Source organism: Pezoporus occidentalis, unplaced genomic scaffold (assembly GCF_034315485.1).
Source record: "Pezoporus occidentalis ecotype Australia unplaced genomic scaffold, CSIRO_AGI_Poc_V1 ctg174, whole genome shotgun sequence".
In the NCBI taxonomy this organism is placed as follows: domain Eukaryota; kingdom Metazoa; phylum Chordata; class Aves; order Psittaciformes; family Psittacidae; genus Pezoporus; species Pezoporus occidentalis.
The window spans coordinates 1,441,834-1,513,922 of NW_026913576.1; the positions used below are offsets into that span (position 1 = coordinate 1,441,834).

At 42.9% G+C, this 72,089-nt stretch overlaps 2 protein-coding genes and 1 long non-coding RNA gene across 3 annotated transcripts; 1 reads left to right on the top strand and 2 right to left on the bottom strand.

The window, feature by feature from the left end:
* The first annotated feature begins 411 nt into the window (after positions 1 to 411).
* On the top strand, positions 412 to 2,946 carry LOC134161445 (uncharacterized). Its single transcript, XR_009963980.1, has 2 exons — positions 412 to 581; positions 2,799 to 2,946. It is a non-coding gene; the product is annotated as an uncharacterized LOC134161445 (long non-coding RNA).
* A 1,559-nt stretch (positions 2,947 to 4,505) lies between these two features.
* Positions 4,506 to 29,179, bottom strand: HECA (hdc homolog, cell cycle regulator). The gene is made up of 4 exons (XM_062614273.1): positions 28,939 to 29,179; positions 14,512 to 15,552; positions 11,263 to 11,417; positions 4,506 to 8,585 (listed from the first exon to the last, which is right to left on the bottom strand). The coding sequence occupies exons 1-4, from the start codon at positions 29,168 to 29,170 to the stop codon at positions 8,421 to 8,423; spliced, it is 1,593 nt and encodes a 530-aa protein (XP_062470257.1). The 5' UTR covers positions 29,171 to 29,179; the 3' UTR covers positions 4,506 to 8,420.
* Positions 29,180 to 54,822: 25,643 nt separating this feature from the next.
* Positions 54,823 to 61,296, bottom strand: ABRACL (ABRA C-terminal like). The gene is made up of 3 exons (XM_062614274.1): positions 61,185 to 61,296; positions 56,908 to 56,974; positions 54,823 to 55,360 (listed from the first exon to the last, which is right to left on the bottom strand). Exons 2-3 carry the CDS (start codon positions 56,966 to 56,968, stop codon positions 55,176 to 55,178), a joined length of 246 nt encoding a protein of 81 aa, XP_062470258.1. The 5' UTR covers positions 56,969 to 56,974; positions 61,185 to 61,296; the 3' UTR covers positions 54,823 to 55,175.
* Positions 61,297 to 72,089: the final 10,793 nt, after the last annotated feature.

The following is a 72,089-nucleotide window of genomic DNA, read 5'->3' on the forward strand; positions in this document are numbered from 1 at the left end:
TCTTCCCATGAAAAGGATTCGGAGGGTAATTCCTCATTAATAAGAAAATCACAATTCTTATTAAGAAGTCCTTGCTAATGAGAGATCTGCCAAACACTAGACTAATTTATATAGCACTTGTTCTCAGCAGTACCTGTACTCTGAATTTCTGATGTCCAGCAATTATCTATCTGAAGCACTAGTACAAATCTTCTTAGGGCATAAACAGGCACACCACCATTTCCACGGACTTCAGGAAACAGAGGACAGCTAAAAAAATCCCGGCTTGGCTTCCCTGCTCCCTTGAAGCTACTCTTTTCTCATTTATTCGTGTCACAGATAGGTAGCTCCTGAAAGCTCCTTCTATTAGAATCTTCCCCAAGAGCAGAAGGATGGCTGGGTGATCTTGCTGCACCTGCTGTGTAGCTGCACCACCTCCATAGGCATAATGCCTCGCACTAAGCAGTCGCATCACAATGGTAACAGTATGTCCCCAGCATTCTCCAGAAAATGAGTAATGAAGCAAGGACCCTCATGACACATCTATGTGGTGCAAGGAACTTGAGCAAACTCAAGATGCTTGATGCTCCCCTGAGCAATAGGTATGCCACTGACATGCAGCAGCAGGGGCTGTTAAGTGACATTCTTTTTCCCCTTCCTTTTCCATGCGAACCTTTAAGACAAATAGCCCTCAGAAGCAGGTCACAAGCATATTATAGATGAGGGAGGCAGAACACAGAGGCAAAATAATTCAGCTCAGTCATACCCACAGTGGCCCTCTCCAGGATTGGCTTCAGCCTCTCCACGTTGCATCTCTTACCTGCAAAGCACTGAGGTGCAGAGCTAGAGTCGTGGCTTAAGCACGGTAACTCAGAACCACACAGCTGCTCGATCACTCCCCGCCCTTCTTCTTCCCCACACTCCCAGAGGGATGGGGAGGAGAATCGAAAGAATGAAACTCTAGCGGGTTGAGATAAGAACAGTCCAGTAACTAAGGTATAACACAAATCACTCCAGCTACCACCAATAATAATAAGGGAAATAACAAGGGAAGAGAATACAACTGCTCACCACCGACCGACCGATACTCAGCCCAACCCAGCACTGATCTGGCCCTTCCGGGTAACTCCCCCCAGTTACATCCTGGGCATGATGTGCTGTGGTATGGAATACCTCTTTGGTCAGTTTGGGTCAGGTGTCCTGTCTCTGCTTCCTCCCAACTTCCCCTCCTCCCTGGCAGAGCATGAGACTCAGAAAGTCCTTGGTCAGACTAAACATTACTGAGAAACAACTAAAACCCTCGGTGTTATCAGCGCTATTCCCAGGCTGAAAGTCAAAATCACAGCACTGCACCAGCTACTAAGAACGAGAAAAATGACTGCTACTGCTGAACCCAGGACAGCCAGCTTAGTGGGTCTGGAAGTAACCAGGTCCATATTCCCCTGACTGTGAGCATCCCTTCAGCCCCAGCACGAGTGACAGGGAAGAGGTGAAGAAGCAGAACAGGGACTTCCAGCCAGAGCTGCAGGAAGTTAAATTCAGCAAGTTACAAGCACTGACAATTTTTAAGTGAGGACTGCGTACAAAAACACCAGGAAAAACTGTCATAAAACTTTTGTCATGAAATGCCCCTTACTCTGCAGTTAATTTGTACTCCAACCAGCCTGGCTGCCATACGGCCTTCAGCAGTGAATTACAGCTTACATAGCATTTTGCTACCAACCAGTCGGTTCCCATGTCCTCCCTGGCTCTACGCTAAGGTCTGTAGCCTGCTCCCTTTTCCTCAGTGGCCCAGCCAGCCAACTAGAGCTGACTGACTGCACTGAATGGAAACGCTGCCCCATGGCAAGGAAAGACTCCCATGTAGTTCAATATATTCTTTGGCAGAAAAATGAGATTAAAAAGCAGGCTAAATTACTATTTGTGTAACTGGAGTATCCTGGTTACAGAGCTTGTAACCGTAACAACCATTTAAACAAAGCTTTAAAGAAAACATTTCCTCATTATTAAAATGTTGATCCTCAATTCTTATTCAGTTTCTTGATCTTCCTCTCGTCTCTGATCTCAGAGCACATCTGCCTCCAAGTCTTATAGAAGATGTAGGAAAGGAAAAGCTGTTCTCAGAACCGTTGAGTAACCTCAACTAGTACTTGTGTCCTGTGCCAATAGAATGATGTTTCCTAAACACACGAATACAAAAAGGATCAGTTTGTCATGTGGGGATTTAGAGGCCTGTGAACATTATACATCAGCTAGCAGGGATGTTTCTTAGAACAAGTCCCAAACAATTAAACTGAGCCTGCTATTAATCACATGCCAAACACAAGGTATTACTTAGGTTGGAGCCAAACTCATTTAAAAGCTCAGGCACTGAAGGAAAGTCAAAAGTATTTGGCAATTTAGTTTATTACTTAAGTCTCCCCAATTTTATGGCTGGATTACCTTCTATCTCCAAAGAATCCATTCCACAGTTACGACTGTTGTGTTAGTAAGAGTCATGCAGGCATCACACAAAGGCAGCATTGATTTGTTATTCTGTAACTGGATAACCAGATTTTTATTTTGAAAAGATCCTGCTGGAGCTTTTTATTTTTTTCAACTGCTTGTTAAATGAGAGTGTAGCCAGGAAAATGGGACACAGCAGCAGTAAGATGGATGTGATCCACGCACATGTTTTTCTCACAAGAAAACAAGTGCACTGCATGTTTAACAAAAGGGAATAGCTTCAGGGTTACATTAGATAATGGAGCCAGATGTAAACTTGAATACACAGCACTCCAAGCAGGTGCCCTCCTAAGAGGAAACCTTTCTTTTCATAGGAGGAAGGAGCAAATTTCTCCTTGGAACATGGCTTGAGAGTTACTCCTCGATGCTGCTATGGCTGAGAGCTATACCAGCTGTAGTTTCTCTGCACATCCCACTGATGTTGGTTGGCCATCCCTGAATGAAAAGCGAATGTGCAGGAAACCCAGTGACTAATACACATATTTAAAGCCAAAAAATTCTAACGTATTAAGTCAGTGACAAAGCACAGCAGCTGCAGCTGTTTTGGAAAGAAAGTTTTGTTTTCTACGGCCACGTTTTACTAACATCAGAATGAACAGAAGCTGTTTCTCAGAATTCTGTCAGAATAGAAATCAAATATGAATATAGCTCTGTGAAACCTGGACATGTATTTTTAGGTGCACGCACCCACACACATATGGCAGCCTGAATAGCTCATTCACTTCCTCTGATACAATCAGGGATGCCTCCAGCAGGAACATGAGCCCAGGCATGCTCCTAACCCAATTTGCCTGTGCCATCCCTACTTTAACTACATACGCGATCATGTAACAGCTTGAAAAGCTTTTTTTTCAGTAACTTTTTCTTTCCTCCACATTCCCAGAATGCTATTCAGCTTCTTTCAGCAACACAGTAATTACCGCAGCAGATCAAACCTGAAGTTCTGCAGTTTAATGCTCACTACCAAAAGTGGTAACAACTGCAGTAATTAAATTTGGGGAACAGTCTTCATTAGTTCTCATTTAGTTTTCCCACACAGGCTTAAACCATGACCTAAGATCCCTTCAGCAAAATATCGATATGGAATCACTTGCAATTACTTGATGGCAACTTATTTGTATTTTCACCTCGTAAACAGATCTTTGCCTTTTAAGAGGCAGCTATCCAGAGTGCTTTTCATAATTAACACAACATACAGTTTTTCAGCTTCAAGGTTATTCAAGCCAGCTACAGAATCTGCTTCCAAAATTAGACCTGAACAGCTAAGGCTGGCTCTTTAGTGTTTCCAGTCCCTAAATCACATTTCTCTCTCAAGCTGTGGCCCTCCTTCCCCTGTGGCAGTATTTGCTTTACCTTTTCTAAGTCCAGATTGCCTTGATCATTTACGTCCTTCCTGAACTTCCCTGTGGTAATATGTCAAGGGCTGAAAACTCATGCTGTAAGCATATGGAGCAAGGTTTGCTAAAATGCATGATTAGATGGTTAGTCAAAATACTGAAAACCTTATGCAGGAAGCAAGGATCTGAGGCTCCTTCCCTTGCAACAGAGTTTCAGAGATGAAGTGTTCAGTTGCAACGTAGAAAACCTTTTGCCTTGTGCTGCCGTATTGTGTTCCCCCCTAGAGAAGCCCTTCTGGTATTTCTCAGGCACAGGAGGGCATATTTCCATTAACAGACTCAACCAGAAGTGAAGGACTCAACACTGTCCTCTATTCATCCCCACAGCCAATGGCCGGTGCAACACACAGGTATTCCTGAATCAGCTCCTAGAGGACACACTACACTACAGGGAGAGCATTTCAATGTCAAGAAAGTGAACAAGATTTCTGTTTTGCAAGGGGACACATCACCTCCCTCTATCCCTTTTAGTACAGTATGATATCAAAGCTTCATTTTAATTGACACTGAAAACCTGTCTTCTCTGTGCCCTTTAATACTTAGGGCAACTAGAGTAAGTTTCTCTATAAAGAGCAGGAGTAATAAATAGTCAAGAGAAGAAGGGGGAAAGAAGAACCCACACTGTTAGCTGTCTGGTATTTATTTACTTTTTAATACAGAGAAGTCACAACAAAATATTCTCTAACAACACACGCAAATGATATCATAACCAATTATTTTAATTTCATCAACATTCATTTGCTATGTACATATTCTCCCATCTGCAAAAGTGCAAAGAATGTCTCAACAAGAAACCTTTATGGACAAGTATATTTTTGAGGGGTTTTCTCACCAATGACCTTACAACGTGTTTGCCCTCAGTTACCTAGTACAGTAAATTGAAGAGTACATGGGAAAGAAGAAAGAAAAAAAGAAAAAAAAAAAGGAGAAAAAGAGAAAAGAAACTGGGTTAGATGCCTCCCTTGTAGGAATATTCCCTATTTTCCCAACTAAATTCATAAGGAATACAACACTCACTATTGGAGATGTCAATGGAAATAGACTATAGGATAGTCTATGGGCTGGCTATAGAATACTGTAGTTTTAATGACTCTGCAGCATTAGGCAGAACAAGAATTTCAGGCTGTTCACTTTGGTAGATGTCAAATTACACATCAGCATGTGAAAGATGTCCATCATGTTAGTTATGGTTATCAAAATTTAAACACCCCACTGACAGATTAATTCATTTTTACACATCCAAAACATGAAGTCTATCTAAATGCAAGCCTCTCCTATGGAAAAGAGTTAACTACTGGAAAGAAAAGCATTTGCACATGCAACTCCTATTACTATCTCAAGGAGCGTCGTGCACTAAAGAAGAGTAGAATGAACTTTCGAATCCAGAGGACTGTATTCTCTTTTACAAACCATATTTCAGGTGCAATTTAATCTGATCACAGGCCCGATTAAAAAAACCCACACAGTATCAGAAAAATGAAAGGTAATGAAGAATAAACTTTAGCCAAATAACCTAAGCAAGGAGCCAGGGAAATCATTTCCCTTTTGACACATTTAAAAGCTCATGACAACTTCAAGTGCTCATCAAGGCAGAAAGCAAATCAACTGCAGTCTAGTTTAAATCTGAAGTAGCTATTAGGTCCCAAAAAAGTTACCTTTGACTTTCCACTTATGCAAAGCCCAGCTCAAACTCTCATGGCCAAAGAGTGGGCCTGACTGCTTCACTGACATCTGATGCATGTTACAGAAAATACTGCATTTTGCAGTAACTGAAGACCAGTTTTCAGTACCAGCAAGAAGCAAGGAAAGCATTCTCTACAATTTACTTCCGAGTGAAAGCTCAGAGGAATCTTTCTGTAGCTCAGCTGGTTTCCATCGAGGATCATTTTTACAGTGCTACGAGTGCTGCTAGCCTCCAGTGGAGAGATGTGTTTTGGAAGAAAACAGGCATTTCCTCCAGTGGTAGACAAGATTCACTGAACAGCAGAATTAAAAGGAAAAGCTGATGGAGAACCAAACGGTTTTCTTGGATGAATTTCTACATAACTCCTTGCACTGTTAAGACTTTAAATATGCTTACACCTTCCCATTTTCTCAGTCTGCTGCGTTCTTTGCTTTGACTTGAATATCCTGTACAACCTTGCACACAATTGTGTTTTTAAAGCTAGCCAAATTCCCTTTTTCCATGTCTACTCATTCACGATTGTCACACATACATGTCTGGAGAAGCATCTAAGTACTTAAAAAACAGAATGATAAATTAAGCTACTCTAAGGAAACCAAATAAACAAGTATTTAGAAGGACTCCAGATGCCACATCTCTCCTACTGTGTGCGTTGTGCCATGACACCTCCCCTCTCCAAGTGCATAAAAAGTGGATACAGAGCACCATGTAGCCCATGTGGGAATTAACACCCTAGACTCACAGTATGAGTGACTGGCACTCGAGAACAAACGCTACAGTAACAGATGTGCCCTTTAATTTTTGTCATTACAGGAGCTGTAATTGCTGTGTGATTTCAGACTGCTCAAACAGTCTACCCATTTGTCTATTTGGTCTGGTTCTCATGGTACTGCCAGGCAACATGACTCCAAACCTTGTTAACCACCCTAACTCCATCAGGTTGCCCAACGCACCAAAGCTAAAGGGCCCATCCTCCCTGAGGAGTTAATTCAAATTATGATTGTTCCCCATAAAGGAAATCTCACTGCACAGCTAACTAGGCTGTGTAACTGTACAAGATAGACAGTCGAGATGAGAATACCATTAACAACTGCTGGCTGCCTTCTAAGGACATTACCACTCAAGTTAGCAGTAAGTCATCTGTACTAATATAAGCCCTCTGTGCAGCTTGAGTACTACTCAAAGAGTGGCTAACACTAGAAGGAGCTAATTCTGCAGTGAAGACAGACAGGAAATAAAACTGTGAACTTGGCATTTTTATGCACAAAGAAACACGGATATTCAGTTCTAGTTTTATAAGCACATCGATTTCTTAACTTAGCAGAAAACGTAATTCTCAGACCAGCATATGAAACACTTGTTTGGCATGTGACTTTTCTGTTTCCTCTCCCAGGGTGGCAGAGTATTAGGGCCATTTTCAGGATCATGATTTCAACAGATACACTCTTTAAAAAGATTTGTATTTGGAAATAAAATAAACTTCAGAAGAAACAAAAAATCACGCCTCATAAATAGAAACAAACCCCACACCTCTCAAGTGGACAAACACTCCATAAACACTACGGAGAAAAGCAAAAAAAAACCCCAACTCTCCTGTAAATCTCAATAGCCTCAAGAAACCAAGCAAAAGATTGATGACCTATTTTAAAAACTTTATTTAAGGAAGGAAGAAATGGGAACCAAGAAACAACAACTGCAGAGTCTACAACAACCGCAGAGTCTATAGAGCCAAGCCCTCTGATACAAATTCACTGACTAATGCATAGTCTTATTTCATACAGCACAGAGGCATATAGAAAGTAAATATGCCAAGTCTGCATAGTCTCCAAGTTTTTAAATCCTGGACTTCATGCCATTTTGGAAGACAAAGGTGCAGAAATTAATTGTTATAAAAAGCGTTGCTGTATTTTGTATTCAGTACCTCTCAGCTCTTACAGGTCTGACAGCCCAGATCCTGCTTCATGGTCCTCCTTCCACACCAGCCACACCAGCCTGCAGTAGGCAGCAAAGCCCCAGACCCAGCAGACACATACAAACACACGCCCATTCAGCTCAGCCTGTTCCCCCCCAGAAATGGCTGTGAACAAACACCTTTAAATAAAGCATTTTAAGACCTCCAGCTTGTTTTGGTATGGACAGATGAGCTGGCTGGGCACAATGACAACCCCAGTGGAAGTAGCACTACTGCCCTACGGTCCGTCAGTGAAGGCAACACACATCAAACGCACACAGCAGGAAGACACTATGCCAAAAAAATAATTCATTTCAAGATTGCATTTTCTGGCATACATTTACATTCACTTGTCACAATACCTTAGTTTACCCCATCTCAGGAAATCTGCAAGAAAGCCTGCTCAGGTGACTGGCAGCACAGGGCCAGCTTCTGTGCCCATGGGAACCGATGCAAAATGCTGAGGGAATTCAATAGTAACAGGATGGTTTCTTTCCAGGGATTTCCCATTTCCACCAAGCTGGAGGGACAACAGCCCCTACACAACTGCCCACTTTCCAACAGGACATATTTCTCTGTCCTGTATGTCTCCCCACATCCTTTCTATAAACTGTATTACAATTATACAAAAAAATAAACCCAAATCATTTTCAGCTGAACTTTACCCCCCACCCAGGATATATTCAAAGGCCATTAAATTGGCTTGCCTCCAACCTTCAGAGAGATCTTGTCAGGAGGGTTCTGGTTTTAACAACATGTATATATACATATTAATATGTACACAAAGAAGCCGCTCTTTCAGTTAGAAAAAAAATCAAATTTCATCACAGAATGAATCCTATAAAAAGATATGTAATAAAGTTGAAATACCCATAAAATAGCTATTACTAAAGCAAAGCTTTCGTCAATAAGCCTCCAATACTTTAAATGAAGAAAATGGCTTCACAAAGTGGTAGTCTAGATTTCCACAGTGAGGACACTGCTGGACGTTGCTGTATTCAGAGAAATACTGCATGCCAATCCGTACATCTATTACTGGCTTCCCACAGTGCTTACAGTTCAGTCGAGCCTGTAAAAACACAAAGAAACAAAAAAATCCCTTTTGAAATACCCATACTCACCGCTGAAAACAAGGGTATCACACACAGTCCCTGCCCTGCCCTCCCTGGCAGGACAAGGGGTAAGTCAGAAAACCAGCAACAACGGGATCTGAGGGTAAAGACATTCCTCACCAGGACCAGTAACTTGCAGGCATACACAATGCTTTCCACATGAAATACCACCACTGAATTCTAAAGAGTAGGTTACCTCCCACTCTGACTGACGGGAGGTAGAGAATTTCAGTTTATTTATGCAAATGATTGTTTTGTGTTGTTTAATCTCTGAGAGAATTCCTCAATCCCCAGCACAAGAAGTGCTGTCTCAGTAAATCATTAATGAAGCCCCAAAGCAAAGAGAGAAATTTTACATTTGTGCCATGCAATTCAACTGTTTAGGCTGACGTTTGAACATGATCTATGAAATACATCAGCATTTTAATATTTGGTTTAACAAATCTATAGCTCGATTTACGTTATCAGCATGGCATGGTTTTGTATCACTTTAAGTATCTATTTAAACATTTATAATACATACCAGGTTATACAAACTAAACACCACTTCAAAGAGACAAAGTATTCTGTAAAATCCAACATTAACTGGGTGGATATGAGAAATAATTAAAGGTCAAGGGTGAGGACAGACAGAGCTATTAATGTTCAGCAGTAACAAAAAAAGTAAGTCTTCAGAAGAAACCTAGCTGAGAAACCTAGCCCAGCTGATGTAAAGAAAGCAAGAGGCAGTGTGAAAGCTCAGCAGGCCATTTGAAATACACACAAGAAGCAGAAGGGATTTGAGACTGTAAAGGAGTTTAAGAGTAAAGGTAGCAAATGATCAGTGGGGGCCTGAGCTGCGCCATAGCTTAAACTCATTTAAAGCCCAATACACTAATGAAAGCTTTAGCTCTTCACTGCAAAGAACAAAAAAAACATTTTCTATGGCAATCTTGATTTAAGGAATTTCCCTAGGATGAGAAGCAGAAGAGATTATTAAAGTACTATTACCGTTGAGACAAGACTCAAAAAGAAACAAACCACCAGCTCCACAACCATCTGCTCTGCTTGAAAAGCAGAAATTTCAAGAAATACAATCTAGTATGGTATGGATTTGTAGGAATTTTTTTCAGTAAAATGTTGTTTTCCCTCTTGCTACTATCCAGCACATCAACAAGGTGCTAGTAATCTGAGAGTCGCTGCAATTCGTTATCCTACATGCCCTTTTGTAATGTGTGATTAAATACTTTGAAATAAGGTATGCAATTATTCAAAATAAAATTAGCAGGGCAATAAATCATATACCATATTTCAATGTCATTCCTCTGTATGCATGGAATCATCTGTACCAATCATGGTGAAACAATGAGGCACACTATCTGGCAATTACAGTCACTGCAGCTAATGATTTCACAGTCAGTTCTATTACTTACCATGTACTGTCACACTATCCATTAATCATATAATTAAGGCTCTTGTATAATGAGACCTTAATTCTTGTCTTGTACATTCAACAGAAGCAATTCACATTTAAATTTGCTGGCTTTTACAGAGCTAGCATATCAGCATCAGTAGTTTATCTTTAGAAATGCCTATTTTTTAAAAAAGGTTACAGTCTCAAGAGGCACTAAATTTGGAGGCAATATCTCTGTCTTTAGTTATAATCGTTGTCAATGTCATTTTAACCAGTAGCAGCAATACCACTTGTCTTTTGAGCAACGCATTTTGTTAAGTATGTTAAATGTAAAGTAAAATAGCATTTCACATACTGACAAAACGGTATTTTAGATTGCTCTGCAGCACACACACTACCATGAAGTGATCACACTTCGAGTGAGTGCGACTTTGCAAGGCTCTTGTCCTAAGTCAGTAACAATACCAAAAGCAACAGCCCTCTCCTGAGCATCTCAGTGGACCACTGAGCTATTCCCAGACAAACACTTTTTCCATGGCTGTCTACCCCTACTTGCACAACAGAGTGCTCTGCCCATCACATGACCAATTTTCTTGGATGCTGATGATCCTGCTCCCTCAGGCAGATGTCTACTCTGCAGTAAGCCCAGGCTTTGGATCTTTCTCACCCAAGGTATAGATTCAGTGAGCACTTAATGAAAAATAAGCTGCTGCAGGCTGTGCCGGAGTACCATCATGAGAGTCAACCACAGTAAAGATTAAGTAGAGCTGGGTAGCCTCTAAGCACAAAGTCACTTTAGACCTTTCCATTCCATTGGTTTTTTTTTGCTACAATTATGGTAAAACACAATTCAACCAACTAAAAGAAATCTGCATACATGAAACATGTGCTGGAAATGTGCAACTGTTATTACAATTGTTACTACTGGAATTACACCAGATACTGAACATACTTGCTAGTGATAATCCTAAACATCAGATTTAATTGTTAATACATTTAAAGGGGCTTTATTTAAAAACCTAACTACTGATCACTGGCCTTTGTCTAGCTATAGGCCACTGGGCCTCATAAGTTAAGACAAAGGCACAGGGACTTGGTCAGCTGTCTTGTATTGCACTCACAGGTACAGGCTGGAAAAGAAGGATGGAAGAAGAGAAAGGAAAAGAGATATAGAAACCTTGGCTTTACTTATCATCAGTTGGAATTTCACCTTATGAGTCTTATTTCCATATGGTACTAACCTGACAACAGGGAGATGCTGCCAGAATATCGTAGGTATACATAGTTCCCAGCTGATGCCAGCTTCCATCCCATCGGGACTTGCACTTAATGCAGATAATTTTGTGAACCCCTTCTAAGCAGTCTACGCAAACAGCATAAAGGTGCATAAGCCTTCCTGCAGACAGGAAAGACACTTCTTAATGAGACCAGAACAGAAGATTAAAACAGACATTTCCTGCAATGTGTTATCTGCCCAACAGTGATACAAATCATACCTTATTAATTTTTATTTTTTTTTAAGGATAAATGATAAAGTAAAAAATGTTTCTCTATGGGAAATGCATAGGGCTCAACTGAAGCTATTTTCCATGTATGTAAAACTCAGGAATTAGTCATCACCCTGACCACCCTCCTTTTCCCATTTGCTGATACAGCTTAGCAATATATTTTATAAAAGGCACTGCTGAAACTCCATGTACAGATGCCAGGTTAAGCTACATAATCAGCTGCAGTGTTTCCAAAACCAGGATTGTGCCTAGCTTCATCTCCACCTGACAGAAAGAGCGGAGAAGTGTTGAAGCTTATTAGCAAGCTGGGTACAGATTCATTTAACAACTTGTCAACATCTTCCAGCAAAGATGGAATTAAGGACCTGATATTCCTCCTGGAAAAAAGCAACAGCAAGAAGAGCAATTTTCTTCCATGTACTTTTTTTCTGACCATTAAGTATATTTAAAAACATTATATGTATTTCACATACACAGACTTTAACATGCCATTCAGAACTACAAATCTATTGAGCCCTATCATGACCTTAGGCTTGTATGCACAGTCAATTTCAAAACCTGAGTTATACTGACTTCCGTAAAAATCAAGTGGCTCGGACTTGAAAATGAAGCATTTTCTCTACATAAATCTGACTAAGCTCACCAATGCAAAATCCAAGATGCAAATTTCACACAAAATAAGAACTCCTACATAAATTATGGAGATCTGTCACCTAGATTATGCACGATTTGTAGTGACTGAATTCATTTTTTTTGTTTAGTAGTTGGCTATTAGAAGTGGGCTGTCACAGAGTAGTAATCTGTAATACACCATATTTTGTACAGCTATATAAGAAAAGCTAAGAAGAAGTGCAGTTACAGAACAGCTACAAAACAGGACTTATTGCTTGCATGTAATATGTGTTTACTTTGGATTGCAATTTGTGCTCTTTAGCATCAAAGTACTGATCACAACCTGTAATTTAACGAACACACACATCTTGTACCTTTTCTAGATAAAAGGGAATGAAATCTTGACAATTTATGATAAGTCCATACCATATACTTTCAAAATTAATAGTTTGGGTTTTAAATTTGCTTTGGTTTTTCAGCCAGTTATTTTAGAAAAATCAGAAGTAAAAACCAGATTCTTCCTAAAATATATATACAAAATAAACTTGCTAGTATGAGCTGGCAAAAATTGAGCTATTCCTCACTGGTGTGTTCAGCTCCGGAAAATGTGATGCAATGAGACTCAAGTGCAAACATAATAAACTCTGTTCCTAAAGTGAACACTTGAGATTGGAAACATTCAAATAATTTCACGCACAGAAGACTTGTGTTGTGCAGGAAGATAAAATAATATTCCCCATCTGAAGTTCTGCACTGTTCCTGCGAGTTAAAATACTGTATTCCCCGTTTAAATTCTTTTGTATGCAGGAAATGAGGCACATGATATCTTAAACATGCCTGAAATAAAAGAAGTGATTTTGCATACACCCTGGAACCACACCTTAAAAGCTTAATTTCATTTCAAAGAGTACTCGTGATAATAAACCATTTTACCCAGGATAAGGAGGTAAAAATTTTAACAATTAATTATTGACAGCATCTTGTCTGAGTTTTTCAGATGTATCAGCCAATGGGTAAGGAGCAATTAATTAAAAGACATATTTTTGCAGAGTTTTTCATTCTTAGCGGGAAATGTTAAAGAGTGATGAGTTTCACTATTGCTAGACCAGCTCTTAGGACTGATGAAATCACAAGCACATTGTTCATGCCTCCCTGTGAAAGCAAAAAAGCACTGTTATCTCTCACACATACATTCCGTTTATCCTGGAGCTTTTTTGAGCTTGTATATTTGCCTATCACTTCTTCTCCTTAAAGTACATTACGCAATGCAGAAACAATAATGTTAGCATGAATACAGTTCAGTGACTTAGTGCGTAATGATTTAGGGAAAGAAATAAAACAATACAAAGTTTGTTGAGCAAAGGAATGTTGCATAACATGTATTATGACCATGCATAGGATATAATAAATTTATTGAAAGGAGAGAAACTGAAATGTTAAAATACATCGTTAGTGCCTTCCCAACACCCTTTTCGACATATAATTCTATGTTTCTGAACACCCATACTTTCTCTAACTGACTTGAGCCATGCTGGCTACCAGCAGGATGCGGGACAGGCATGTTTTGCAATGTACCACCCTGATCACTTAGTCTGGGGCACAGCTTTCAGGAAGAGCTGATATGCATCCTAGCCCACATCCTTTTGTTCCTCTAGGAGGAGAAAAGTAATACATTCCTTGGTTTCAACTCAGCTCAGAGCTGGGACATGATCAGAATGCAATCCAAACAGGCAGGAGTTTGGAAGTAAGTAAGTCTAAACCCCTCACTATGCCTTTGCTCCTTCAACCCACCATATTAAAAGCTTACTTTTACTATGTCTAGCCTCTCCAGGCCAGTGTTAACATAGGCCAGACTATAGTCCTTTCCATATTAAAAAAACCAAAACAGTTTGCTATAAAACAGAACTGACATTCTCCAGTCTGAAAGCAGATGAGAGGCATCTCACCTCACCAGTGGTACAAATATAACCTTCACCCACACCGCAGCACAGCATGCTTAAATAGAAAAGGTTGTTTAAAAGGTTGATGCATATCTTGGAGTAAAGCTCACAACAGATAAATCAGAACACACATGCTGCAGAACAGATTGGCTGGGAAACCTTCCCAGGATCTACCTAGAATCAAGATGAGAAACATTTTATTTGTAAACCAAAACACAAGGCATGGATCTTTCTATACAGCATCTGCCTTTGGTGTTTGATTGCTCCTGTTTCAATCTGATCCACGTGACTAATTTGGATGTGACTTCAGGCTCTACAGAACTGCTTAAAAATGCAGAACTGGGATGAAAACCTACAATGGGGAGTATAGGGCACAGAAGGCAGTTCCATCATTTAATGAAACCTAGCATGACTGACAGGCAACCTGTACCTTGAAGGTGACAGGGAACATCATATTCAATCTCATCATGTCTCGATGGGCTAAGGAACAGGGTCCCATCCACCAGCGGAAACTGTTCAAACACTGGCAGCGCCCTGTGGCATAGTGCACAGTTTACAACGTTCCTGTGGCTGGCACTAAGAGCAGCAAGGATGAACTTCCGAAGGTCCTCCCCTTGGCCCACCTGGGCATCATCTTCCATCCGCACATGGAAGGTATTCAATTTATGCCTGGGGATGTGAGTAAGCAGCTCAGACAGATCGAGCCTTCTCAAAAACTGCACAGGGGCATCGAAGTGTCCTGACCTATGTGCTTGCAAGCCAGCTGCCCCATAATCAAAATGCGCGTTCCTGAACATGCCCCCACCGGCCATGTTCTTCTTATGGGGCTCCAGGTGAATGGCATTCTTCAGAAACTCTCCTAGGTATCGGGAAGAACGAGGGACGCTGAAATGTGTGGGCGCAAGAATAGAGTAGCCAGTGGGTGGGGACTGGCCAGGAGAGACGCAAGGCGAACGGATGGTGTAGCTGCCGCCCATGATACCCTTCTCCTGGGAGTTCTGCCGGTCCATCGAGTGCCTTCGCTGGATGTCATTACTCAAGCCTTTCTGCGGCTTGTTGGCTGGCCTGCCCTTTTTGGCCTCCTCTGCTGACTCTGCCACTGACCTTCCTGTACTCTTCTCCAACACGGACTTTTTCTTCTTATCATCCTGCATTCGCTTCACTTGGTACCAGTCAGTGTCCTTCTTTAAATGACCCTGCCCACACCGACAGGAGCAAAAGCGAAAAGCTAGGTCATAGCCCTTCTTTGTCCACATGTTTTGGCGACACTGCTTTTCATTCCAGCTCCTGGCTCTGCCAATGCAATTGAACTGGACGAGGATACTGCTTTCCCACTCATAGAAGCACTGAAGGTGCATCCAGGTGCTGTATGGACAATGCTCGTTGTTGCATATAACCTTCTGGTAGTCATCCTTCTCCAGATCCACCGCCCTTCCAAAGCTACAGATCAGTGGAGTAGCACAAGGGGCTTCTGTGGAAGATAAAACAGAAGCATTAATAACGTAATAGCCCACTTATTGCAATACTTTTTCAAACACTGTGCTAAACATGCGAGCTCGTACTCATGATCTGTATTATCAAAGAGCCCACAGGCACTAGCTGTGGGTTAGAGCAAAAAGCAGTCTTTGCCAGAAAAAGTTAAGTACGTGAAAAGAGATATGGAAATGAGGGAATAAAGAAACAAAATGACATTACAGCTTGTTTAATACTCAAAGCACCTCAGAAGCATTAGCCCTCCTCAAAGGCTTGTGGATACTGTTGCAAGGCCTTAAGAAGTGAGGAGAAAGCTTTGTGGATGTTTCTGGAAGGTTGCTTTGAAGCCTGAGAGGCAGCATGGGGAGAACACACAGATGTTTGTTTGAAAAACAAGGAGGCAATACAGCCTGGCTTTGCAATCACACGGAGAGGCAGGAATTGATCTTTTCTTTGGGACTGAGCAAGAGACAATAGCTACGGAGAGAAGGAGGAAGCAGAGGACTTTGAAAAGCAAGACAAACAGCTTATGTTCCTAGTACAGAAAGGAGGGCCTTTGTTATATTGCTTAGGCAACTATAGACTGTACTACCATCACTGACCTCTTGGGTAGCTAAATTTCACAAACCAAATAGTCCTACAAAACAGACAAATTGAAAAAAACAAATGCCACGTGTTACTAGCAGCAAAGTAGCAGCCTTTGCTATATCCTTCAGCAAAGAGCAGTTTATTTCAATTATCTCCCTGCAACAATATCAGCTTCTAAACAAAAAAGTTCTGCGTTTATGGACCAGTGACGTTTTCCTCTTTCTCACCAAAGTACCACAGACTATGTATGACTCCATTTGTGGCTGTTCACTGGTAGCTGGGAGGCAGAGAAAGGATAGGAAATTTTCAGTTGGAGTTCCTATTGATCTTTAGAGTTTCTAGTTATGAAGTTTTTAGATGCTTACCCAAGTATTACAAGTACTTATCCTCTGTATTTCTGACTTCTTACTTCCTCCACTTCACCAAAAACTACTACTGCAATAGGGATGGCAAGATGCCTTTTCACCTCTATATTGCGGCATTCAAACATGAGCAGGTTTCCTCAGGGTCTTTTGTGCTCAAGTGCCACCTCATCCCATGCAAAACAGAGGAAACGGCTCCCTGCAGTTTTCCAGCCTGAGCCAGAGCTCCAGGACTTTCAAAAGAGTTAACACCAAGCCCTGAGGAGAGAGGCTGCTGTGATCCAGGATTTTAGTTGTTTTTCCTTAGGACTTTAAATTTCTCTGATAACCAGGGAAAAAGCCCACCATTTGGTTCCATCGCTTTTAATCCCCTTCTTGTCCATGCCAGCACAAATAATCAAACATAATTTGCAGGTGCTATGCTCCTACATTTACTCAGACTCTCATTAACAGACATACTATCCAGCCTTACCCGTCCTACGGCAGCAAGACACAGACAACTGCCAGGAGGCAGGAAGAAAGAACATGCCATGCTTTACAACAACGTATCTTTGCCATGCTAGTGGCTTTGTCCCTTCCCATCAAATTTTTGTTAAAAGGCTATGAACAAACAAACAAAATCTTCAAGGTTATTTTCTATAAATTCAAGATTATGGTAGCTCTTAAGACTTATTTACCCAGAAGAGACAAGCACAAAGACCATGAGAAAAGGTTCCCAAGCCATTTCGTGGAAGATACCACATCTTCACCTCATTTCTCTGCCTCCATTTCTAATGCCAGAAGCAGCACAATTGCAAGGAGAATCTTCTGCAACACCTTTCCTTCAGGGACTGGGCTATAAACTGCACGCAAAGCACATTCCCCCAGAACATTCTCTTAAAGCAAAAAAAGCCTATTTAATTTCAAAATATGAACTTGTTCAGTCATTAAAACCATTACCATTACCAAACTGGAGAGAACAGAGATGAGAGGCTTTCCCTAGAGACTCTTTGGAAGTTCCTTCTACACATGTGACACGGATAATCTATTTGTTTTAGGTCTCTGAAAAATCCACTAAGAACATGCAGATTTTGAGATACCTTTGAAAAGCATGAAGTTTATTGGCTACCAATGACTAATCTCTCAGTCTACAGAAAAGAAGGCTCAGGGGAGACCTTATCATCATGTTCTAGTATTTAAAGGGTGGCTACAAAGAAGATGGAGACTCCCTTTTTACAAGGAATTACATGGAAAATACAAGTGGTAATGGGCACAATTTACTCCTGGGGAGATTCTGGTTGTACACAAGAGGAAAAACTTTTTCACAACTAGAACAGTCAGCCATTGGAATAACCTTTCCAAGGAAGTGGTGGATTCCCCAGTACTGGCCACTTTTAAGGTCTGGCTCAACAGGGGGCTAGGACATCTTGTCTAGGTCATGCTTACTTAGAAAGGTTGGACTAGATGATCCTTGAGGTTCCTTCCAAGCTGGTATTCTACGATCCTATGACTCATTCTTTCATCCTATTTAGGGTCTGAAAGTATAGTTCGCAATTATAGCGACCTTATGCAATTTATGTCAGAGAAACCAGTTAAACTGAAGCCATTACAGGCAAATCATCAGAAGTCAGATGTGCAGCAAAATACTGGAGGTACCAATATGAATAGTTCTCACTTACACATTTCCTGTATTCATCTATTTTCGTGCATATTCCTTTCCACTACTGCCAGGAGGCAGGACGAAAGACCATGCCAAAAATCCATTTATGGCCCACCCCCCCCGTGTTTCAGAGTGTAAATGTTCTAGCAGTTGCAGGTATAATTATAGCTGACAGCAGAGAAAGTTACTATACAAACAAGTCTAGAGATCTCCGCTTTAGAATAAAAGCTTTACACTTGTCATCCAAACTGCTGTAGTTAACCAACTAAAAAAGAAGAGTTTCCTTGATTAGCCTTTGAACATGTTTTTGGGTTTGGATGCAAAAACGTATGATCTCCAGCTCCCTTAGAAGCTCACAGCCTCTTCATTATGTACTGGGTGTCTAGAGGCTGCTGTAAAGGTGACTTTCAACAGTTTTTTCCCCTTTTTCCTGGTGGTTAATAGAAGAACTGTGGAATGCAATATTCTCCAGCTTCTCCTTGAGAACTTACAGATTTCACATTACCTGAGGAACTTCCCAAACAGCATAACTATGAGCAGGAAAAAGCTTCAAATTTTGGACAGTGATGTCATTTTCAACATTTAAGTTAACTACGTGACTACTAGATGACATTGCTTCATCTGATCTTCTATCTACTCAGTGTGATTTGGCTGGTCAAACAATCACCATAGCAAAACCAAGTCTAGAGCAGATACAAGAAAGCAATGGAATGAAGTGCCATTCTCTGTGCAAAAGACTGAATTGTTAAATGCTGGTATAGAGATCACTCTGGAAAATATCGCTAAGAGGAGAAGCTGGTCCCTACTCACCTCTTCTGGGCACTCACTTGACATTTCACTACTGTCACTAATACTTCAGAAATCCAATAGGTGTCTCTGCCACATCAAGGTTAATGCCATGCTAGCCAAAGCCCCTCCTTTCACTAATACAGTTTTGTTAGTGCGAAGTCTGCTGATTTGGAGAAGGCCCTGATAAACCATTCCACTACCTGAAAAGCATACAGAAACTTGAAGCCAACATTTGGTTCTGCCTCATATTTCAAATTCCAGCAGGTTTATCTGTACAAAACAGACTGTGCAGGACTGAACATCCCTTGCAGACTTCCCTCCATTCATATCTCCTGTCAAACATAATCATACCACATGTTCCTACATAAATAATAAATGAGAAAAAGAAAACAAAGCATTTTCTGAGTGCATCTTTCCTAGTTAACAGCAACAGATACACCTTCAGAGCAAAAGAGACTACATTCAGATCATTTAGTATGGGAGCCACATTAGCAGATGTAAAGAGCTCATCCCATCAATTCACACCCTTGAAAGCACTCTGGGTTATTTAATCATTTTGTAAATGAGACAAAGCATTTATTAGAGAATGACGAAACTTTAAAAATTCTTGTTACAAAGCCCTTTAATTTCCCTTTTATTAGAAATGCATTTTGAAATTATTATTCACAAAGTCAGAGCTAGAATCATCGTCTTAAATGTTTTATGATAACAGCAGGATTACTGTGAAGAGAGACAACAAAGGGGAGTAAATAGAAATTCCCATGACGAAACTGCCCATCCACACCTGCAGCACCAAGCTGGTTTGTCACCTAAAAATAGTTGGCTTCCAAGAAGGTAATAGCTCACCAAAGTTGTGAAACTGAACTTCAGAAAAATGAAAGATTATGAGGTACGAGAGAGCAGCATCCATTCTCCCGGCAGACCTTTGTGAAATAATACCTAAATGACCATAAAAGTACTTCTATTTTACCTCTCAGTTTCAAGATTACTTTCACTGACTAAGAGAACAAAATAAGACAGCGTGCAATTTTGTGTACCAGAACGGCTTCGACATTTTGACACAAGGGCACGGCTGTAATAGAGAGGCTGCCAAGTTGCAACTGCAATTGCACACTGCTTCTTTCAAGAAGTTGGGTTTCCACATAAAAAATAAATGCTTTAACATATTCCACTGTAGTGATTTTTATCGGTAATTCAGAAAATAGCTGTGAAGGGCAGCACATAAATGTCCTATAAAACAGAAATAAAATATTCCAAACAAATGTGAATTTGAGCAAAGGTAGCTCACTGTTTAAACAAGGTAATGTTTTATGTTTGACAGAGCTACCATAAAATTAACTTTTCTTTCAGAAACAAAAACATGACAGAGTACTGCAAAGGAGCTGGTCTGGGTGTTTGGCTTTCTCTCAGTTTTTTCTTTCAGGTTTATAAACATTAATAAAAGCCAGGAATAGAAACAGATGAGATAAATCACCTTCAACAACAACAACAACAAATCCGACACAGTAACTATTCTACCTTTGAAAACAAAAACAAAACAAAAACAAAAACCAGAAACAGGGTAAATGAAGACTACCATTCCTGTTATATGACCCAAATGAAAGCAGCAGAACAACAGCTGCCAGAGGAACTTGCCTCTGATTAAGTAAATGGAGGAGAATATTGTTTACTTCAGTTTACATACCCATCATAAAAGCAAAGATGCACCCAGCAAGCCAAATGCAGTGATTCCATGACTTCAGTTTTGTGACTGCTCTCACTTGTTCCAAGCCCTCAATGCAGATGCCTAAAGCAAAATTCGCTCTTCCCCCACCACATTCCCACAGTATCCATTGTGTTAGGCACCAGAGTTTTTCAGTCAGTGGACAGAAACAGATAATTATTTCCTGTGCTTGTCAGCATAGGCTTCAGCTCAAGGCCCAGACTTGTGATTTCTGGTAAAGCTCAAGGGAGGTGGTGAGGCTGAGGGCAGAAGACAGAGAAGCATGGCTGGAAGAGGCAGCCCTACTCCCTGCTATCACCTTAAAACAACTGTCAGGTAACAGCAGGTTGTTATGGATCTGGAAGAAGAAATCATTAAAGAAAAACCCACAAAGAGGTACGGTCTGAGCACTGAATCGGGTGCAATTCCCTTATCATGACTTGCATTTCACCTTCACTCTAGCATCTCATCATCTATGCCAAGGACACTTCTTCACTTGCCAGCACATTACCTAGGTCAGAACAGCACCTGTGGGACACATACTTTGCAAAGTAAGCACTTTTAACCCCTACCACTGCTTTCCCATGAACAGTGCTCTCTTCACAGCCCTAAACAGCTGGGAATTGTTCACTCTGCCAGCTTGAACCAGAGCCAAGTCATTTCTGTGGAAGGCTACTCCCTACCAACCATCTGCACACACTTCACTTACACTGACTTCAGGCTTGGCCTCCAAGGGAGTCTTCAGAAAAAAAAACAAAAAGGCCTAGCAACTACACAGCAGTGGGACGATGCCATGGAAAACATGAAGACTCAACTCATACCTGTCACATTAACACCTTCTAACTTACCACACAGTCAGAACTAGTGCCTGATTATGAAATCAGCAATTAGCATGTGACAGAAAGTCATAGAATCACAGCATCATAGAAAGGACCTTAAAATCATCTAGTACCTATAGTACCTACCCCCCTGACGTGAGCAGGGACACCTCCCACTAGACTAGGTTGCTCAAGGCACTGGCCTTTGAACACTGCCAGGGATGGAGTAAGTCAGTTACCCATGGCTCTTATTCAACCACCCATTTGCAGCTTCCACCATCATCTCACCAAACTAAGTCAGAAAGTCAAGAGTGGAACTGTACAAACTAAAGAGGATAGGCACTTACACGTGCAGAGTAGTTTTGCTTACACAGCCATCTGTGCTCCAAGCTGGACCAACTGCCTACACCACTTAAACCCATCATAAGAATTCACATGTTCTTGTGGAAGTCACTATAATCTGTACAGTTACCATCTTGCCAACTTCTTTCCATTTAATACCTGTTGTCCAAACACAGAGAACGACTCAAATCACCAGTTTCAGCTTTTGCTTAGGGTGTACAGACCCTATCTGCATAGGAGAAATCTTGCCCTGGTTTGTGATGTAATACCCTCAATCCAACTGAAAATATCACTGGTTCACCAAAGAGAACAGGTCTGAGCCTCTACCTGTATCAGCACCAGTACAACTAATGCCAATGCACTCCTGATACTCCCATGTGAATTCTGAGTTGTCTTAACCAGGTCAGGCAACAACTGGTCCTCCGTGCCACAAGTAATCATGCTTGGGTCAGAAAGACTTTTCACACTCTTCAGCATAGGGTGGATTTTTCTGGTGGCCTTTATCATGGTGAATGCAGAGATCAGTGACTGTCTCAAGACTGGCGGGCATCTACATGTTTTGAACAGTGACTGTTGCTTTGTCTGCACATGAATCATCCTTACAAAAAAGCATATCACCATTAACTTCTTTCACTGTAGCCTTCCAATAGCTTTTAATACCTTGAAACGTTACAGAAAAGTAACTCTGGTGCCTTGAGAAACAGACAGCCTAATACTAAAGCAGACTCTAATGCACCTGCCCTAGCAAGTTTTTAGTGACAAATACTAACTCATGCTGAGAATAAAGAGATAACCGTGACAAGCAGTAGATGGCCCAATACCAAACACAGATGTAAACACCACAGGCTGGATTTGCCCAGATTGAGAGCCAGCTAGCCTCAAGACCCAGCACAAAAGCACAAGTAGGGAAGAGCAAAAGGAGAAAAGCTTGAATCAAGTGATACCACCATCCATTCTACTTTCACGTCTAGGGATGCTTGAGCTATCAATCTATCCTCTCCAAGTTTCAGTAGGACAGCATTTTTATTTCCCATGCTTAGAGGCTAAAGGAGCTGTAAGAAACTCAGTAGGAATCAGGAGATGCAGTAACCCTAGCTGCAGTACTCAGCATCTCTGCAAGACAGCAGCTCTGGCATGTGGAGCTGTTGGTCCCAAAAGACACCTCCCTCATGATGCTGTGCTGGCTCCCAGCCCTGCCCATGTGCCATCTTTGGCGTCTGTGCAGTGCACAGAGATCTCGACTGTACACTGCTCCCAAAACAGGTATCAGTACCACAGAAATGGAGACTGGGAGCGCCAGGAACACTAAATAACTACGTTCTGATTGAAGCTACCTCCAAGACTGGAACAACAGCAATATCCCTCTCAAGCCTAGGAAGGAGGGCTGACAGACTCTACCACTGCAGGAGAAACAAAGAGATAGAGGTTAAAGTGAATGCTCTCAAGATAAACATCACTAAGTCTACTGGGAAATGCCAGTACTCCACTTAAAATCTCACAAGCTTTCATATGGAATTACCCACTCTGGTGACTAGATTACTGCTTCAAAATTATTTGAATTTCCACCAAAACTGTTTAAAGAAAGCTCATGCTCCACTTATGCTGTTGTAATTTAGACACCTTGGAGATTAGCTGGAGTATTTTAGCCTGACCTGGATGCAAGGTTTATCTCTATTTTTTTCCCCTCACATACATTGCAGGAAGAAAAGCAGAGAAAAATGGACGACTGCCAGTCATCACTGTACTATAATATCAAAGGATGTCTCAATATGCAAGGCTGACAAAACTTACAAATATTTCCAAGGACTAGAAATCGTTCTGTCACTACTTGTTAGATCATTAGGAGGAAGATATGGGATGAGTACAGGCAAACTAAAGCAATCAGTTAAAAAACTATGTTTCTTCATATAGGACCTAACAAACATCAAGCCTAACCCTTATTCATGCAAGCACTACACTTGAGCAAATGACTAATCACATGAACACGGAATTCTGTCAGGGCACCGATAACCATACTGACAGCAAATAACTGACAAAAAAAAAGAAAAAATGGTGTGTACTTGCTTGCATGAAAGAACAGAATTTACTGTATCCAGTAATACCACAGCCATGATTCAATTTGCAAAGACTTGCAGTACACAAATTACATTTGCTACAAAAGCATGTAATTGCATAGTTTTAAAAATCCTAAAACTAATGTGAAAGTCCTTTCGAACCCAATTTGCATTGATACACTGAAATCCACATTCAACTGATTTCTGCAGTTAGAAGAACTCAATGGAATTATGAAGCGAAATGGTTTCCCTTCAGAAAATTAACAGGTATTAAATTTTGTACTCACTGCAACAGAACAGAAACTTAATTTTCCAGGTGGTCTCACTGATATCAATAGGACTCCCTCAAGTTAAGCAACAAGAAGGTGCCAATACTGAACATCACTAGAGTGCCAAACTGGAACTGATTGTTATATGCAGCAGGGAACATTTGATAGCAAATATTAATCCATGCCTAAATACTACAGCAATTTGTGCTCTAAAAATACATTTTTAAATATTGCACTGAGAAATTTTTTGACCTTCTTTAACAATCCTACCTCCACAATAGCATCCTTTTCTTTTTAGTAAATCTTAATTGTTGGCCAGTCACAGTTTTCAACACATTAGTGACTGTTGCACTGACTGATTTTCTTCTTCATACACTTGGCCCACATTAGCATTTTCATTTGAAAGTAACCTGGTTTTACAAATCTGTGCAGCCCAGGTGAGGAGTGAGCAAAAGCACTGCTGGCCATTTTACATCCAGCTAACTACAGATAAGTCGAGAGCCCAGCCAGCACTGTGGGCACTGCTCGCACAACCCCTCAGCTGCCGTGCCAGGAATTCCACTCCTTGGAAACTGCACCCCAGTGAGACCTGCAGCAACCACCTCCACTGGCTCCCCCACAGCCTCTTCTCCCCAGAGACCCTCATGCCCAGGAATCCTGTGCAAATCTGACCTCTGGCCACTCCACCTGACAACCTACCAACTTGCCAGCTCTGCCATGTCTGCAGTTTAAGGGCTCACTTCCGCTGGAGGGAAGAAAGTATAGTCTTAAAACAGGGGGCAGTGCATTGTAGGACAGTGATTTAGAGATAGCTATGCCATATTTTTTAGTTTAACTTAGCTGGCTCTAATGAACCCCATGTTTAAGGGGAAAAGCACAGATAAGGGGAGCCAGCTCCTCCTTTTTGCTCATCTTACAGCACCGAAGCTGGATATACTAGAGTTACAAGGACAAGGGATGAAGCAAGATGCTAAGACAGCAACCATCAAGAAGAGGAAGAAGAAGACTGGGGTCTCCTGGACACAATGAGGCCAAAAATGGAAATAAGGCAAAGAAAATGGATGGAAGAAAGAATTTTAGGGTCAAAAACAACTACACGTGGAAATCAGTGCAAGGAGTTTGTACAATAAAGAAATAAAACAGTTGCAGCCCAGCCTCAGCAAGACAGAAGCAGAAAAGGAATTTGCCACTCAGAGCCCCTCAGATCTGAAGTAAGCCTTCTGGATTTTTCTCTTCTGCTGTTCAGAGTAAAGTACCACAAAATGTCTTGCATTCTTACACTCACTTATGCCTGCAGATGGAGATAACCTACTATTGCCACTGGGAACGCTGGTAATCCACAACGCTAGAGTCAGGGGCAAGTGCTCAATCCCATGGAGCTGCTGGTATAATTTTAGATGATGACAGGTCAGACTTTCCAGTTTGGTGATGAAAAGTAAACCAGAAAATTTGCTAGAAGACTGAACATTTATTAAGAGCGTCATTCAGCCATTCTGAAGGCAGGGATTCTAAGAAATGAGGCTGTCTGTGACACTACATTTTAGTTTCCCTCTGCACTGTGATACTGTTAAGCTAGTCCACATACCTCCCCCTCCATAACCTGTCCCTCATTCTTTGGTCAAGAAAGATTAATCTATCATATACAGAATTCCTGTTTGGTCTGATGGTAAGATATGAAACAAAGACACAGCTACAGAACATGAATCCTCCTTGTGAGCATTATCACAGCAGCTCCAGTGCAAGACAGAGATAAACTGCCACATCTAGTCAATGGTTATGCTCTCCACCTTCCTGATTCCCATGTGGGAGTCTAGGAATGTTCAGTCACAGTTTGAGCTCAGAACATGCGAAAATTAAAACACCTCCAAAAAAACAGCATAAGCAGACGCCCTCTTGGGGCAGGGGAGAAATTAGCTCACATTTCTCAATCATCATGCCAAAACTTCACTGACAGTTGGAGGGAAAATTGTGCAGGGACTGAAACTAAATTTGTCTAAATGTAAAAGGGAACATCTTTCCACTGTAAACCTGTGCTGTAACAGCAGTTCCGTATTACATGGCACCGTTAGTCAGAGCTGCGTGGAGAAGCCCAAAGGAAATGAAAAATTCTGTTTCATTACGGCAAATGGATGAGGGCAGAAACAATACCCAGACCACATCATGAACTGTGAAGACTTCAAAAAATTACCTGAACCACCATCCCTTCCCTGAGTGAAGCAGGGTCCTAACGGGACTGCATAATTAGCCTGTTTTACTGAAACCATGATGCAAAGCCAAGGTTTGAACAGCCAGTCTTAATTTTGCAATTATTAAATCTGCTGCTTTCATCTCTGCGTACTTCTGTCTTGTCACATTCATGAAAGAAAACAGGCTATGTTATTATGATCATCTACCACTTTTCCAGGATGAAGTAGGAGAGTGGTAACATCAGACACATGCAAATTACTCTAGAATAACATATGGTGACGATGCAGGAGAGAAGAGTGAGCCCAGAGATGAGGGACCCACAGGACCAGTGATCCTAGGCAGCCCAAGTCACAGCATGGAGCTTAATGGTCCAAAAGCATCAGTGAAGAAGTTCCCTGTGCCCAGCAAACCTAATCCACAACCCAGAGAGGCTCCCATGAATAGGACTGACTGCATACAGCAGAACTCTATTAACCTCACAACTCACTGCAGCAGACACCTCCTCCATAAACTGTTTGGTGATCAAGTAACCAACCACAAGTGCACAGACTCTTACAAACCTCTCGACTCTAGTAATGGGATACTTGCCCCCGAGGCCCTGGCTTTACTACATAGCTTCATTTCCAATTCATCGGTTTTGAAGACTTGGGGGAATCCATTATCATTATCTAATCTTTTCCTTGCACACAAGAGCCAGACCCTCAGCTCTGCAGCACGACAGCAGCAGTTTCTCTTTTCATCTCCTGAACCGAAATTGTTGAAAGCTTTGGACTTATCAGTGAGAAAACAATTTACTAAACGTCCAGCTCAGGATAATCTGATGGGCAGTAGTCGACATAAAATAATGCTAGCAACCACATCCACTCCTCCAGCCTTTATGATTATCTAAATAAAAGATATGACTAGATGCAATGATCCTGTCGCAGCAAAGATGAGGTGTGCTGACCAGGCACTTCCAGCAAATGCTGAAGCCAGTGTTGTACCTCTGTTGTGAGAGGAGCAGGGAAGGGGAGGGGGGGAAATCTGACAAGAGCCAAGGATGTTTCTGACCACTGACGTCATATGGAAGCAGAAAGAATAAAGGAGCATCCCATGTTAGCTCTTCAAAAGGCAGCCGCAACTCCTCAGGAAGCTGGTCAGCAGAGAGGAAGGATGCATAAGGCACCTGGGACACACAGCTTGACAGCTGAAGACTGATACCTTGTCCAGCTAACAAGCTGGATCACTACCAGTGTTCACTGGCACCACCTCCAGTGGCATCTCAGCAAGGAACACCAACCACCGCACTGTCCCCAGGGGAACAGTCGCACCATAAACACACCTCTGCTTTCACTTGTGCTTGAAAAAAAAAAAAAAAAAAAGGAAACACTGTTTCTCCCCACCCCAAAAACTAAACAAAAGCTGAGTGTCTGTGTGAGACACCACCTGCAAGTGGATGTCGCACTGTAATACATCACCAGACCAAAGTCATAACAAAAATGCTCTAGAAATTCCCTAACTCTGGCTAGTTGTTATTTTTTTCCTTGTTTACTCACTTGGAGCAAATAGTGAAAAAATAAAAAAAAAAAAAAAGAAACAAGCAAAAAAGGAAATTCTAAGCATTCTCCACGATTCTCTGGAGTAATACTCATATAAAAGCTGTCTGGCAAAGCTAAAGTGATGCGAAATTAATTGCTAATATTTCTAAGGAAAAGTTTCCATTAAATAATACACAAGAATCAAGACATTTTGAAACACAAAGTGAGATTCTTGGGACTACCTTTTGCTGACAGCAGCCATGCAAAACAACCGCCACAAAGTATAAAACCAGTTGTAGCCACCCTCCCACTTTTTCCAAAGCTCCATGTGTAAAATGCTGAAAACCAACCTGAGAGGGGGAAAAAGTCAAGAGTAGGGACTCTGCACCTCGGTTTGTAAATCTAGCAGCTGACCGAAGATTTGGGAGAGGCGGCAAGGGGGGTCGGGGGAGGCGCTGGCTTAGCAATAAAACTGCAATAAAATTCTCGCCTACCTTTACTTTTAGCCCGAAATACCATTTTGCAAGAATGCCTTCAAACATGAACAGCAACGCAAGTTTCTGCGAGAAAACACCTTACCAAAATTACTCCGAACTCAAAACCAGCCCGCCGATCAAAGTCAGCATAAAATGGTTGGTAAAAAGTGAGTGCATCACCCTGCCGAACCCAACCGCTGTAACCGCTGTAAAACGGCAAAAACGGACCCAAGACTAGGACTCCATTTTTAATCGTGCTGAAATACAGCCGGGATTTTGCCCCCGAGCCCAGAATTAGCCGGGCAGCGCACCCTGGTCCGCCCCCCGCCTGCCCGCAAATACGGCTGCCTCCCGCTTCCAGCACCGCCGCCGCCGAGGCACCCGCCCTCCGGAGGGTCAGCGGGCGGGGACGCCCCAGCGAGCAGCCCCCCGCCCCGCCGCGCACTTCGGGGACATCCCGGCAGCAGGCGCAGCGCCACAGGGCCGCGGGCGGCGCCCGCCTGTCCCGTTCCCCCCCCCGTCTCCGGCCCCGCCACGGCTTCCCCCTGCATATGCCCTCGCGTCCCCGCTCTTCGGGTGCCCGGCCGCCGACTGCGCCACGGCGGGCCCCGGGAGGCCGCGGGGCCCGGGCCGCCGCTCACCGCTCTTGACGTCTCCGGGCGCCGCGCCGCCCGCCGCCGCCGGGCCGCCCGCTCCGCCGCCCGCCCCGCTGCCGCCGCCAGCCGCCGCCGCCCCAGCTCCGCCGCCAGCCGCGGCACCGCTGCCTGCTGCCGCCGCTGCTCCGCCGCCCGCCGCCGCCCCGTTCTCCTGCTCGTCGCCGCTGCTGTTGGCGCGCTTGTTCTTCTTGCCCTTGCCGCCCTTCTGGTTCGGCATCGCGGCGGCGGCTGCGGAAAGCGCCGCCGCCGCTACCTCCGGCTCATGGCGGGGCCGGCGGGGCCGTCGCGGCCGCGCTGCGCTGCGCCGCGCCCGCGGTGGGCGGCAGGGCCCGGAGGGCCGGGACGGGGAGGGCGAAAGGCGTGTCCCGCTCGGCCTGCCGCCGCCGCCCCGCTTCCTCCCGGAGCAGGCGCGGGCGCTGGCGGCAGCGGGAAGCGGAGCGCGCTGGGGAGGGCTGGGGCTGAGCCAGACGGGGGGAGCGGGAGGGGCTTATCGGGAGGGGGAAAGCCCCGCTCCCACCCGCACACGGCGGAGTCGCCGCCGGTGGCAAGGGGCGGCAGGCGCAGCGCCTCCCGGGAGGGGGCAGAGCGCTCCCCGCTCTGGGAACCGGAGCTGGAACCGGGCACCCCCCGCGGGCGGGGCGGGGCGGGATGGGTGGTCGCCCCGGGAAGCGCTGCCGCGGGAGGTAGGGCGGCGGGTTTGGAGCGCGGGTGAGCGGGACCCGCTGGTGCCGCGGTCTCTGTGCGCACTTCTCGCAGGAGCTCCGGTGCCGGCCCGTGCGGTGAGGGCTGGGCTCCAGCTCGGCATCCCTGGCTGTGTGGATGTCCCAAGCGGGGAACTGTTGGGGTATGTCACCTGGCGGTGCAGGAATAAAAGGGTGGGAGGGTGTGTGTCAAAAAAAAAGTAGTCTCGTGTTTGGGGGGCGGGTTAGGAAGCGCAAAGCCTTACAATATTGCAACCCTGAGCTGAGATTTTTCATCTCAGGTAGTTACTGGTAGAGGTAGCTCCGTGGGTGATGGGGAGCAGGGATGAACCTTTAGAATACATAGGAGTTAGGTGAAGGCTGTCAAACTGGGCTGAAGCGGAGCTGGAAGCCACCCTGCCTCGAGGGAGGCGTTGTGGAAGGGCAGCAGCCTCAGCTTCTGCCGGAGCCCGGGCTCGGTGAGAGGCACTGCGGAACACTGGTAACGAATATTCACAGGATTCCTACACCCGTGGAGGTGAGATGCTGCCAACCAGCTGCAAAACTGGTGGTTGCGTTGGTACCTACCAGTTTATCCAACTTGAGAATAGAAAGTACAACCTGTTGTAAGAACAGTGCACCAGCTCCCAGCCTGAGCAGTTACTCCAAGCCTGGCAACCTTTTCCTTGCACATAAATTAACTTTTTTTCCTTATGACCCAGATCCTGCAGCTTAGATTTCCATGATTCCCTTACAGAAGTACACAGGCGTGCAAGAATGCGCCTTCACAGAGCAGTTATGGTTAGTGGTCTGTGACTGATCCAGGCTGCAAGGATAAGTAACTTGCATGATTTGGGCTTTAGAGGTAAAGTCAAAGTGTCAAAACCTGTTGTAAGTGAGGTCTGTCTGATGGGAAGGTGCCACATTTTGTGAGTTACAATTTATCTGCAGTGACTGGCCTGCAGATACTGATTTCCTGGAGCAGTTCCCAGATTTCTTTGTATTGGAAGCTGAATGTACATCCTGGATCATCTTGTACCCGTAGCCAGGGCCTTGGTTTTCCAAGAAAATTAGCCACTGTATTTTCAAATGCTCTTGAAGCAGCTGTCACAAGTTTTGAGTCACATGGCCTAGTTTCTTTGCCTGCAGGCATCAACATTTTAGAAAGATTTTAAGGCATTTTCTTGTGTTGGTGGAAACTCTCTGAAATGATGTGGTTTTCAGTATCTTGCATTCCTGTAGCTGAATGTCTTGCCTACCTTACTTCACAGCTCTGAAGCTTCTAAATTGTGTTTCTGTCTAGAAACCAGAGGGAGAAAGTGTGGGCAATTTCTGAGGCCACAACTTTGGGCAAATCCTGGTCCCAGGCATCTCACAACCCACCAGCTGCAGAAGTTCAGTTTATTTTGGCAAGAGCAAATCTCACCCGTAGTTCTTAAGGTTTATAAGACCAAAACAAATGGATATCTTCCACTACCACACTTGCAGGCTCATAAACGTGCTGCCTGCAGTAACAGGGGGTCAGACCTTCAAGGAAATCTTTTCAAGTCTTAATGTGCCTGTAAAACAGTGAAAACCCCATGGGTGTGCAAGAGGGGCCTGATTCTCATGTCCAGAGCATTGGACTAAATGGCTCAGTTTGAAACAAGGAAGCAGGTCCTTACTGTGAATTGGAGCAGCTGGAGGAGTAACTGCTTAAATGTTGTGGATGGGTACAAATGTGTAACATCTCAAGCATCCGTTTTGCAAAATTTAAGCTTCCTGGTTTGCAAGGTGAAATCTTGCTGATGTCCAGTCAGCCTTTACGCTCTGCGAGGGTTGTGCCACGTGTAGGTGAGACTTTCTCAGGGTGAAATCATAGAAGTACATGCAGAGATCAAGTGATTCATGACACTTTTGGTAGTCATGGAGATCTGCTGTAATGTTCTGGGGGTGAAGTCTTCTACAAGTGTGGTGAGTACCTGCTGGCTCACACAGAGGAGCTGTCTGCCTCTCAGGCTTTTCTTGTTCAGATCTACTTAATGAGGTAGTCAAAAGCCCTCTGTGGGTACAGAGCACCATAAGTAAATGCATATCCAAATGAAAGGCCTCTTGTTAACAATGCTGAGGACAGATTTGTAGCTGTGTGGCAAAACATCCTGAACCAAAGACCTGTGTCAGTTAACAAAGATCAGAAGGGTTGTGAGTATCAGCAGGATGTCCTAGGTAATCACAGCAAGGTGGAATTTCCCCTCTGAAGTGGGATGATGCCACTAAGATGTCTTGGTAAAGACAAACTGGGCATCATTAAGGGTGTGTCTGTAGTCAGCACCAGAAAACCCCTATGGCATCAGATACCTTATGGCATCAGAAAGGGAGTAGCTTTATCTAGGCAATTCAGGGATTCCCATGGCTCTGAGCCAGTCGTGAACTAGTGATGTAACCTAGGACAAGTTTTTGGCAGAGCAGCAAGTAGGAGCAGGCATGCTAGGTAGGAGAAGTCTCAAGGTACATATGAGTTTTGGACAGGGAAACTCATCTCAGCATGATGCTACCATGTATGCTGCTTAATTTCCTTTGCCTGGTTTGGCAGGGGAACTAGACTGCCACAGCCTCCTGGTACATGCACTTTCCTATCTAGCCCTACAGTTGTTTGCAGGGTAATGAGCAAACGGCAAAAATGCAGTTGATACGCTGGAGGGAAGGAATGCCATACAGAGGGAACTTGACACGCTTGTAAGGTGGGCTGATGCCACCCTTACGAAGTTTAGCCACGACAAGTGCAAGGTTCTACACCTGGGTCGGAGCAATCCCAGGCACAGGTGCAGGTGGGGCAGAGAAGAGATTCAGAGCAGCCCTGCAGGGAAGGACTTAGGTGTGTTGGTCGATGAGAAAATGAACATGAGCTGGCTGCAGTGTGCGCTTGCAGCCCAGAAAGCCAACCGTATCCTGGGCTGCATCAAAAGGAGAGTGACCAGCAGGTCAAAGGAGGTGATCCTGCCCCTCTACTCTGCTCTCATGACACCTCACCTGGAGTATTGCAGTTCTGGTGTCCTCAACATAAAAAGGACATAGAACAGTTGGAACAAGTCCACAGGAGGGCCACAAGGATGATCAGGGGCCTGGAGCACCTCCCGTATGAAGATAGGCTGAGAAAGTTGGGGCTGTTCAGCCTGGAGAGGAGAAGGCTGCGTGGAGACCTCATAGCAGCCTTCCAGTATCTGAAGGGGGCCTATAAGGATGCTGGGGAGGGACTCTTCATTAGAGACTGTAGTGACAGGACAAGGGGTAACGGGTTCAAACTTAAACGGGAAGTTTAGATTGGATATAAGGAAGAAGGTCTTTACTGTAAGGGTGGTGAGGCACTGGAATGGGTTGCCCAGGGAAGTTGTGAATGCTCCATCCCCGTCAGTGTTCAAGGCCAGGTTGGACAGAGCCTTGAGTGGCATGGTTTTGTGTGAGGTGTTCCTGCCCATGGCAGGGGGATTGAACTAGATGATCTTAAAGTCCTTTCCAACCCTAACTATTCTATGATTCTACGAGGATCCCTTCACATGAGGGTGAGGGGTCCCCACCAGCCTCTCCACAAAGGCCTTCCCATTCCCCATCGCATGGGACTTAGGTGGCTTTGCTTGGGTATGCAGGTCCTTACTGCACATCATCAGCCAGGACTTGTCCTGAAGATGCGTCTTTCTGGTGAGTGCAGTTAGTCCACACCAACCAGTACTGCAGATTTTCTCTCCCCAGTCCAATCCTTCGCAGAAGCCTTGTTTCTCATAAGTCAGAAATAAGCATCTCTTTCTATATATAGTTCACAGGGTTGTTGTGACCATTTCACTCTGAAATGAGTTATTTTAAAAGCCAGATCAAGTAGTTACATTAGTCACACAAATTTTGAAGAGCTTAACTGGATTTCTGTTCATATTTGGATCTTTTCCATTTATCATACTTTCTCAGGAGTTCCTTTATCAGAATAGATATGACCTCCTTTAATAATTAAACAAGGAAGATATTAGGAAAGCAAGCCACCCTTCACAGCCATATGGAATTTCTTCATTCTCATTTATTTGTGTTTTTTAATATTTTATTTCTTTCCCTATTCAAAGGGCTAGCCGCAGTCCCAGAAAGCTGACCTTAGCTTGCTTGATTTGCAGACATTCACAGACTGTTAAATCTCACTGAATTTTGATTTAGAACATAAAAGACACCTTGAAACCCAGTTGTAGTAGTGTGAACACCATCACATTTGTCTACTTCAAAGGAGGTTCATACAGAAAGGATCAACAGACTTTGAGAAAATGTACTGTTTTCTACAGGAAAGAAAAATTCCCGTAAGCAATATATTCTGGGTTTAAAAAATGAGCTTGAAAACATTAATAATAGAAAGTGGTCTTTCTCCTCCCATTCCCTGTTATTAAAGCCCCTAGCTGAGTGCCTGGGAACATTTGCACTGCAGCTCCCCTCTCCTCAGTGGCTTTGGCTGAGACTCAGAAAGTGAGAGATGAAGAGACACTGGTCTTTCAGCCTACTCTCTAAATAGTTTTGGTCCTACAAGTCACTTACAATTTTTCCTAAGTAGTGTTATATGAATATTCCAATTTTTTAAAACAATAAAGTCTGGGTTTCTCAAAGCATCTTTCTCTGTCCTTAATGTGGAGTAATGGCAAGCAGGCTCTTCTCGTCACAGCTGGTCAGTGAAGTTTGCCATGGAAAAGTGGTTTAATCACAAATGTGAGCTTCTCAGCTCAGGAATCATCTGTGGCAGCTGGCTGAAAGCAGACCCTTGTGAAGCCCCAAGTATTTTTCAAGCTGTGTGAGCTTTAGTTCCAGAGGAGAACATTCAAAGCTTTTGGAAGTACTGAGTGAAAATTAGTGGCATTTGTTACCTTCACTGCTGCTATCAGAAGTGGGTAGGTGATGAAGTTAAATGAAATTATATCTGTTTCACATAGTTATTGCTGAGATGACAGGCAGTGCACAGATTTTTCAAGGGAATATCCTGCATCTGTGAAAAATACTCATTTTGTGGGAAGTTGCAAAACACAGAATTATCCACAACCTGGAAATTTTTCTAGTTCTCCATGAAGAAGAAAGAAGTCGTTAGCATTTCTTCCAAGCATTTGTCAGCAGAAAAAGGAAACACAAGATGTAATCTGTGAGCTGTTACTCACTCTTTGAATATTGGATGCTATTCTTTGCAAAGGCCCCAAGCAACGACGGGCAAGTTTTCTCGGCATCTGTAGGAAGGTGATATAGCAACAGTTTTTGGAAGAGAAGGGATGAATAAGTCTTCATATCATTTTTGTGGTGTTTACTTTGGAAAAACTGGATTGAGTTTCCAAACATCCAGTGGGGAAGCATTTGCCATCCCTAGGATCTGTCTCCTGCATTGAGGGGAGCAATAGGCAGGTGAGTGGTCTCCCACTATTGCTAACCATGTGTAAATGTCTGGGTTTGAGGCTTTATAATGAGGTCTCAGGAGATGGGTTCTGCTACTACTAATTGCTATTACTCATTTGAACAGGAAGATTGGTTTAGACATCTGTGGTAGGGAAATTGCAAAGCTTTGCAGAGCTGTACGTGAGGTTAAGGAAAGTGGTGGTGTGTGCAGTCCCTTGTGTTCAAGTGAGTTTGGGCACTGATGAACAAAGGTGAAGACCCTGACTCCAGCAAAGCATTAGCATGTTCACTTTGTGCTGAAACAAATTCCCATCGCCCCAGACCTTATTTCACGGTACTGGGACCAGGGTGGCTGTAGCCACAGGAACAGGATTTCCCCAGCCTCCTGAGCACAGCCAGTGCAGCAGGCTTACCTGTCCCTTCCCAGTCACAAGGTAAACCCCTGCATGGTGGTAACTGTCAGTTATTCCATATTCCATGTTGGAAGACATCACTGGTGTTTGTAATGGCTGCATAAGCCCTCCACTGTAAGCAGCAGGGCAGGCTGAGTTCAGCACTTGCTTTTCTCCCACCATCCTCACTCTTAAACAGGTAGACCTCATGTACAAGTCACATCTCAATTGCATTCAGCTAACAATCAAAATCACCACTGCGTCCACAAAGAATAATGAGGATTAGAGTCTCATCCAATGTGCTGGGAGGCTCATTTGCATTCCCTGATCTGTCTATTCCCCATTTTTCCATTTCATGAAAGGACACCCCCACCCCCCCCCAGTGTCTTTCTGTCCCTAAGACAAGAGAGCTAAAAAGCTTTCATTGATGGGGGGGAGCAGAAGATCACGTACATCACATCTCCTTTATACATAATTCTTACACATCATACACTCCTGCCACAATTAGAGTTTAATTTATGTGTTTCCAGCAAATACACCAGTCATCTCCGTGGTCGCCCTGTTTATCATCTCTGGCTGCAGGAGCCGGTACCGGCCAGGTGCAAGGACAATGGCTGGCTAGTCATTTCTCTGCACCAGCTGTTCCCCTCAGCATGCACCAAGTCTGGGTCCTGCTGATGACAAACCCTGTTACATCTGCTGCTGCTGTGAGCTTCATTTAATTTTAAGAGCTAGTCCAGACTGATCATTCTGAGAACGTGCCTAAGTATAGCGAGGGGTGAGTATATTTTACAGAAAGGCATATTCCAGGCTTCAAATCTGTCATAGAACATTTTATAGGTCTTTGTAAACTTCTTTCCCCAGATCCATGGGAGATGTGGACTGGTACAAACAGATAATGCCAGGTAGTGAATCACTACCCTGCTATTGACATCCACCATATTCTGTGTTCCAGCATATGGGTCAAATTGTGACTTAAGCCAGCAGGGATACTAGTCATGAGTCCAGTGCCTGACAAAAAATGGATGGATGCCAAAGAGGAGCCTGCAGTGTGTCTCAGCCCTGTGAAGACCCTGGAGCCAGCAGGGAGCCTGTCTCCTTGTGACCACAGGACTTGATCTGCCGCAGGCAACTTAGAAGTCATAAGACAATGCTACTTCTGGCTTTTTTCTACATGGACCTCTAAATGACAGAAGAGGAGAAAAGAGGAAAGGAAACAAAAAGAGAGGAGAGTTAAGGAGTTCATAATGAATTGATAGGAAAGAAAAGATTTGTGTACTAAATGTCATGCGGTTGCAGTCATTTGCTTTCAGGGGCATGAAATCCATCGTTCCCCATTTAAAAAGCACATAACTATCTGGGTTTTCAGGGAATTTCTGGTTCTGGTTTCAAGTTCTGCTGTTCACCACCACATTATCTGCAAGGTTTTGAGAAATTGCTTTGAACAAGAAAAAGGGGGAGCTATAATATGCAGCTACGTGAAAATAGTGCAAAAAAAAAAGAGAAATTAAACTCAAAAAATCTTTTCTTAGCCTCGATGATGTCAGTCACAGATCTCTTCCAACTATTTTTTTAATTATTTTTTCAATTATTTTTTCAACTAATTGTTTTACTTCCAAACCTTTCACATTACTATTAAATGGAGGCAAACCCTACTGTTTTACAGCCATGGCAGTTACATTTAACTTAAAACAATGAAGATTTTCTTTCCCCTCTTTCTCAGCTCAGTCTATTATATTATCAGTCAAAATTCCCTATCAAAGAATGTACTTCTGCTTCTGAGATTTCTGCTCACTTCCCTCCAGCTGAGAGAAGGAATTTGCCAGTACTTTGACCTTTCTCTCTCTACTAATCTAACTTGAGTTACTAGATGCCAAAGGTAGCTTAGCTATTTCATATTTTTCCAGTTTTATCTGCTGATAGCCTGTCATTCTTTGTGTAGACTAGGTTCTGCAGAACAGTACATTCTGTTCTTCCACATGCCAACAAAACAAGATAAATGGGGTGCTGTAAATACAGTAATAAAACCCCCAAATAAGTGAAACTGCAGGCTTTGAGAGAGGTCATTCAGAAATAGATTCAACTCCAATAGACCTTGTACTAGTGAATCAAAATTGTCTACATAGCCAATTAAACTGATGGTTCATGCTGAGATACAGAGACGGGGACCACTGGCTATTTTTTGTGAATAATTTTCCTTCCAGGAGATCTGCTTTCTCTTCCCAGAAGTTCCACATGTTTATGGTGTGATATTGAGCAAACCATCCTCTCTCTTTAGTTTAAAATCTCCCATTCAGTAATAGAATAAGGACCATGATATGGCTGTCCTTTTCTTTGAAAGCCATGAATGAAATCAAGCCTTACACTGAAAAATCAAAAGCAGTATGCATTTACAGAAGAGTCTCAGAACACTATCCTGAAATTATACAAAAATGCGTACATTAATGAAGGTGTGTTCTAGTCAGATAAAGCTGTCTGAAAAGGCTGTATTCCCAATTCGTGGACAATTAGCTTTTTTCTTTTTTCCCATTTTCAGTTTTGGCCCAAATCATATCAAACTCAGAATTTATTAACATTTCCCACAAATGGAAAGTTCGAAGAGGAAAAAAAGTAAATCAGAAATACCAGAGAATGATGGCTTCTGAAAGAAATTACATTCCTGAGTGAATCTTGCATTATAGACAATGGGTTGCTTCAGGCTGGGGGGTAAGGAGGAAAAGAAAATCAGTCTTGAAGGATGCCAGAAGAGAAGTAGATACAGCTTGAGTATTTAAATTACTGTTCCTCTTCTTTTTGTGTTTTAGCCCTAACACTTAACCAAAATTCATGGTACTGTAGTCATTTTCTGTTAGGAAGAGTTGCGATAAGAGAGACGGGTGCTCCACTTGTTTACAAACACTGTACAAAACCTTGCTTCCTTGAACAAGGCAGAAACCAGCAAGCTGGAGACAGCTGCTCAGAAGAGGGTCAGACATGGCCAGCCACCAGCTCTCAGCTCAGAAAGATCCCAGGATATATTCCCAGCACTGTCTTCTCTGTGCTTATTTGCACCATAACTTATGCTTGGCTTTACTTCCTCCTTCCTGGGTATGCAGGTCTCTCTGGGCTGCTTGCATGGAGGCACCATCTAGGCAGTGAGTGTTGCACCTTGAAGTCTCCCAAACCTCTGCTGCTGGCACAGTATAAAATTAATGGAGTCTGCCCCAGATAATTTCAGATAAATTTTGAAATAAAAGCTCTCAGGGCAATCTGAAAGCTCAAGGAGAACACCCGATGTACTTTCTTCACGATAACAAAACACCATTAATGTGAGGGTGTTTATTAGTCTGGGCCTGGCTGCTGCTTTGAATGTTGAGACTGGTGATTTTCAGGAGCAGACTCCACTAGGTAACAATTCAGTACACTTCTGCCACAATAAATAATGTGGACAGGATGGGCATGGGTAAAGGTGATAAGGAACACAGAATTGGTACATGGATGACAACAGCATCTCCAGCTGGCACAGCTATTGCTGCCACATTCAACCTCCAAGCTATTCCTGTCATAGGCTGAAAGGTCTTTTTTGCTGTAAGAAGTCTCTTTTTCAACTCCCAGAGGAAAAGTAAAATGTGGATCACAGACTCTCACACCAGGAAACATCATGAAATCAGGGTAAATGATAATAAAAAATTGTACAGTAAAATTGTAGCATGCATGTCATTTCTAGCAGCAAAAAGTCTGCTACCAGTCAGGAAGGAGGATCTAGGAAAGAAACGAGAGGTCTTTTTCATTCTCTAATTTGCCATCATTCCTTGATTTCTCCAAGTGAGGCTGTGGGCTCTGGGGTAGATCATTAAGGCTCCTTCCTTCTTTTCTGTAGTACAGATTTCTGCACTACAGAAAAGAGAATCTGGCATTATAACCTGTAGGGATGCCATGAGCTCTAGCAATTCTAGTGAATCCATAGAGAATTCATGGAGGATAGCCCCAGGCACATGATCAAAAGAGCAGAGAGTGAAGGTGGTTTCAATCTTTGGAAACACTGAGAGTATCTGAAGTTTCTTGGAAGAGCTGAGCCTTTTTTCCTAAGTTCCCTCATCTCTAGTGACAAAAGTACTTCTGTCAGCTATTGAGTTTAGATTTAGATCGCAGTGTTGTTCACTACTCTGTTCCAAAAGTCAGATAGATTTAACATCCAGACCTGTAAATCCTTTGCAGTGAAAGAGGAAAAAAAATGAAGTTACAGAATGAAGACGAGTTAATGGCAGTGTACGCATGAATGGCCCATAGGGTTTTCTCATTAACTGCTGCACTGATTTATATTGTTGTCACAATCTTTTTGTATTATATTTCATTATATTCAAAGAATATTGTTACAATTAGATTGCAATTGTCTTCTTGGGAGCCATTGCCCCACTGAAGAATGAGCATGATATCTCTGGGCAACCTGCAATGCAATTTGCCACCTACAGCTGCCAGCTCATATCCACTGGATCTTCATCACCATGCACGGGGCCAGTCTAGAATCTGGAGAATGGTTAACAAAGTGATTTCAAAACATCCCCATCTGCACTGAGCCTTCAGGTAAGAGACAACCAACCACCTTTGTGTGGGACTGAGGAAGGGAAAACCCAGGCACCTCCCTCCCTGGTTCAGGAAGAGTTGAAAGCAGCTGATTCTGCTGGGGTTCATGGTCAGACTGACCAGAGCAACCTTAAGATGGCCTGCCTGGAAGGATGTGCGCATACATTGCAACTAATCACACTCTGTGCATCAGGCTGCAGAAACAAAGACTAATTAATCATCATTTCACCTTGCCAAGTAACTAAATGCTACTATCCTCATCTTACATACACGAAAAATGAGTCATCCGGTTGTCACAAAAAGAGCTGGGACAATGACAGGACCGACCAGGAAACAGGTATCCAGACTCTCCAGTGCACTAGCTTTCATCCTACTCAGGCAACAAAACTGATCTCCTGCAGAGTCAGACATGAGCTACCTGCTCTGGAACAAACAGGGCAAGGTAGCAGCCAATCTGTCCTGGTATCCTGTGGGCTGTCTGGGGCAGCCAGACCTGTTTTTTTTGCCAGGAGAACATTGTGCTTCCTAACTTTTGGCTTCTTGTAACCTGTTCTGTGTTTGTTGAGAGGAATTCAGGGCTCAAGGAGCCCCATGCAGAAGTTCTAGGGGCTTCTGGTCAGGTTTCTATAGTAGCAAAACAGGAGGCACAAAAAGTAACAGTGACAAGCTTTGAAGACCAACTAATGTTTCATTTCCATTTAATTTTCAACATTTTGTATGTGTGCATACAAACACAGGTGCAGATTAATAGCTTCTCATTTAACAATAAAAAACCCGACAGACTGGACTTGCCTTAAACTTGGAGACATCACGGTAGATGCTTCACAGGTCCCATAGCTGACTCCTTTTCAAAGACATACTGTCGTGGTCTAAACCCTGTCAGCAAGTCGGGCATGCAGTCCACTCCCTCACTCCCCCCACCTTCTTCCACCCCCCCCCCCAAGTCCTGGAGGGACAGGAAAGAGAATCGAAAGAATGTAACTCCCATGGGTTGAGATAAGAACAGTTCAGTAACTAAGGTATAACACAAACCACTGCTGCTACCACCAGTAATAATAATGATAAGGGAAGTAACAGGGGAAGAGAATACAATACCACCCGTCGATACCAAGCCCGACCAAGCAGTGAGCCAGCCCTTCCGGGTAACTCTCAGTTACATCCTGGGCATTACGTGCTGTGGTATGGAATACCTCTTTGGCTAGTTTGGGTCAGGTGTCCTGTCTCTGCTTCCTCCCTTCTTTGCCTCCTCCCTGTCAGAGCATGAGACTCACAAAGTCCTTGGTCAGAGTAAAAATTACTGAGCAACAACTAAAACCATCGGTGTTATCAGCGCTATTCCCAGGCCGAAAGTCAAAAACACAGCCCTGCTCCAGCTACTAGGAAGGAGAAAAATGACTGCTACTGCTGAACCCAGGACATATACCAATATAAACTACTTGCTCCTGTTGTTATAACTCAGTTCATCTTACTGATTCACTGCTTGTGGGCCCAGGAGACTGCCTGTCTTGAAATAAGCATGCAGGTATTGTTGTGCTTGCAGCTCTTTCCATCGTACAACAGAACAAAGAAAGAAAATACAGTAAATAAATAATTGAAAAAAAAACAACATCAAACTTGGCAGAGAAAACAAGGTGCTTAGACAAACCTAGTTCTTGGGGGGAGCTGACAGTTGATTTACCGTACTAACACAACAGTAATTCTCTGTGCTACAAAAGAACTAAAAAAGGCTTTGCTCTTTGCACCAATATTACTCTTCCATTATACCCTTGAATGGGTGTATGTATATATGTATGTTTAATGTAGTAATGTGGCAGCGACGTGCTGACACCAGAATTTAGCCCCAGTGTGATGGGATAAGTCAAAACACACAGATTTTGGCATTTATATTCAGGGTGGCTAATATTAAGGAGTAGGTCTCTGTGGACATTACTAACTCAGTGGCAAAGCTGCTGATCCAAATTCACAAGACTAGTCTCCTGGATGCTGTATTAGTATGCTGGGAGAAAAGAAGGGTTCAGAGGCTGAAGTCACTGGCCCAGCAGCAGCAATTAGAGCTCACCATAGTTCTGAGGTTAGATACACCAGCGGGGACTCCAGTTGTACAGGGAAACAAAAGTGCAGTAGAGCAAAAGGAATATGATGAAGAGACAAGGATTTGAAGCTGTCTGGAGGAGTCCATCTCCAGACAGACCCAGCATGTGTGAAGGTGGTGTTTATGTGCACAATGGTAGAAGGGACAAATATTGTGCTTGCAGCTGGTAAAGGAAGGGAATAAGCTCTGCCTTTTTCTTTCTTCAAAGTCAAAGGATAGGCTGTTCTGCATTCAAAAATAAAAGGAAAACAGGAGAATTTATGCACTGGACTGTTCCTACTCCACCTGTGCAAATATCTTTGTATTCACTGGCAACAAATCTGGAAGATCAGTCTGTGTCCAACTGACCCACCAAGACCCAGTGATCCAATCTGACATGCTCTTACTCTATGTGCCCTCATTTTACCAGATCATAGAAACGAGGAGGAGAGAGAATCCAGTGGATTTACTCTAATCCCTGAATGCAGCTTTGGATCTGCTTTGTATGGTCTCAGAGCCATAAACAATGTCCCGTGTTGAAAAGACAATTCTGTGCAGCCCATGGAGAAGCAAAAGGAGAGAAGAACGGGTAATGAGAAACAGAGACAGTATATAGTGTAGGGAAGCAGAATATTATAGTGGCAGAGTTTGCATTTTATGACAAAAAAAAAAAAAAAATCCCAGCAGTTTTCTTGGGATTTTTTTTACTAGAACTTGCTGAAGTTAAGAGGCAGAGAATAATTTTACAGATTCTGACATGTTTAGCTGACTGATAGAGCAAAGAGCTTGGGAAATACCTTTCACATTCAAATATACAGAGTAATACATTCGTGGTTTGTATCAGCCTGGCTTTCTATATGCCTAGGATTTAAATGTAAATCTTTGCGAAGCATAAGGAGTTTTTAAGGGTGTTAATCACATAGCCCTTTTTACAGTGTGCGAAAGTGATTTGAAATCACTGGGGAGCATTAATACCTTGCGGGGAGAGTTCCAGTCTGGAAGACTGCAGTTTGCAGCACTGCTAAGACATATAAATCACTTCAGCTAGGGTGGAATATGATTACTTGAAACCATTGAGCTTGGAAATGAAAAAAAAAAGCATGATCTTGAAAGATTCAAACAGCTTTGACTATGCTGAACCCAGTCCTGATTGAGACATATTCAACAAACATCAAAGTACAAGCTGCAAGATCAAATACTTCCTGCTGGAAAACTTCCAGTAAAACTTACGCTTTCTAGCTCTGTTAGAAACACTGGACCTAATGTACACCAGTTTGCACTGGGTATAATCACCTGCTGTTGTGCAAACTAGCACAAACACCTTTTCTGATCTATAATAATTGTACATAATTTTGCCATCTTTGTGAGGTGCAAAGCCACAGTGAACAAATGATTTCTACAAGCAGAAAGAAGTTGGAGAAGCAATTTTCTTGCTTCAGCAAGGTTGCCAAGCTATAATAAGCAGATGGAAAATGAAGGACACCCACAGAATTGTGGAAGTTAATGAAATGGAAGTAGAAAAACAATGGAAGCACATTAGCTTCATTCCTATGATCAACATCAGCCAGACAGTAGGAAAACATTATCATGTTTGCCATCTTGTCATCTAACCTTGCTCACAGGCAGTCTTGAGGACTGGAGAGAAAACACAGCTTGTATCCAGTTATGTATTATTTATGCTGGATCTGTACTGCCTGAGACCTAGTATTGTGCTAATAGGAAATGTTGAGAAAGAAGAGCTCTAAAAAAGGATTTAAGAACAAACAGATGTTGATTGGTGATGCTCAGTAAGATGTAATTAGTGACACTAACAGGATGTGTTTTAACACATCCTATAGGATGTGTTTTAAATATATAGGATGTGTAAAAGACATTGTCTCTCCACAGAGAAAAGAATAAAACACATTTCTAAGTTTACTAAATTTCTAAGCTTGCCAAATTCATTCTTCTGAAGTTTCCCTGCCTTTTGCCATGACTTAGTTCAGCAGTAAGGATGATATGAGAGAGCAAACTGGACTTGTATGTTCAGGTTGTGAGGAGTTACATATTTAGCTTGATTAATATTTGCTATTGCAAAAGATATCTGACCTTTTTTGGAAGAGCTTAGTTGCTACCTCTGCCTCGTAGCAAGCCTTTGCAAGTCTGGAGGGGAGTGGTGACAAGTGCTCTGCTGCCTTCCATGGAGCTCCATTCAAGCTTGGATGACAAACAGCTTGCTTTCTTCACGTTCCTGCGGTCCTTCTGCCATCTGCATTTGCACTGCCAAGATCCTGACAATATAATTGAGCATAAGCCCTTCCGAAGGGGGAGGACAGAGTGTGCTACAGGAATAACTCATACACAGATCCAGAGCAAGACCGTCCTTATCTATCTTCCTCACAGAGCACTTGTGTGTATACACGCTTATCAGTATGGAGATAATGCTTATCAATATGTATATATGCTTGTACACACAGCCCTTATACAATATGCTCTAGACTGAGGTTAGACTCTAGAATTATAAATGACACTTTCCATGCAGCTTTAATTTGGTTCCTTGTGTATGTGCAATGGAAGATAACCTTTAATTAAATGTTGTTCTTCCCTACTTTTTTTTTCCCATGGGGAGCTTGTCATATGGTGAGAACAGTGAAAAGAAAAAGGAGCAAGACTGGGTACTAATGAGGCTGCTTGCTTCATTTGCTCCACCATGTAGGAAATGAAACTTCTGCAAAGAGCAAATGCAGGACACTGCAGGAGAGAGCATGTCTTTTGGAACAAAGCAAGTGAATATTACAAAGTAAAGTAAAACTCAGTTGTGTCACTGCTGCTGCCACAAACTTCCTGCTTGGCTGTAACCACAGTTGCCTCAGTCTGCTTCACAGACAGTGAATCAGCAGCTTAGACACGACAGGGTGAAAAACAAGTGTGTGGGTCAGTATAACACAGGCTGACATTAGATTGCCTGGCAGCTTTGAAAATAAAAATAGTCTGAGTCTTTGTAAGAATAGGAAGGCACAGAAAAAGGACATGACACCCAGCAGGATTATGTACCTATTACTATCCTAACTCTATGTGAGATGGTATAGTCCTTCCATATCAGAAAATTTGCATCTAGCAGAGTTCCCCTTGGGACAGTTTTGTATTTCCACTCCAACTCGTGAAACACCCAAGTTTTCTGAAAGACCAGTACTCCACTTGAAAACAACAGAATGTACTTCCCCGATTCTTCTTCCCGTTAGCACTAGTAGATTAGATGACTTCATTTTGAAGATGAGCCAAGGGGTAGCTTAACAGCTTGTTAGAAGGAATAAACTAAAGATTTGAAAGCATCTGTGCAGTGATCCTGACCAGGAGACCTGCTGTAAAGACCCCTTGGCCATGGAGCAAACTCAGCTAACTCATTGTAACAGAGGAGCCTGTGGGCAGCTCCTGCCTGATGCCATCAATTACACCACCCGCCTGGCCTTGTCCTTATCTAAAAGTGCAGTGAGATGATCTCGCTCAAACATCCTTTAGGAATAGAGTTGTTTTCTCATAAGGAAAATATTTAATAGCTCGAAGGACCAAAAAGTAGGAACCACTCCTTGGAGGGATCTTCCATGGGAAAATCCACCTGAGGCCTGTCTGATGTGGGGCGCCCAGTGCCTGAAGGGACATAAGAATTCCTCATTGTGTTCCTCTCTTTATTCTGTGTTATTAAAATGGTTATTTTTTTAATCTCTCTGTTGTTGGCTGTTCCTGCTGACATCCATAAAGACCCCTGCACCATCTTTCTCTCTCTCCACCTTTCTCACCTCACCACTAGCCATGGCACAAAACAGAGCCTTATACAGATGTCTTAAAAAATGTCTTAACAGATGTCTTAAAAAGTGTATAGATGTCTTAAAAAACTATGCTGTATTTGTGGGAAACAAATGCTGATGTGAAAAAATTATTTGAAAACTACTTATTAAATATAAGTTCAGTTGATACTATTATTTACTCCATTACATCAGTAAAGCAGGCATTCCAGTCAGAAGAAGGTTAGTGATGCATAACATGCATGGACAAATTCAAAGAAATAATACTTACTCTGGAGAGTTTATGCCAAAAAGCTGAAATGCTCTGGAGAGCCACAGGGACGGGCTCTGTGATCAGATGCCTTTACAAGAGTTTTTTCCAGAATGTATGGACTAAGACCTCTCAAAAGGTTATTTTGTCTACCATTTGTTATGGTAAGATTGAGATATTTTGCAAGTATAACAAGTAGGATTATGCCACTTGGGCTTTAGGGGATGGAAGACATCAAGGAGAGATGTGATTCTGTTAAATTCTTTACCCTAGAGATACAAACTTAAAAAAGAGACCTGCAAAATGCACTGCTGTTGTTACAATGCATTGGGTTTGCACTCAAGGTTTTATTGGGGGGGGGGAGATGCGGCACAGGGATGGTTTCTGTGAGAAGCTGCTAGAAGCTTCCCCTGTGTCTGATGGAGCTCCTGCCAGCCAGCTGCAAGGTGGACTCACTACTGGCCAAGCCTGAGCCCATCAGCAACAGTGATAGTGCCTCTGGGATAACATGTTCAAAGAGGAGGAAAAAGCCCTGCAGCAAAAGAGAGGAGTGAGAATATGTGAGAGCAAAAGCTTTGCAGACACCAAGGTCAGTGAGGAAGGAGAGGAAGAGGTGCTCCAGGCACCAGAGCAGAGATCCTCCTGCAGCCCGTGGTGCAGACCATGGTGAGGCAGGCTGTGCTCCTCCAGCTCATGGAGGTCCATGCTGGAGCAGATCTCCACCTGCAGCCCATACTGGAGCAGTCTTCTCCTGAAGGACTGCACCCCATGGAAGGGACCCACCCTGGAGCAGAAGAATAGTGTGAGGAGTCCTCCCCTGAGGAGGAAGGAGTGTCAGAGACAGTGTGTGGTGAACTGACTGAAACCCCCATTTCCCATCCCACTGTGCTGCTGGCAGGGAGGTTATAGAGAATTCAGAAGTTAAGCAAGGAAAGGGGGGGGGGGGAAGGTGTTTTAAGATTTGGTTTTATTTCTCATTATCCTACTCTGATCTGATTGGTAATAAATTAAATTAATTTCCCCAAGTCGAGTCTGTTTTGGCCATGGCAATAACTTCTGAGTGATCTCTCCCTGGCCTTATCTCGACCCACAGGCCTTTTGTTGTATTTTCTCTCCCTTGTCCAGCTGAGGAGAGGAGTGACAGAGGAGCTTTGGTGGACACCTGGCATACAAAGAGGGCCAACCCACTACAAAGAGAGAGACAAACTCATACTTTACTTTCTCCAAGAGACAGTCACCCTTTCAGATAGCCACCTACAACGCCACATCTCAGAGCGGTAGGAGGCCCACTCCTCACACTGTGGACTGCCAAGTGAGGAGGAGCTATACGGATGTTTCCTGGGTAGAGGCAGCAGTGTTGCCATAGCAGAGCCCCATCCTGCAACCATGGACAGCACTGGGCTGAGCACCCAGCGGGACCTCAGGCACACTCAGGAGCTTTAGTCTGGGCCTCTCCCTCAGGATTGCTGCCTTCCGAAGCTGGAGAACCAGGTCACCCAGCAGTCTTCATACCTGTGCTACTCCAATGGGACACATCTCATGCCACGTGTGTGTTTTTTAAACAGTAATGTTAATGGGTTAAAATGCTAGTACAAACTTCTCTCGTAAGAGAAAAGTATCTAGAATCTGACTGTATGTCCAAGCTGTAGCCTTAGTACCATCTGGTCAATGGTGTGGTATCATTGGCTACTAAACGTTTACAGAAATAAAGGTCCTATGAAATGCAGAAACATTCTTAGAAATTTGATGCAAAAAAAAAATGCTTTTCTCTTGTGGCCTCAGCTTAACCATAGACTGCCCTCAGATTTTAGATTTAATAAAAACCTTGCCCTTGGGCTGCAGACAGTGGCTTGGAAATATGACCCATTCACAGCCAGAATAAAAGAAAGGCAAAGAAAAGCACCTCAAGCAGTCTTTACTTTCCAAAACCTCATCTTTGCATCAGCCTCTCGCTATTTTCACAGCGTGACTCATAAAATGCTGAGTGTGTGTGGGAGAGTAGAGTGGGAGCGAGGGGATGGCACTTCCATTTTAATGATTATTATAAGTAGATAAAATGCCAACTGTCTGCATTTTACCCTCAAGACATCATTAACTGGCCGAGATTATTGTTGTTGTCTATAACTAATAATGCAAAGATGATTAGTTTTGTTTCTTAAATTTAACGGAGAGTGTCATAAGGCTTGACAGTGACACATTCAGCTTGCAAGCACAGCTCAAGTCATGGTTTTTCAGGACTGTTCAGTGTTGTTTCTGTTTTTGTTTAAAGTGGAGGTTATCAACACCGTGATTTAAAACGTGCTTGTATGATCACTAGCATTTGCAATCAAACAAAAATCTGCAGTATCGTTTACTTTGCACTGTTTATACCATTTGCTTCCTCTTGCTTCTGCCAGCATGAACTGGTTTCGTTTTTCTGCACAAGTGCAGGGTGTGTTTCTCCCCTGGCTGTCACCCACCACTACATCCTGCCAGCACTCGGGCTGCAGACCACAGAGTGGAAGGTTTGACTTTCACATCCAAAAGCAAAGCCTGCTGTCTTTGGCTGTCTAAAAAATGTAAGTGAAGCATGCTGGGTAAAAGCCTAAACTTGGTGATGACAGTGGCACTGGGGTAGTGTCATTTATTGGACTCTTCACTCTCCTGGGCCACTGTCACACTTCTAAGACAAGATGCATCCAGTAATGTCAACACAGCTCTCAAGACCCTTATGACAGTGCACATCTATCAATGGGCTTCCAAGCGTGGTTAGGAGCTCTTTCTTTCACTGTCCAAGGCATCTGAGAGGGAACCAAGCTGATGTGTGCTTCAAACTTACGGGTTCCTCCCAACTTGAGATATGATTCTATAAAGTGCCAAATGTGTTTGTAGAGAGGAAAACAATTCTGAGAAGTCCCACTATGGCAGTTCACCACTATCAAGCCAGCTGGCTGGGCTCGCTCGAGTGTAACACAATATAAATGTAAGCACACAGGGTGGTATTGTTTTCCACAACGCAAAGTAAGACACAAGTTAGGGATTCTTACTCTTGGCTCTGAGCAAAGTGCTCATCCTCGGTGCTGCTAACACAGAAGCACAGACCAACTTCCCAAGGAGCCCGAGGCAGTTTTTTGCACAGTGATTTCATCTGCTAACACGGTTTTCAGCACACCATGTGCCATGTAGGGGGTAAGCACACAGGGCCTAGGAGCAACTAGCGCCCACTCGCTGCAGATGCTCCCACCCCCTTCAAGCCAGAACCATTTGCCAAGATAACAAAAGGTCTCTCAGTGAGGTCTTAAGAAGAAAATTAAGAGACATTTCTGCACAGGGCTGAGGACTACTCAGTGTCTATGCTTCCCAGCACAAACCCTGGGGGAGTTCAGTCATCAGTGTGCACTGATCCCCTGTGGACATAAGTCTGAGATGGGCACTTTGGCATTTAGCACACACAAGGTGGCAATGCTTCTGGGCATATGGAGGCTTGCTTTTAGGTTCCCAGAAAAGCTTCGCAATCAAACCTTAGATGCCTGTGGACTTGGAACTGCCAGAGTACCTTGGAGATGTCACACACTTGAAGTACTCCAATGCCACTGAAGGTACCTATAATACAATTATTTCCATGTCTTGATCTTGACTCCACGTCAACTTCTAAACAGCACTGAATGCCTGCTGAACACTGGCAAGTGTCTACAACTGCTGTTGCCTTTATGTCATTTTTATTTTTCTAAGAAAATTAAAAGCAGATTTCCAGGAAAATCATACTGTGCTCCAAAATACGATTTTATAAAGGAAACTTTTTAGAACATTAGCTGCAGAGACGGACCAAGGCCCCTCGACTAATAAAGACCTGGCAATAATATGTCTTCTACCACCAAAGCTTCATAAAAGACCTAATTCTGCAAGATACAAACCCTCAGTTAATGTTTGTGATCTTCTATTTAGCAGACTTAGCAAAGACCAGAAAATGCAGCTCACTATATTCCCATTCAAACATAATTGTCATTTACTTAGTATTTCCCCACTGGGGTAAAATAGTCATGTTTTGACTACCTGTTGTACCACTACATATGCCTAATATGCATATGCAAATATATGGTACATACTATTATGTGTTCTGGTGAACAGCTTTAAGCATGGCAAGGTGGCTGTAAAAAGCGTCACTCAGCTTACAGTGGTTGTGCGGGCATGAGCTCCAAAGAAGAGCAAGGTCATGGACATCATGCTGCTGTATTTGTGAAAATGCTCAGGTCTGACACTAAGCATTTCTTTGAAATGAGGTTTGATCTAGACCTGATCTGACAAGACTCAGGAGTATGTTTGTGGATTGCACTACTCCCTCCCCAGGTTACCAGCCTGGTATTCAACCTCCCCAAGTTGCTCAGGTGCTCTGGCAGAGATAAGCATAATCTGTGATGACATCTAGGCTACACTGCAAGATAATGCGTCTAGTGTACTTTTCAAAATACCTGCCACGAGACTAGCTTCAGCTACTTAAACGTGCATCTACAGTGCATTTGAGGCTAAAGCTGTACTCAGAGCGGCAGAACTAAACCTAACTGCGACCCTCAGGAAAACGATTTCACACTAAGCGGTTTATGTAACTAGTTCTTAAATACACTGGCTTTCTAGAAACACTGTCAAACACTTAACCTTAGCTAACCCATTCAGGTTTGGTTGTTGTTGGGGTTTAAGAGTACCTGGAAATATTGACCATAGGGATTCCTTGAAACCATTGAACATTTCAACCTGCTATTGATTTTCTTTGAGAACGCTATTTCAGATCAAAACAATGAAGAACTCTTGGCTTGAAAATCAGACCTTAAGAGATCTAAGTTTGTATGGGTACTGGACCTTTGAGCAAAGGCAGACTGCTGGTTTTAGTGTCACCTGTAACATGAACAGTCTTGACTTGGAATCTGCTTGCCTGTATTGGAGAGCACTAAGCAGTTCTTTTGTCCTTGTCTTTTTCTCTTGTACACAATAAACACATCAAAGGGACTATCTGGGTCTTTTCCAAACTGTTGGGACAGTTTCCAGAGCGAAAACTGAGTGGTCTGTAGGAAAGCAGGAAAAGAAAGCATTTTGGCACACACCATCACCTTTCGGGTTGCAAACCAAAGCATGTCATACTGACTTTTGTTCTGAAAGGTATTCAGGCTTAAAAATATGTCACAGGGTCACCAAACTCATTTTCTTCAACCCAGCCTGTTCCAAATAGCTGTCAGAGCACTGAAACAGTGTTCTGTATATATGTATATATATGTACACTGTTATATATATATACACTGCTATACAAATATCTATGTGTAAGTACATATAGATATTTGTATAGCAGTGCATTTTCCTTCAAATTGCTCTGTTTATATTTAGTTCTACCCTTCATGGATGGCTTTGGAATGAATATCTTTCTTAGATATCAGAAAAAAAGATTCTGTTACAGACTGAATGTTTTCTTGAGGTGGAGGTGATACAAAGGTATCATTAACAGTTAGAGTTTTGATATGGAACCATAAGGCCAGTCCCGTGACACTCATCAGTCCGTGCTGCATAATTTTAGCAAAGGTTCTGCAACTGTTTAAACACACTTAATACTCACTTTGTGCTTCTGACAATCTCAGCCTATTTCTAAAACATCAAACTATCTTTAAATAAAATTGCTAAGTATCAGTGGCAATATAATCGGTTTTCAGCATGCAAGAACTTCCTGCTCCTCTTACATTTGTTCTTTCCTTCAACTGTTTTTTTGTGACAAAGAAACTAAGTAAAGACAACCAACTTTACACAGATATGAATGGCAAAAGTGACATTACCGTCACTGAGAGAAGTCCCTTGAAGTGCAAGGAATGCCTCCAGCAAAGCTTTGAAGGGAAGAGGAGAAACAAGCAAAACACAACATGCACTTTCAAAATTCATTCCAGCATGAGAGGCACATAAAAGATACAGCATATACTTCAACCCTTCCTTTGCTCAAGTTCACAGAGCAAACCGATGCTCACAAGACAAATGGCTACAAAGTTTAAGATGTTAATACCCCTCACTAGAGGTTACACAAACCTGCACCTCAACACCTTCAGAGCTTAGTAAAAATCACTTTGAAAAGCACTTTCATCTCCATTCACCGGATTTTGCATGGAAATAGCTGAGGTGAGGTGAGTGCATACACTCCACTCCACTGGTTACTCTTAACAGTCCCTGCTGAAGACATACAACGGTAACATCTTAAATTGCACCAGCTAGATTTGCTTGGAGCTCATTCAACTTGAGGTTCCATGATGCTCTCAGATATTATATAGATGAAGACTGAATTAGCTAAGCTACTTTTTCACTAATTTCCTAGCACTATCACAGGCACGTAACAATCCTACTGATAACCCTTTTAAACTTTTGTCAAAGATCTCTGTATCATCCTACTTCCCAGGAGTCAGGAAATTGACTTGCTGTTTTGGAACTACTGGTGCTCCTGGCTGACCTACAAACTTCCTCCAGACTCATGGCTGGCAAGGTCATGAACCCATTACAGGGGCTGCTGATTGTTCTACTGGTTATAGGTAATGCCTTCCCCATAGTTAGCTTTTCTATTATTGTGTCAAGCACTCCAGGAACTACATCTTCTGTCCAGGCCATTTGCTGCAGTCATTATTTCCTTAACAGAGGTGTGGTCCCATGCATGTGAAGTCATGTTATTACAGTATTTGACTTCCTCTGACAAAAAAATAACAATTAGAAACAAAGTCAACAGCGCTTGTGTATAACCTGACGTGAAGAAGCCCATGGAGCTCTGGAGCCAGTAGATGCATAAAGCATTGCTCTGAGGGCAAGGATATACATCCTTCTTCATGTTGTTCCTCTTCTGCTTTCAGAAACAGAGGGAAAACGAATCTCAGCTCCCCTGGGCAGTACATAGTCACATTCTCCTCTCATTGCTACAGATTTTAGTGCCAAGTTTCTCTGTCTCTTTTTATGTGACATTCCCAGAACCCCCAAACACATTTATTAGCATTATTAAGAGGATAAATTCAAAATGAGAGAGATGTAAAGATCTCTTCATAGTCATGTCTTGGATCCAACTCAGCACTGAGCCTGAAATTAACTGGTTTGGGTTTTTCGGGGGGGGGGGGAGGTTCACTACATTTTCGAGACCAAGTCCCCTTCAGAGCTTAAAGAGCTGTTATGAACATGCACAGAGAACTATATCCTGGCTTGGGCATGCTGGTGCCCTCCCATACCGAACCCAGCATCTCATACGATCACAAAGCACTCCACATCTGTCAGCATACTCAGGCTATCCTGTGAACCCAGACAATGACTCAGGCTTTCAACAAAATAGAGGCAGAGGAAAAAAACCTGTGGCTATCTGGCAATGCAGAGCTGTCTGATCTTACCTCTAATGCAGAGGGCATGGTCTTGGGCCCCTTTCTTTCCACCCGTGGAGTGCAGAGGTACAAGCACCTGTCAGCTCAGGTCTGGAAGCAGAATAGGTGCACTGGAGAAACAGGGCACTGAAGCCAGTAAACTGTGCTGAGCTCCTGCTCTGCTTCTCTGCTCCAGCTGGCTTGGACCCAAGACAGCTCAAGTTTCTCTGTGTATCACTTCCCTGCTCTCCAGATTCTGGGGCCAGCACAGGCAGAGGCAGCCCAGATCTGTTTGCACACAGGATTTAAGTTGTTTTCCTGTTGTGCGAAACAGAGCAAACAAAGATGAAAGGGGCAGCAGCTGGAATTACACAGCTTTGTGGAGATTCCATAACCATGCATGCATTTCCTGTATCTGGAAATAAGAAGGCACTTTCCAAGCATTCAGCACTTGTAAAAGGCTGCTAAGTAAAGGGAAATTCGCCCATCCTGCAACTTTAAGAGCTGCAGCTGCAAAGTGGAAGCACAGACCAGCAAGTAGTTTGCTTACCCACTGCTGGTTTTCTCATGCAGCAACCTTTACTCCATACTGGAGGGAGCATTTTTATATGCTAAGAAGAATTAGCAGTAAGCTAGAAAACAATCAAAAGGGCTTTTCTTTCCTCCCCTCCCACTTTCTGCTTTGAGTGATTTAGAAAAAGTATGACTCCTGTGAGTAAAATAATCAAAATCTGACCCTGCTGTACCATCTTCCGGTTAACACTGCATGAAGGCATTCAGTGAGTTCCTCACAGGCTTCCTTCAAAATTCTAAAGGACAGAAAAACAAATGCATATTATGCTGCCAGAGATGAATGAGGTACAGCTACCATTCATGGCTTTTTGTGCACAATCTGGTCACTCCAAAAGATGATCATTCTTCAACTGAATTGTTCCAACAGTTCCATGTCCTTTTTATGTTGAGGACACCAGAACTGCACACAATACTCCAAGTGAGGTCTCATGAGAGCAGAGTAGAGGGGCAGGATCACCTCCTTCGACCTGCTGGTCACGCTCCTTTTGATGCAGCCCAGGATACGGTTGGCTTTCTGGGCAGTGAACGCACACTGAAGCCGGCTCATGTTCATTTTCTCATCGACCAACATGCCTAAGTCCTTCTCCTCAGGGCTGCTCTGAACCTCTTCTCTGCCCAACCTGTAGCTGTGCCTGGGATTGCTCTAATCTGGGATTGCCCAGGTGCAGGACCTTGCAGTTGGCAGTTAAACTTCATAAGGTTGGCATCAGCCCACCTCACAAGCGTGTCAAGGTCCCTCTGGATGGCACTCCTTCCCTCCAGTATATCAACTGAACCACACAATTCAGTTTGCTTTCATTCCAGATTGCAAATAAAAAAGAGAAACAACAGCAGTAAGAATTACATAAACTTAAGCATGCGCTTTTATTTTACATTTTCATGGCACGCTTTGATTTGTAAACATTAAATTACTGGTCCTCTTCTTCATATGCTGAAAAATAAACATCAGACATTTGAGAGCTTTACCTGAGATTTGGAAAAAAAAAAGGAGAGATATGCCATCTTTTACCTTACTCACATACAGTACAATTTTAGGAAGAATTACAAAAAGGAATGTTTTCCAAAATAGGACAGTTTCATTTTAACTATAAAGATGTAGAAAATGCATCAAAGCACCTTAGAATGATCAGCCTTACTCAAAGGACGTTGCAAGTCATCATCTCAAACAACTCCATTAATGCATAGCTGAAACACTGCATCAGTCCTGCAGCAGCATGATATCAACGTCATCATGAACGCCTTGTAAAAGTAGTTCGCCTTGATAAGTGATAATCTTCCGTCGTTTTGCAGCCTTAAGAGTTCCCACTAGGGCTTCAAAGAGGTTGGCACACTTTTCATCAGCAAAGAGCACACCAAATTTCACGCTGACTTGTCCATCAGCGTCTAAATCAAAGACACAACATGAAAACACATGCAGATTTTCTTTCAGTTAGGAGATTACTGGGGAAACAAAGTGACATGCCGTCAGAACTTTGAAAGTAAACCCCATGGTGTTTCCCAAGGTACTGGGGAGCATACTATGAATCCTGATGATAAAAAGTAGGCAGAACTCCTGCCTTTTTTCCAGAGACTCATATCAAGGACAATATATCTGCTATGTTTATTTTTACTGATGACTTTCTGAAAGCTATTACCAGCACAGGCTATTCCTCCTCAAAGCATAAGGAGCAAATAAACTTAAAATAATAAAAATGGAGCATTTTCCCCATTTTTTTCACTTTTTAATATTTAAGGTTCACACTGAAAAAGCTGCAATGTGAATTTATTTCTCATGCAAAGCAAGGATTTTACAATATATGTTAAGATTGGCTAGGTTATTCCTAAAAGGCAGATGCAGTCACACAAAATGCAAGACATACATAGAATCATAGAATCATAGAATAGTTAGGGTTGGAAAGGACCTTAAGATCATCTAGTTCCAACCCCCCTGCCATGGGCAGGGACACCTCCCACCAAACCGTGTCACTAAACCATGCACACTTGCTTAGGTTTTGAAAAACAGATAGAACCAAAGGCAATTGAATCAGAACTGAAATATACAAGCAGGTAACACATCCTTTCTGGAGAGGGACTTTTTACAAGGGCATGTAGGGACAGGACAAAGGGGAATGGCTTTAAACCTGACAGATGGGAGACTTAGGGTAGACGTTAGGAAAAAAATTCTTCACTCTGAGGGTGGTGAGGCACTGGCACAGGTTGCCCAGAGAAGCTGTGGCCGCAACATCACTGGCAGTGTTCAAGGCCAGGTTGGATGGGGCTTTGAGCAACCTGGTCGAGTGGAAGGTGTCCTTGCCCATGGCAGGGGGGTGGAACTAGATAATCTTTAAGGTCCTTTCCAACCCAAACCATTCTATGCCTCTGTGATCCACAAATTGCACAAATATTTCTAAAGAAAGAGGACTTTTAACCCTGAAAATCAATCTTAAGAGAAAAAGCTACCTCCTAAGCAAATTCACAGAAGGTTGGCAATATGCCTGTAACTCCTAGATCAGTTCTAGGCATACAGATCAATTCCAAACACCATGATGAATAGAATTGAAGGGTATGAATTCTGAAGTACAGAAGTTACTAGAAGGAGATGGAAGGAAAAGGAGATGCAAGGAAAAAGTGTAGCTTTCTTCTTTGATTGTTGTTGCAAGTGTTGGAAACCTAAAGGAAAGGGTCACTTTGCAGTTTTATTTTTGTGGGAGCTGGATTTCAGGCCAACATTCTCTGTGCTTCATTTAACTTCAAAACAGAACCACATTACAGGATGGGACACAGGGAACACCACAGAGTCCAACATTAAGTGTATATGCATGTTTTCAGGTTATCTGAGCTTGCTTAATTAATTTGTCAAGTTCACACCTTGATATGACTACATCTGTTTGACATGTATGTATAACACAACTACATCTGTCTGTATGGTCAAGAGAAATTACAATACTTACTTCTGGTTCCCAACCGCCGAATCTCCTCAACTAAGAGGCTAACTTCATGTTCCACGTTCATTGTGGTCTGAAAGGTAAATTAAATTTTGATAAAGTTATTAGGAGACCTATAAATCCTTTGTGCTGTCCTGGCCTATTCTCAATTCATCAGGAATGTCACAGCACTTTGTAAATCCAAGTAGCCTGGAGACAGATGGCTCCAGGGCAACTGAGATTTCAACCTTGAATGGACAGAGTGCCTCCACACCTCCATATTGGAGGGAAAGTGACCAGAAACTATGACCTCAGTACATTCTAAACATAAATGTAAGGAGCTAATCTCCAAATATGAGAAATGTGAAAAGGCTGGCGGGGGAGAGAGAGGGGGCAGGGGCAGGAAGTTGTTTCAAAGCAAGAGCGTAGGCTGCCACAGAATCAGAGAATCCTGTTAACATCACAGGTCTTCAGAGGCCTTGCAACTTTGCATCAGTGCCCTCAATAAAAATGGAACATCTTCTATTTTAACACCTCGCTGGGATATGTGGTAGATTTGGTTTTTTAAACCACGCTACAGCTTTACAGTTATCCTGGCAAGACATTTCCGACATCCATCTGGTAACAGCAGGTAGATGCACGCAGTGCCTGAAAGGACAGCAGCTACCACGTATCTGCTACCGAGAGCAGAACTGAACCAGAGACAAACTATACAAGGGTCCCAAACCAGCCAACATTTATTTCCATTCATAGTGATCCCAAGGAACTACTACACTGCCAAACATCCTGTGCACCCCCTTTTTGTGAAACACAGCTATTTTCATCAACCTGCACCAATGCCTCGCAACAGTTTGCCTATATGAAACTTGGTAGATGGCAACACTACAGTCACACAAAACACTATTTGGCTATAAAGCACCCAGAGTTGTTAACTGCAGGCACCTGAAACGTGTTTTGGGATTTATGCTGTGCAAAGCCGAATAAACACAATGAAAATGTTACATGTAGAACTCCTTAGGCAAAATCTGGCATCAAGATAAGCACAAGGAACTGCCCTCCCCCCCCCACCCCGGAAGTAAAGCATCAAATGCAGCTTCCACAGGTGCTAAGGATGCAGCTGGGAACAAAGGTGCTAGAGATTTTGCACTGAGTGCCTGAGAGAGCTCAGTGAGCACCAAGACCTTTACTGTGGTTCAAGAAACCAGGATTTCTGCACACATCTGGTAAAGAAGCAGAGTTAAAAAATTGACATCTGGATGCAACACAAACTCTTCCCCTCGTTTCTTTTTTTACTGAGTTAAAACTAAGTGACATAGTTCCACCCCCTGACGCCTGACCTATCCAAAAGGTAAAAAACCTTCGTAACAGAGTCTGACTTTCAGAACCCAAATTCACTAGCAAAAATACAGAATCATAGAATCATAGAATCGTTAGGGTTGGAAAGGACCTTAAGATCACCTAGTTCCAACCCCCTGCCGTGGGCAGGGACACCTTACACTAAACCATATCACCCAAGGCCTCGTCCAACCTGGCCTTGAACACTGCCAGGGATGGAGCATTCACAACTTCCCTGGGCAACCTATTCCAGTGCCTCACCACCCTAACAGGAAAGAATTTCCTTCTTATATCCAATCTAAACTTCCCCTGTTTAAGTTTTAACCCGTTACCCCTTGTCCTGTCACTACAGTCTCTAATGAAGAGTCCCTCTCCAGCATCCCTATAGGCCCCCTTCAGATACTGGAAGGCTGCTATGAGGTCTCCACGCAGCCTTCTCTTCTCCAGGCTGAACAGCCCTAACTTCCTCAGCCTGTCTTCATACAGGAGGTGCTCCAGCCCCCTGATCATCCTCATGGCCCTTCTCTGGACTTGTTCCAACAGTTCCATGTCCTTTTTATGTTGAGGACACCAGAACTGCACACAATAGTCCAATTAAGGTCTCATGAGAGCAGAGTAGAGGGGCAGGATCACCTCCTTCGACCTGCTGGTCACGCTCCTTTTGATGCAGCCCAGGATACAGTTGGCTTTCTGGGCTGCATGCGCACACTGCCTGCTCATGTTCATTTTCTCATCGACCAACACCCCCAAGTCTTTCTCCTCAGGGCTGCTCTGAATCTCTTCTCTGACCAACCTGTAGCTGTGCCTGGGATTGCTCCAACCCAGGCGTAGGACCTTGCACTTGGCATGGTTAAACTTCATGAGGCTGGCATCAGCCCACCTCACAAGCGTGTCAAGGTCCCTCTGGATGGCATTCCTTCCCTCCAGCATATCAACCGAACCACACAGCTTGGTGTCATCGGCAAATTTGCTGAGGGTGCACTCAATCCCACTGTCCCTGTCAGCGACGAAGATGTTGAACAAGACCAGTCCCAACACCGATCCCTGACGGACACCACTCGTTACTGGTCTCCAGCCGGACATTGAGCCATTGACCACAACTCTTTGCGTGCAGCCATCCAGCCAGTTCTTTATCCACCGAGTGGTTCATCCATCAAATTGGTGTCTCTCCAATTTAGAGACAAGGATGTCGTGTGGGACAGTGCCGAATGCTTTGCACAAATCCAGGTAGATGACATCAACTGCTCTACCCCTGTCCATCAGTTCCGTAGCCCCATCATAGAAGGCCACCAAATTGGTCAGGCAGGATTTCCCCTTAGTGAAGCCATGATGGCTGTCACCAAGCACCTTGTTGATTTTCATGTGCCTTAGCATGCCTTCCAGGAGAATCTGCTCCAAGATTTTGCCAGACACAGAGGTGAGACTGACTGGTCTGTAATTCCCCGGGTCATCCATTTTCCCCTTCTTGAAAATGGGGGTTATATTTCTCTTCTTCCAGTCATCGGGAACTTCACCTGACTGCCACGATTTCTCAAATATGATGGCCAGCGGCTTCGCAACTTCATTTGCCAGCTCCTTCAGGACCCGCAGATGGATCTCATCAGGACCCATGGACTTGTGCACAGATTTTTAAGATGGTCTCAAACCAGTTCCTCTCCTACAGTGGGCCCAAGGTCTTCATTCTCACAGTCCCTGCATCTGCCTTCCAAGACTTGGGTGGTTTGGTCAGAGCGTTTGGCAGTGAAGACTGAGGCAAAGAAGTCATTCAGAACCTCAGCCTTCTCCAAATCCTGTGTAGCCAGTTCTTCCGAGAGCTTCCTGAGGGGGCCTACATTCTCCCTAGTCTGTTTTGTATTTGCTATGTACCTGTAGAATCCCTTCCTGTTATCTTTAATACCTCTAGCTAAGTTTAATTCTAACTGAGCCTTAGCTTTCCTAACCTGGTCCCTAGCTTCCCGGACAACATCCCTGTACTCTTCCCATGCCACCTTGTCCTTGCTTCCACTTATTATAAGCCTCTTTTTTCAACTGAATTTTCCTCAGCAGCTCCTTATCAATCCAAGGAGGTCTCCTGGCCCTCCTGCTGCACTTCCTTCTAGTTGGGATGCAACACTCCTGAGCCTGCAGCAGGTGATCCCTGAATATCAACCAAGAGTCCTGATAGCGTTGATATTCACGCTATTGTGATTAAATTGTCAAACTGCCAGTTCTAATATTGCTCATTACAGTAGCATAATTAGCTTCTCAGTAAAGATGTTCTTTTAATTCTAAAGGCTTTTTTTCTTTAACTTTCTAAATTCACATCAATTTAAAATTATTTCACCTCAGCTACATACACTGCCAATTTAGATAGCAATATTTAGAATTAAAAAAATAAAATAGTTCTACATTATTATGCAAGACTTTTGAGATCAGAGAACCGCAGCTGCGTAAGGAGTGAAGAAGAACGAATTCTAGGTATTTTAAGAACACTGAAATATTTACTTTATGCCGTCACATACTGGGCACACCAACTATCAAGAGTGCATGCCAACTACTAAACTCTAATATTTCTGATGCCACTACGCTGCTGGAAGCCAGCATGTTTTTTCCGTACACCTAAACTTTTCGTTACCCGCTTGCAATTCACCTCACGGTGATTTAGCACCAGCACACCTCCGCAGCGCCGCACCGAGCTCTCCCGCTGCAGAGCCTGCCCGTACCGCAGAAGATGGCTCCTCGGCCGGACGGACCGCGCTTGGAGGCAGAGCGCGGGCCCCTTCCACCGAGGCACCCCAAACCCCCGGGGCCTTGCGGGGCAAAGGAGGCCGGGGCTACCACCGCGAAACGGGTCTGCCCGGGAGAGGAGATGCCGCACGCCCTCCCGCCCGCCGCCGCCCGGGCAGCGCCTTTCCCCCGGGGCTGAGGGAAGGACGGCTCCCTGCAGTACGGCCGGCCCGCTCCCGCTCCCACTCCCCGCCGCCACTCACCCGCTGTCGTCGCTGCTATCGCCGGGAGGGGCCTCCGCCAGGCAGCGCGGCGGCAGCGGCGGGGCTGGCGGCGGAAGGCGGAGGCAGGGCGAAGGGGCGGGCGGCGGTTACTCGGACTCCGGTGAGGCCTCGCCCCGCCCGGCCGCTACAGGGGCCAAGCCGCTTCCCGGTGCGGCGCGCTCGGTCGGTTTGGTTTGTGCTGTTGCTGGCCGCAGGAGGGCTCCCCCCGCCGGGACCGTTCTGCCCACGGCATGGAGGGCTGCTGGGCGGCAAAGTGCGCCGGGCGCTCCGGCTTTGGCGCCAGACCCGGCTCTCCCTCGGCCCCTGCGTTCCCACTTGAAGGACTGTGTCGTTCTCCGCCACATAAACGACTTCCAACTTTGTCACATCTACGGATTTCACCAGCACACCGCGTTCTTTTCATGGCAAAGGATTAGTGAGTTTGTTAGGTAAAATGGCTTCCAAGGCCCTTCAGAAACTCTCAACATAATATGCTGCGTTGATTCAGTCACCTTACGTTACTGTACCATGCCTCAAACACTCCATCTCCACTGGCTTCCCCAGGTGACACCATGACACATTCTCTTCTTAGAATTATAGAATCACAGAACAGTTTGGGTTGGAAAGGACCTTAGGATCATACAGTTCCAAACCCCTGCCACAGGCAGGGACACCTCACTTTAGACCAGGTTGCTCAAAGCCCTGTCCAACCTGGCCTTGAACGCTGCCAGGGGTGCGGCAGTCACAACTTCCTTGGACAGCCTGTTCCAGTGCCTCACCACCCTCACAGGGAAGAACTTTCTTATATGTAACCTAAGCTTCTGCTGTTTAAGTTTGAACCCATTGCCCTTTGTCCTATCACTATAGTCCCCAATGAAGAGTCCCTGTCCAGCATCCGGGTAGGCCCACTTCAGATACTGGAAAGCTGCCCACATTTGTTTTCTCCTAGGAAAGCAGTACTCTTTCCAGAGAAAGTGAAGGAGCTAGGTTAACATCACGTACCTTTGGCAGAGTCACATTGCAGTGTATCTAATTTCTCATTCAGTGCCACATCCTTACACGCTTCATTGTGGAGAGAATACAATTTATTTTTTTTCTGTCTTGTATCTCAGTATTTGCTCCTTCTCTTGTCTTTCTTGCTTTCTCTTCACCTCACAGACATCTTTACATCTTCTCTCAAGGACACAGGCATTAAAAGCAAGAGCTGCATTAACTCCTGCAAAGCAGAGAGGCTGCCGCCAACCTGCTAGTCAGAGGCAAGGCTCACACCACATGTCTCTGGAAAATTCTCACTGGCATAGCTCAAGGCATTGCCGTTCCCATCTGTCTCTCCCACCTCCTTATCAGGCATAACTGCCCCTCAAGCAGAGTTGGTATGAGAAGCTATTTCCAGCCCTTGCAATTCACATTTTCATGCATTAGCTTCTGAAGGTGAGGCAGAGATATTTTCTCAGGCTGTGAGCTGTGGCAGTTAGGTCTGTTCCCTTACTACATTCTCCCACCCCTGGTGTAAGGATGAATAAATAGCTAACAGCACCTTAAACCACTACAACAAGCTCTGCTACGGCTTGTTTGGCAGAACCTGCAGCTAGATAAATTGATTTGCACAGTGGAAATGATGCCAAGAAGATCACATTTTTTACCACTTTAGGGATGTGTAACTGGAGACCAAAGCCTTTTGCTTTTCAGAGGGATTTTTTTGATGTTGGTGTTTTTATTAAAAAATTATCTTTTCCTTAGAATAAACACTATTTATCAGTAACAGAATCTTTGGTTAGTAAAAAAAAATAAATAAATAAAATCCCATGCTGCTTTCTGCTCAAGGAGCTATATATTCAACAGCTGACAGTGTATCAAAACATTTTCCTGAACAGAGGAACTGTATTTAACATCAGTAAGGGGTACTCTTTTCAAAAAGCAAACCCTGATAGGAAAACAAGTTAAGATTGAAAGGGCTATGTTCCTGAGTCAATAATGAAATTAATGAAATTTAAATCTGTCTGAATTGAATCAAAAGACAATGGAGAATTCTCAGAAAAATGTAGTATCTGGGAAGATACTCATATGCTGTGTGCATATGATGGCATACTTGCTTACATTAAGGCATAATGCTTTTCCTAAAATCTTCATTTTGTTGGCCACACAATGGTAAATACTACAGTAATAAGGATAGACTTTTACAGAAAATCTGAGATAAACCTTTCAAAAGAGAATCTAATTAGTGTGTTAGCAAATATGGCAAATATTCCAGTTATTTAGCAGCATAGAAGTGCTTATCTTCTGTTTTTATTGTTAACAACATGTTTTCAATTGTATCATGCACATACTCTAGCTTTTTTTAATCATCAGAACACCACTGCATTTGCACAAATAATGTAGACCTTTGCTTTATTGTTATTATGGATATATGGGTTTATGTTTGAGTAATAGATTGGAACTTTTCAGACCCAGTGATGATGAAATCAATGTTAGAAATTCTTTTCTGTTTTGAATTGTAGCCTATAATTTAAAAGAAGCAAATCAGCTATACATCTGAGAAAGATGAACAAAAATCTGTAATTTATAGAATCATAGAATCATAGAATAGTTAGGGTTGGAAAGGACCTTAAGATCATCTAGTTCCAACCCCCCTGCCATGAGCAGGGACGCCTCAACACAAAACCATGCCACCCAAGGCTCTGTCCAACCTGACCTTGAACACCAACAGGGATGGAGTATTCACAGCTTCCCTGGGCAGCCCATTCCAGTGCCTCACCACCCTCACAGTAAAGAACTTCTTCCTTATATCCAATCTAAACTTCCCCCATTTAAGTTTGAACCCATTACCCCTTGTCCTATCACTACAGTCCCTAATGAAGAGTCTCTTCCCAGAATCCCTATAGGCCCCCTTCAGATACTGGAAGGCTGCTATGAGGTCTCCACGCAGCCTTCTCTTCTCCAGGCTGAACAGCCCCAACTTCCTCAGCCTATCTTCATACAGGAAGTGCTCCCGTCCCCTGATCATCCTCGTGGCCCTCCTCTGGACTTGTTCCAACAGTTCCATGTCCTTTTTATGTTGAGGACACCAGAACTGCACACAATACTCCAGGTGAGGTCTCACGAGAGCAGAGTAGAGGGGCAGGATCACCTCCTTTGACCTGCTGGTCATGCTTCTTTTGATGCAGCCCAGGATACGGTTGGCTTTCTGGGCTGCGAGTGCACAGTGCTGGCTCATGTTCATTTTCTCATCAACCAACACCCCCAAGTCTTTCTCCAATAAGTTTTTTATCTTATTTTCTTTTAACCCTTTTTTTTAAGAGGAAGTGCATTTTCTCTGTCTTTTGAAAAGAAAGTGGAATGCAACCAAGTATTGGTCCCCAGGAATACATTAAGAGGTTATCGGCACATGGTATGCTTTCATTACTATTTACGTCACAGCCCTTCTTTCTCATGTAATGTTCAAATAATTCTAGGTAAATAAGTAATCAAAGCCATCTCTTACCATGACAATTAAGGGAACAGTGATGCTGCTGAAGTATGAAAATGAGCTGCTCAGAATCAGGACTATGTGACTGGCTGTGTCCTTATAGGGGCAGCAGAAGAGAGCAGGAAATGTGAAAATTACGGAGATGGTGATTTTCAGTCGTTCTGCTTCCACAAAATGATACTTAATCAACAACAACAGCAAAAAAAAAAAAAGTGCAGAATTGTCCTTTACAAGTCCACAGGACAGACATGGAACTATTGCTCATACATATTTCATATCACTGGTTAAGGTCATCATCGGACTCATAAGTCATTGCGCATTTTATCTGCATTTACTAAGACAGCTCCCCAAAAGTCATGAGATTCTGCCTTAGAACTGACTATTCTGATTTGACCTTTCTTGGTGTCTCACTGTACTGTTACTGTCCCCCAGGTGCACAGTTTTAAATGAAGGCAGCCAAACAGAGGAATTGTGCAACGCAAGATTTAAAAAACATAGCTTGAGAACACCACAGGATATGTACTGGATCCGATCAGTCAATTTAAGCCAACATTTTGCCTCAAGCAGTGACCAGGAGCAAGCATTTGGAAAACAAAACATTATAATCAACAAAATCTGTCAGTTGATCCCCTGGTTTCTCTCCTGGCTCCTGGCACTTACTGGAGCAAGTAATGACTCCATCTTCTCTTTCTCCATCACGTTCATGCCTATAGGTCTCCCATCAGTCATCTCATTTTCAATCTGAAGAGCCCTAGTTTTATTTAATCTCATGTGAGATGAATGCCTTTCCATGTTTCTGATTCTTCTTGTTGTTCTTTATAATTTTTCAAATAGTTCCATACTATTTTCTGGGATAGCATGAGGGTATCCCTGTTTTGTTCTCATTCCCAACATTTTACTTGCTGTTTTGAGAAGTGTTGAGTGCTATCCACAGAGGTTCAAAAACTATTTCCAAAGTTGTAGTAATTAATTGTTCTGTTACAGACAATTAGGATTATTTCCCCTGCCCCCAACTACTTCTTTGCACTTTTCAGTACTACCAGCTATTTTACTGTGTGATTTGACATAGGATCATATAAGCTTCATCACCTCTTTTCCTATGGCATCAAGAACAGCCTTGAAGAACACAGGCCCAAACAGAGATGGTGCTAAGAACGCACTAGTAACCTTTCTCTGTCATGAAACTTCACCATCAGCTCCACCTCTTTGTCTCCTCCTACCTTTACTTATTGATTCTGAATTAAGCCTGTCTTCTCACCCCATGAGAAATTAGTTTTGTAAAAGTATTTAATGTTTACAGTAAACATGTTGTAAACATATCTGTTGTAACAGGTTTCTCCAGAGATAGGCATGTAGCAGCACTGACCAAGCCTGAAAAATGTAGGAGAATGTTACAAGGTCATCTGCTAGGTAATGGCCATTCTTCTTCTGGTTGCCAGCATATGTTGACTGAATATTCTTACTTGACTAATATAACTTGATAACCCCTGCTGTTCTTGTTCTATACAATACTTATTCTGTACAATCCTGCTCTCTTGAATTTTTGTTGCATTATATGTGCTTGTGAATAGGCAGACATATGCACCGCATGTGCATACAAAGTTTTCTGTTGAAATCCTCCCCAGCTAAAAACCACTAGAACTGCCACTGCGATTTCAGATTTCACTGCTAGAAGAGATCATCTTATCTGTCTTCTTACACAGTCCAGGTCTTATTTTGTTATTTCAACACATTTTTGTATGACTTGTTGATTTAGCAGAGACACAAGTTCCTGCTGGACGTGCCTGTGTCCCATCCCTTTTCTTTAACAGCAGCAACTCATACCTGCGCAAAGTGCCAGAGATTCTCCTTGTGGTCTCCAAAGCTGGACAGAAACTACAGTGCTGTGATTCAACCAGGAGTGTGCATATGTGCCTTGCCTTAGCCCAGCCCCATCAGGTATCTGTGCTGTTGGCCTGCAGTGAGTCACTTCTCAACATGGGTGTGCCGTTTTATGCAAACCTCTGTAGGGTTGTGACTCAACATGAAGCTGTAAAGCCACTTCAGCCCAGGCTCAAACAGGTCTTTAAAAATATGTCTTTGCATGAGTTAAAGATTTCAAGTAGTAGACTTGGAACCCACAGTGACTGCTGACAGTCTTGACTCTTGAATGAACACTTCCATTGAGGTAAATGGAACTCATACAGTGACTCACACTGTTACTCACCTGTCTCTGTCTAGGAGGGGACTTATTTCAGAGGGCATCATACCCTTATCCACTAGGTACCTCCAACAATGTAATACTGCTTCTTCCTAAAATAAGCCTGTAAATCTTTACTACAGTTGAATATAAAAGAGAAGGAATACTTAAAGTCTTGATGTGAATCACCAAAATCATTTGCTCTACACCTAACCAAAGAATAAAGCTTTGCATGGAATGATGCTGTATCAGTGCAGGTTAAAAGACTGTGCCCATAATGTTAGTTATACACATATATAGCACACACTGTAAGAAGAACTATGGGGTGACCCTAATCATGTGTCTGAGAGTACTTACTTGAAAACTGTAAAACTGAACTCAAACCCTCCCTAAATATGCACAAAATCAGAATTAGTAGGGGGTTTATTTTGAGCTTGGGTGATGCTTTTCTGAACAAGAGGATGTGAAGAGGATGTGCAGTTATGTCTTGAGGGAGCAGAGTACCAGAAAGTGTTTGGAGACAGTTTACAAAGAGAAAAATAAATAAATAGCTAATTGTATTTATTGTGTTTTATAGTGTTCTTTGCTATAACAGCTGAATATTTGAGAGAAAGGAACATGAAGACTAGTTACTTCCTCAGATTCCTAGTATCAAAAAATCTCTTCTAGCAAGGAAACTCCAGTACATCTCCTGATTTCCAGCCAGCATAGTAACAGCTGAATCATTTTGTCCCTCTGTCCACTTGTTTGATATGCATCATGGAAATAAAATCAGTGCCCCTTCTCTCTTTCCTTCTACACGTATACATACATATTGACATTTTGGGGACTTTTCAGAAAACAAAAACACTGGCATTGCATAAAGATGTCAAAAAACAGTAGCAGAGATGACAGTTACAGTAATATAGAACTGCTATTCACATCCACATCAAATATAGCTGTAGGTGTAATATCTTTATTTATTAGTTTCATATAAATTTCCTTCCCAAATCTCAGGCATTTATAATGACTCGTGACAGAAGTACATCACATCTTGTCCTGAAGGAAATTTTATTGAAATGGACCTGTGGATTGACATTTGTCAGAATGCATTTATTTAACATATGAAATATTATCATGGCAAAAGTCATTACATTGAAATTTTTTTTTAGTGAAATGTCAAGACCTCCTGCTGGCCATGCAAGTATGGTTCACAGAAGTTTATAGTTGGCTAAAAAACATAAGAAAACTTTCTTAATCACTAGATTAATGACAGTTAATAATAATTTAATACAAAAAAAAAGCCCTGCTTATAAGCATTTTTTAGGGATAAACCTGTAATTTTGCTAGTCTGCATTTTGGGTTCTTAGCTTAAAACCCGTGTTTAAGGTGCATACTGAATCATTTGAATCTGATAATTTTCACAATTACACTGAATTTATACTGTATTTTGAAGTCAAGTACAGGAGTAAGTGTATTTTGGGGGTCAAATTTACATATAAAATGTCTTTTAAGAATTCTATTCTGGTTTCAAGATAAAATGCCAGGTCTGAAATCCAAATGAGGTTCAAATTTGTAACTGATGAAATTTTATTAATTTCACAGGAACTGCAGCCACAGGTCTTTTGATTCTAAATAATTTTATTCAAAACTGAAACTGTAACACAGAACAACGATGACACTCTCGACACATCTTTCCATAGTGCACTGCTAATATTCTCACCTACTGACCTAATAGCCTATGAGGGAATTTCTGTCATGGTGTAGAAGGTCAAACTGTATCCTGATTTCAAACAGTAGACAAATATCTACCAGGGAAGTACTACAAGAACATCAAATTAATTTACACTTTCAAACATACCATATGGTTAGATTACAAATGTTGTGCTGGTTTCCTCCATATAACACCTAAGATTTATGAATTTTCATGGAATTTTCATCTGCCAGGTTAACTCTAATTGGGAATCCCAAGCTTCTGGGAAAAATCTTACCCCTTTTATTTTCTCAAGGAAATTTTGTCCAAGCATCTCTGACACGTTGGAGAAGCTTAGATTTAAAAATATAGTTAAGAAAATTAAGTACAACCATCTTCTTGTTTGGTTCCTAGCTAACCTATGTAATTGTGTTACACGTATATAAATATTTGCTTCTCAAAGCTTTGTGACATCATATTTTGAAGCAAAATATTATTTGTTCTCTGTCACACAAATAGCAGAAATGAATCTCACTTCCCTTATGTTTACTGAAGGAAGCACAAAAGCTGTCTTGCACACATACAAGGGCTTTCTTTGTGAACTGTTACAGAAACTTCCCAATGCACTTCATCTGAATCCAAACCTTCCTTATGTAAGCTTAGACCAGCTTCAACTTCCTTCCGCTATTAGGAACCAGCATATTACTCCATTCTAAAAAATTCATCTCCATTTTGAATTTAATAGAAGCTTATAAAATAATATTAGATGACATGGAAGTATGCTTCTGATGGTCTTCAAATTTGGCAGAAACAAACATGGGAGGAGGTGCTAATGATTCCAGAACTTATATATATATTTCTGCTCTAAAAATATAAATAACTGTATTGCAGTGCTAACAGGAAATAGAAATGGGAGGTGTAATTTTATTGTTTTCTTTAGACAATCAGTTGCATGATAGACTAAGCAAAGTAAGTCAGTGTAAGATGAGGAACTTCCCAGCTACATAACCAAGGTACGCATGTCCGTCAGAAAGAAAACGTACATGTGGGCACAGGTACAGTATTTGGGATAAGGTACAGACGAAATATTAGCCATTTTTCTCAAGAGGACATTCAAGAGAGGTGGGTCTTAAAATGGAAGTAAAAAACAGAACAAGGACTTTTTCTCAGTTGTTTTACAGAGTCACATAGCTGAAGCCATAAGAGGACACTTGACAGAAGTCCTCTGTGTGGAGAAAAACTGAAGAAACAGTCTAAATCAAAAGCAACTGATCATTAGACTGACCAGTGGCTCAGTTGTGGGTCAGTTCTGTCTAGTACTAAGGGACACATGGAAAACCAACTTTTCCCCTTTCGTCCTATTGAATTATTTCACATGCCAGTGGAAGCAAAGGGGAAGAAAGATCTGATGGAAAAATGTAGTCAGAGCCTAACCTCTTGCTTTTATTTAAAAGGGTGAGTTGTGACCTTTCATACTCTAATCGTTTAGAAGACTTCCCTTGACCTCAGCTAACACCTTCTCAGTGCAGCTTTCAAAAGAAAGACTGACCATGATGCACATTGTTTAAAATGGCCACTGTTGCACTAGGATGTACATTAGCCATGGAAAACTGTTTATCTGCAGATGCTAGCAAAATAGGACTGCTGTGAACTGCATAAAGAACAATTAACAATGTCCCTGAAAAGCTAGGAGGCATTTAGTAAATCACTGGTTAAAGTGCAGTGGCTAAAATTTTGGGTAGGAGTTGAAAGATCCCTAATTTTCAGGAAGACTTTTAAACTGTATTACCTGTGCATACACTTTACATCAGTATTCATCTCACCAGACTTTAGCTACCTGAAAATAAGGTGTCTATTTCAAGTTAGTTACTTTACTGACTCTCTGCATGTATACATAGTTATGTCTCTACAGTAAAGAAGACAGATAAATACCTCACCTTCCAAAAAGCACCACTGTAGAGAGAGCTTCAGTAAGTAGGTCAGAGATGGCAACTAACTTTTAGATAGCTAAAGACACATGGCAAAATAGTAGTTCATTTGTCACGGCTGTAGGCTAAGAGACATATAAACTAAGGTACCAAGGCTGTATTGTTGACCCCATTCTATCAATTAACCAAAGATTCTCTAAGCAAAACTAGAAATTATCCTCAGTATTAACAGCTTCTCACAATAGCAAGTAGTCATCAATAAAGACTTGGTACATCAGTTAATTGATTACTGCAGATCAGAATGTTTCCATCACAGATGCAAACAGAAGGTAGAAAATCTAGTATCTCACACCAGAAGAAATGCAGGCAGTTTTTCATTCACTTACTTTCTAAGGAATACACATCCTTTATTTTGTCACTGGGAAGTAGAGTTTGTATGTGTTCCCAAGCTAAAAACTGACTGCACAGCCTATTTTTTTCACAGGTCAGATGTGAGGAAACAGAGCCATTTCACTTCCTTCAGAATCTCTATATAAAGAGAGGAGGAAAATGGGACCAGACCTATTGTTCTTACAGTTTCCTTCCTCCTTTTCACTATGCCTCATTCAAAAAAGCAAGGGCCTGCCACTTTGAGTGCATCATCTCTGTTTAGTGTATTTGGGTGTTTGATAATATATAAATTGCTGTTGCAGTATACAGACAATATCAGAAAAGCCTGTATTGAAAGAAAGGTTAAATGTCAAAGGTAGCTGCTGCCTCTGTTTTTATTTCATATAAAATATAGTAGCTCTTCATTCAAAGCGTCCTCTCTCTTCCAAGATCAAAAGATCAAACTACACAAATAAATTAATTAGCTGCCTGCAAAATCTCAATAAACTATTTCTGGGTTTCTTTTTCTCAGCTGTTTTTCCTAAGTCTTCAGTCATTTGAATTGCTGGAGTATGATGATCAAATACAAGCAAGTGAAGTTTGAAGTACATTTGGCCCACTCTTGGCTGTCCTAGTCCAAGGCATTTTGCCAGGGTTGCAGTAATTCTCATTGGAATGAACTGAAAGCAGTATGAGAAGTTTCTGTTCTTACTCAGCAATGAGCTGTAACTGGAGAAGCAAGCATGAGCATGCTATATGCTCCCAGCAAGCCCTGCTGTGCTGTCCAGTGCTATTTCCTCTATCTGTAGGAGATCCTCCTCGAAAGAATTGCAGGGATTGTGTCTGAGGCTTGTCCTCTCCATCTCTCAGACACCTATAAAAACAAGCACTACCCAGACATTTTCCAAAGCAGGCCATGAAGAAACCTACTAGTACGTACCTCTCTGCACGGGTAGAAGGAGGATGAGATAGCCTGCTACTTTTGAGCACCTGTTCAAGCTAGGAGTTCAAGGCTGCTACTTTAGCCAGTAACAGCAATACATGGACTCCTGAAAAGAATCAGCATTGCTTTTTATTGCAACCATTGTTTGATCTAATGGGGAGTACAAAGGAGATACCAATTCAGGACACAGCCTTTCAAGTCAGAGGGGCAGCTATACTTTCTAATCCCTCTTAGCCTGAAAGAAAAGGAGCATGGGAAGAGTAATGATACAAAGAGCTGCTTTTATTTCACCCTCCAGAAAAGAGAGATACACACTTCATGCACTCAGAGTATTCTCTTCACTCTGTC

Excerpts from the sequence above, each read along its gene's own strand:
- HECA (XM_062614273.1), bottom strand. The coding sequence starts at position 29,170 with ATGCCGAACCAGAAGGGCGGCAAGGGCAAGAAGAACAAGCGCGCCAAC. Across the intron at positions 15,553-28,938 it reads GCCCGGAGACGTCAAGAGCG|AAGCCCCTTGTGCTACTCCA; the intron begins GTGAGCGGCGGC and ends TATCTTCCACAG. Across the intron at positions 8,586-11,262 it reads CAGCATCTCCCTGTTGTCAG|GCTCGACTGAACTGTAAGCA; the intron begins GTTAGTACCATA and ends GTGTTTTTACAG.
- ABRACL (XM_062614274.1), bottom strand. The coding sequence starts at position 56,968 with ATGAACGTGGAACATGAAGTTAGCCTCTTAGTTGAGGAGATTCGGCGG. Across the intron at positions 55,361-56,907 it reads TCGGCGGTTGGGAACCAGAA|ACGCTGATGGACAAGTCAGC; the intron begins GTAAGTATTGTA and ends TCTTTGATTTAG.